Below are 60948 nucleotides of genomic sequence, written 5' to 3'. Positions count from 1 at the left end.
ACATTTATTTTGACAACATACTTTTATTATATTAAATAAGTGCGAAAACTAATTGGAATATAGAGAATTGCACTACAACATTGCTTTTACTCAAGTTTTTTTTTATGAATATTGTCTTTCCAAAATCCATAAATATTGAAAATTACTGAGCCTCTTTTTTTTCTAAATCTTCAAACATTGATAAAAGAAAAAGATTATGCAAATCCAACTGTTATCTGTAATCATATTTGAGTAATTTTATTAGTTTAGTATGTAAATTAAACATGTTTTGACTAGTATGTTTACCCTTGCATCTTATTTTAGTGTTTTTTTCTCTTTTGTTATTCCTTTAATCTACATACTAAGATTTCTTATTTATAAACTAATCATTTTTTAAATTATTTGCTTTGAGATATGTATTTGACAATATGAGAAAGTTCCAAGACAATTATAGCTTTTTGTTGGGTTTGGTTATGGATGGCATATTAAAAAATACACAGCGAAAAGAAAATTAAAACATTAAAACCAAAACATATCTCCACTCATGGATCACCATGGTGATATTTTAACACATAGAATGACATATAAAATCATAAAATCAAAAGCTAACCTTGGCAACGTTCTTCTAATTGGACTAGAAATCTCCTCAATGCAACCTGTGAACACTACAAGAAGCAAAAACCTTAGTCAATCAAGCTCTTGGCCTCTAACAGTAGTAATACGATTTCCCTTCAACCTTTTAGCAAAGGAGTGAGATTTTAACTATGCTTTTGTGCTAGCAAAAGAGGACAACATTTGTCCTTTTTCACTTCTTACAAGGATGACTAAATCACACACTTGAAAACTTGCTTCAAAAACAATTTTTTTCTTCACAAAGTAGGTAACGGCACACAAGGAGAAAACCCCTTTCTTTTCTTTTTCGATAACTCTTTTTCTTCATATATGGAAAAATAGTTAAATGTGATTTATGTAGCTAGATTAAAATTAGCTACAGGTGGCAAAATCAGTTTTTGAGTCCTTTTGAAATTCTTTGAAACTTAAACTTAAGAATTTCATTTAAAATAAAATTTATCCTAATAGATAACTCATGGAACTATTCCAAAATAAATTTTCAGGATTTTAGGAGGTAATTTGGCCATTCAAAAACCATGACCACTATTTATAGGTGGCATAATCGACTTTTGAGTCCTTTTGAAATTCTTTGTAACTTAAAATTAGGAATTTAATTTATAATAAAATTTATCTTGATAGATAACTCATGTAACTATTCCAAATAAATTTTCAGGATTTTAGGAGGTGATTTGGCCATTCAAAAAATTCAAAAATGGAGACCATTATCTATAAGTGGTAGAATTAGTTTTTGAGTCCTTTTGAAATTCTTTGTGACTTAAACTTAGGAATTTAATTCCTAATAAAAATTTTCTCAATGGACAACTTATGGAATAACTCCATAGTAATTTTATAGGATTTTAGGAAACGTTTTTAACTATCAAAAAATTCAAAAACTATGGCTTACTGCTGTAGAGGCAGCAACGGTTTTGACTCCACCAACTCAGTTTTATGAAAGTTTAATTCTAGGGATTTACATCTTTAAAATTATTGGCAACAATTTGGATAATCTATAGAACCTTTCCATTAAAAAATTTTCAGTTAATTGGTGCAACTAATTACACAAATATAAGCCTTTCTTGGTTGCCAAGCTGAACAAAACCGCGATTGTCACTACTGCAAACAATAGTTATTTCAGCCACATTTTGGTAACTTTACCTCCACCGTCAACCACACATAATCTTGGAACATTTCCAATGTGTATTGATCCCTTAATATTTCAACATTTTATAAGGCACTTAAGATTTATTTAAAAGTTGAAAATTAGACCTTTACAAAAGCTGGGTAAAATTGAATTCTCCCATATATAACACAAAACAATGTCATCAGATTACCACTTTAATTGTAGAATTAATTTGTGCATCTTATGCTCTAACTAATCTTTAGAAATTTGATATTAAAATAAGATTAGTATGGCGAGAAGTAAGATTTAAAAATTAACAATAAAATCTGCCCTAAAATATGCCCAGATATCAAAATAACTTGAATACATTGTAAATTTTAAAACTTACTTCTTTGTTTCCTATAAAACTCGTACACCTCATAACCATTACAAACAAGGCATCAATAATTGTTCGATACCTTAATGCATTCAAATCAAACCATGGATAGCTCTAATACCACAGTTGGGTTTGGCTATGGATGGCATGCTTGAAAATACGTAACAGAAAGAAAATTAAAATTTTAAAAACAAAATATACCTCCACCCATGGATCACCATGGTAATATTTTAATACATAAAATGACAAATAAAATCATCAAATCAGGAGCTAACCTTGGCAACGTTCTTTTTATTGGAATAACAATCTCCTTAATGCAACCCACAACACCATAAGAAATAAGAACCCTAGCCAATCAAGCTCTTGACTTGTAAAAGTAGTACACATGATTTTACTTGAACCTTTCAACAAAAGAGGGAGATTTTAACTATACTTTTGTGCTAGCAAAAGGGGACAACGTTTGTCCTTTCCACTGCTTACAAAGATGGTCGAATCATACACTTGAAAATTTTCTTCAAAAACATTTTGTTTCTTTACAAAGTAAGTGATGGCACAAAAGGAAAAAATCCCTTTCTTTTCTTTTCTGACAACTCTTTACCTTCATCTGTGGAAAAATAGTTAAATGTGATTTATATAGCTAGGTTAAAATTAACTTTGATTTTACAATAAGGCCATCAAATTATAACACATTACAATATAGGCCCAGACTTATTTAAACTATTTTAATTAAGCCCAAAGGCAATTAAATTAAAATAATTTCCTTTATATTATTGAAATTTCGGCATTATAATTATAACTATTTATATATTATGCCCAAAGCTCAATTAAACTCTTTTTAATTGAGTTTATAGAAGTCAATTACCTAGCATGTGATATAAGTCTAACTTAAGTCATCACTCTCCCAATTTAATTCAAATGCAATTATTGTGTGTGACCCATTAGGTTCCCAACATGTTGATAATAGAATTGATTAATGACTTAATTGATTAATATAAATTTCAATCAATTAATTTATAATCAATTCCATAAATCAAAATTGACATCTAGTAATGCATCATGGCCACCCAATTGTTAGGAGTGTCAAAGGGTTCTTTGACAAACTTTTAGTGTACAGTCTATAAATGTAATTGATTTTACTCATCATAAATCCCAGAAATGATAAGAGCTTGGTATAATGTCTACTCTTATTGACCTCCATATTCGTTCCTGTAATTATAGCATTAGCTGTATAAAGACTTATGAAACCTTTTTTGTAATTTCCAAGTCATCTTCACCAAGGACTTTAATAAGCTAATGTTAACCAAGAACTGATGGCATATGTCTTCTAAAACACTTGAAATGATTATTCGAATCTTGACCACTCATTTGCCTTCACATGCTTCATACTACACCTAAAAGCATCCTGTTAGGCATCCTTAGTTAGGCACTCATATGAATGGAATTAAAGTGTATCACTCCACATATAAGACAACCTAGTGTTTCAAGTTTAGGGAGAATTTACACAACTGACACGTGAGAAGTGTTGCATAGACAGTAAAGTGTATTACCAAATGCACTTCCCATGGCGGGTCATGTTTAGTGAACTTGCTCTCCTAAGCAAACACCTACATACTAGTTCCAAGTATCTCTATACTTCAATTTATGAGATCGATGCTTACTTCCAAAATAAGGAACATAGAATGTGCTAGTCTTTAAGCATCTTTGATGCCCAGTCTCAATGATATATTGACCAAGAACATTTTGAGATTATGCTTTGATGCATAAGGATCTCATAATGTAACCTATTATAGTTCATTTGCAAGGCATATTAATCTCATGGACTTCATCTAATTAGACTTATAACTCATTATAATTAATGTCTTATTGATAAAGGAAAACATCTATTCATTCAATATGAGTGATATCATTACATGATTGAAACCAAGTTTTAACCAATCTCAATTGGTTGTAGGGCTCATCCCAACACTTTCTTTATTGATTCAAAGAATTTCACTATGACGTTATAAAACAAAAGTCTTTACTTAAATTACTTAAATGATTGAGCAATATTAACCTTTAGTGAATGATTTTATCTCCTTTAATGAATTTGGTTTAAAATGCTTACAAATTATAATATTCCTATCTCTTCCTTTGCCCTCATAACATGAGACAATAATACTTTTATTTTACATTTCACTACTTCTATTGTTTCAAAAGACACTGCAACTGATTGAGGAAGATGCCACCGAAGGGTTTGCCACTAAATATGTAGTTCACACCAAGTCCATAATTTGGAATTGGCAGATGGTGTATGAACTACCATATTACGGAAGGGGAAATTGCAAAGGAATGTTTAAACATAATCTAGTAGGTTCATGCTGTCAACTAGACATAGGTAAAACAAAGGCTATTTTCCATTTTCATTTATTTCTTTGTTTGCTTAGTCTTAATCAAGTTTGGTTGGTTTATTTGTGCTAACCTTTATTATTTACTTAAAAAAACAGTAGGTTGAATATATGTGCTTTTCACTGGTGAAGGTGCTTGCTTAATGAGTTGTCAGGTAAAGGGATCCCTTGTTTTGAATAATTTACCAATTAATGTTATATTACTCTCTATTGCACCGTTTACTGTATTTTATATGTACAATAAGTAGAAAAATAAGGGTGAAATCCATCTATTTCTAATCTTTATTTTCGTATTTTAAATCCTTAGTGAAGAAGTTGTGCAAGTATATTATGTAGGAATCAAGGCACGAAAAATTAAAAACTAGGCAGATTTTTATTCTGTGAAGGTTCTAAGTGATTTATTGATATACCAAGAGTTTGATTGCTACTCCAACCTATAAGATCTCGTCATGGGAGCAATTTAACAAAAAGCATTTAAAACTATATAATTACTCATTAGTAAAAGAAAATTTGAGCAAGTAATGCTTACAAAAATATTATAAAAAGGGATTGGATCATTTTACTACGTTACACAGGTATTACAAAAGTATTCAAGTAGAAGGTGGTCTGTTCTATACATCCCCGTACCCTCTTTCCAAGAGTTTCCAAAACAAGAAGGATTTATCTTCATTTTCCTTTTCTTTTAACTCCAAGGAAGACAGAAAGAAGAAAATATCTATGTTACTGCTCGGGCTTTCCTTTGACCTCTTTCGATTCATCTGAGAGTTGTACTTTGCTGTCATAAGTCTTCGTCCAATCCTTAATAAAAGACTTGTTGCAGCATGATTGTATCTCATGGAGAATGAACATACAAAATATGTCTTTCCAAAAAAAAAAGTCTTTTATCCAGAAGAAACAAGTGAAGCTCCATGAAATAAATGATGTTTGGTCCCTTGTCTTTTATCCAGAAGAATAATATTTGTTTATTAATTAGTGGGGAAACTACTTATCCCTTTCCTTTGATACAGCAATATAATCAATTTCTTAGCTCTCAAAAAAAAAAATAAAAAAAAAGAAAATAGTGGGAAACTCACATGGGACGACTTTGACCCAAGTTGCCTATATTTTCCTATACCTACTCACATGGGCCGACTTTGATTTTTGCCTTTGTTCCTCTTTTAACTCAACAGAAGCTACTATTCCATTTTATTTCCTTGCTTTTCCCATTTTTCTCTTAACTCAAAGAAGGAAAGCATCTCTGTTGTTCAACTCCAAAAAAAAAAAAATTGTTCTCTTAAATTACTCTTGTTTGATCCCTGCTAGCTCCTTTTCCTTTCCTTAATATTGGTTTCCCGACCTTTGGAGTTGATGAGGTAAATCCGTGCAGCTTTAGAATAAAGATCCATCTGAATTGAGGTAAGCTTCAATAAAACATATTATATTCTTCATATATAATATTTTTATATGCTCATTTTCTCTTATCACGTATGCAATTGACTTCTTGATTTCTCTCAGTTGGCAAATAAAATTACTTAATTTTTACTTCACTTCTTTCTCAGCCCTTGGCAACGATGGTTAAATAAAAGTTGTAGTAATTAGGAAAAAAATTGAAATAAATAGATATTTAAACTTTGAGTAAGTAATTTATAGAATGACAATGCCATGCTTTTACATTAACATGAATGATGATATATTTCTAAGTAATATACACATTACTAGGAAAGCATTTTCCATTTTCAAGTTAGTCGATCGACAATTTATTCTCTTGTAATTCACATATTATCAGTGAGGTATTACTCTGAAAGTAAAGTACTTTGCAAACATTTGGTAATTGCTTTTGTCTCTATGTAAAAGTACTTTATACTCATTGAAGTTGTTTTTAAGCCTTAGATCATCAAAGAATGGCTGCTGAATTTGTTGCTGCTGCTACTGCCGGTACCATTGGGAACCTGGCAACTGAATACGCATCACCTTATCTCAGTTACTTTTTCCATTTTGGCAAAATTGTTGAAGATTTCAAGAATCGTCGAAACGAACTTGAATTGAAAAGGCATAGGGTGAAAAATGATGTCGATGAGGCTATAAGGCAAACTGAGGTAATTGAGAAAGACGTTGAGGACTGGCTAACAAGAACAGAGAAAGCATTGGGAGAAGCTCAGAATTTGGAAGCTGAACTAGAACGTAATAAGTGTTTTAGTTGGTGTCCTAGTTGGGGTTGGCGATACCGCTTAAGTAAAAGAGTAGCGAAGAAGACACTTTGTATCTCTCAACTCTCAAAGACTTGTAATTTTCAACGAGTAGGTCACCGAGCTATTCTTCCAGGTTTAGAGTTCATTCCATCTAAGGATTTCATGTCTTCTGAATCTTCTAATTCTGCTTTAAAAGAGATCATGGATGCTTTGAAAAAGGGTGATGTGAACATGATTGGACTATATGGGATGGGAGGAGTGGGTAAAACCACTTTGGCAAAAGAAGTGGGAAAGCAAGCCAAACAACTTTTTGATAAAGTTGTGATTGTTACCGTGTCCCAAGCTCCAAATGTCCACAATATTCAAGACAAAATTGCAGACTTCCTAGATTTAGTTTTTGAAAAGAAGACTATAGAAGGAAAAGCAGAACAATTGTGGTTGAGAATAAAAGACGTGAAGAAAATCCTTATAATCCTTGATGATGTTTGGGAAGAACTTGACTTGAAGGCTATAGGAATTCCATTCGGTGATGATCACAACGGTTGTAAAATTTTTCTAACCACGCGTCTTCAACAAGTTTGCACTCGAATGAACTGTCAAAAGGACGTTCAGCTCAACGTCTTATTTGAACATGAAGCATGGGCTTTATTCAAAGATAATGCTGGGCTAAAAGATGTCTCTTCCCCCTTGAATGATGTAGCCAAGAAGGTTGCCGAAGAATGTAAGGGTTTGCCTCTTGCAATTGTTACTGTGGGAAGAGCTTTGAAAGATGAAACTCTAGAGGGGTGGAAAGTAGTATATCAGCGATTGAAAGACTCTAGGCATATAGAGAATCAAGATGTTTGCGGAGGTATTTATAGTAGTCTTAAGATTAGTTATGATTATTTAAAAACAGATAGCAGTCGTTCATGTTTGCTATTGTGTTCGCTTTTTCCAGAAGATCATGAGATTAGAATCGAGGAATTAATTGTTTATGGAATTGGACAAGGAATTTTCGATGGTGTTAACTTAATTGAAGATGCAAGGAGGGAAATGCATGTAACAATAACAAACCTCCAAAAGTCAGGTTTGTTGTTGAAAGCTAATGATGAAAGGCTTGTGAAAATGCATGATGTGGTTCGTGATTTTGTTCATTGGATGACGTCAGAAGGGGAAAACGCATTCATGGTGACAAGTGGGTTAAAGGAATGGCCTAAGAGTAGATGCTACACAGCAATCTCATTGAGTAAAATAAATATTTTTCCTGACAAATTGGAGTTTCCAAATCTCAAAACTCTCTTGTTAGATTGTGATTATGACAACGATAACGAGGGTTTAACAAGAGTTCCCAGTATGTTTTTCAAAGAATTGAAAGTCCTCAACGTTTTAGTTCTTAGAAGGGTCTTCTTATCATTAGAAGAACTTCAATTCTTAACAAACCTTCGAACTCTACACTTGGAAGGTTGTCATTTGGAGAATGCTTCTGCATTGGGAAATTTGAAAGAACTTGAAATTCTTGTTATTCGTTATTCTGATATCAATAAGCTACCCGAATTATGGGAATTGACTACTCTAAGATTGCTAGTTATATGGAACTATTCACCAGTTTTGATTCCCCGAAATTTGCAACCAAGGTGAGTAGTAGATGTGACTCTTAATTATAATCTTAATTTTAAATATTATTTATTATTAATCTTATTAATTTTCCTACTATTATATTTTATGCAAATCTACCCATTTTTTATTCTTCCCTCAAAATTCCCACATTCTTTATCTGGATGCCTTACTAAATCCACTTTTTCTAATTGATGGAAAGAAATTAGTTCACGTAGATCTCAAACCAAATAGGTGCCCCCTTAGCCAAGAAATTTTAGTCACCCAAGGTTTTTTTTTTTTTTTATCTTATTCTCACGGTTTGATCTCATGCTTTAGCCTACTCTGTTTGAGCCTTCAAAGGTGAGGCAATTACATGGAGTTTATTTCTTTAATTGTTGTAAAAACAATTGCAATGTTTAGTAACTTTATATTGTAAATCATTATCATTAAAGTATAATCATAAGACATTGAAGCATATTCATGTTCATATTTCTTTTTTCTATATTTTGGTTTTCAATCTTTTGTCTTAAGTGATTTGCTAGGTAGGGTTATTAATGATTTTTATTATTTGTATGTTTTATAACTTGGTTATATCATTGATAGTACAACTAAATATTCATATTGTATATCATATTTTCATAACTTTTCTTCTCATGGGAATTTACTTCATTATATATCTATTTGTATTATTCACTTCACTTGTTATTAGTTGCTTCTGGTTTCTTAATTAGCCTATATTTTTGTTTAATGTCAGGTTGGAGCGACTAGAAGAGCTACACCTTTATCCGTATATACAAAGGCGAGTCATTAGCTTATTAAAGCTGTGTTCATCACCCCACTTGACCTCGCTAACACTGACGGTTTCTTCTAGACGTATTCCAAAGAGTTTTGCTTTCCCTAGATTACAAAGCTTCATTATAATTGTAAACTTGGTAGCAGAAGATGTTTATAATGTGTATGAAACTAATTCTGTTGGGTATTTGACCTCAAGAAGAATCTTGGCAATCAGTGGATTCTCATTGAATGCATTCAAGAAGTTGTTTTGGAATGTGGAAGAGCTTACTCTTGATAACGTCATGGATTACAAAAATATTGTCCCAAGTGCAGATCAAGGGGGACTGAATGAATTAACTTCTTTCAATATTAGAGATTGCAAGGATTTGGAATACTTGATTGATACAACACAAGAGCAAGGGCCACACTCTGCTGCTGCATTCTGCAATTTGGTGATATTAACTTTGACCAACATGATTTGCTTGAAAGAGTTGTGCCATGGTCGGTTTCCGAATGGGTTCTTGCAGAAGTTAGAAATATTGACTATATTGGAATGCAATAATCTCATCGTTGCAATTCCGGACCTGCCAAATATAAAAGAAGTGAGTGTTGAAGATTGTGCAGGGTTGGAAGTGGTATTCCAAATAAATGGGCTTCTTCATGCCAATGAAGAAAATCAGACGTCAATGCTATCAAGTTTAACTAATTTGGAGTTAGATTCATTACCAGAATTGAAGCACATATGGAAAGGACCTCCTCATCTTGTTAAACTCCAAAGTCTGGAGGTTATCAGAATAGCGTCTTGCGATAAACTGGCATCTCTCTTTCCTGCTACCATTGCTCAAAGTTTGGTGCATCTAGAAGAACTCCATATACACGATTGCAGTGAGCTGGAGCATATCATCACAGAAGCAGAAACTGATAACAATGAAATAGTATCAAACACGCACCTCCATCCTCTGTGTTGGCCAAAATTGAGAACTCTTGACATATCTAATTGTCCAAGATTAAGATATGTGTTTCCGACCTTCGTGTCTGAATGTCTTCCACGACTAGAAGTGCTTTGCTTAAAAGATTTGGCACAATTAAAACAAGTGTTCAGCCCCGCAAAAGAAAGGGATGGAAATAACATTCTACTCAAGTTGCTGGCATTGCAGGAGTTATCCGTGGAAAATTGTCCCCAGTTGACATGCTTCATTGTCCAGGATCAGATCAAGGTATTTCTTTTTATCATTTGTCTTTTTTTTTTATGGTTTAAATTCAATTGTTTATGCCATCTAATAAACACCTTCTGTAGTTAGGTTTGCACCCACTATTTTCTCTTAACTAAAAATGTAAAAGCAATGGCCTACGCCATTGTTTTCCTCTTTCAAACAATTTGATGAAAATTTTTTATTTAAATTTTGAAACATAAGTGCTACTGTTAAAAATGTAGGAATTTTTGTGAATTGGCATCTAAAAGTATGAAATTGAGTAAAATTTGCTCAAGTAATCCCAATGTAATAGAAAACGAAAGTATTTAATGACATTTTAGTGGTATTTGTATTTGCAGGAATTATCTCTTTCTAAGTTAGGAAATAGTAGTCAATTGTGTATCTCAACCAATTGCAGTCAAGACTATCTAGCAGTTGGGAATCATGAAGAGGTATTTCAGGTTCAAGGTGAGTATTCATTCTCAAGTTTAAATGTATTGCACCTGGAGGATTTATGTGAAGTGCGGCTTATATGGAAGGATGTCCCTCAAGTTGTAACCCTCGAAAACCTTACAACTCTGAATGTGATTGATTGCAAAAGGCTAAGTTATATATTTTCACCTACGACTGCTCGAGGTTTATCACAGTTGGTCTGTTTAAATATACAACAATGTGATAAATTGGACCGAATCATTGCTGAGGATCAAGTTTGTTCATCATCAAATGCTGATCTCCAACCTATGAGCTTTCCTAATTTGACCACAATTTCTGTTGGATTTTGCAAAAAATTGAAAAGTCTATTTCCTCTTGGATCTGTTCGTTGTCTTCCAAAACTTGAAAAGTTAATAGTTGAAAGGAACTATGAATTGGAGCAAGTATTTGAATTAGAAGATGAAGCAGAAGTGATAATTAAAAAGGAGATAAAGTTTGACCAGTTAGAAGAATTATCACTTCAAGAACAGCCAAGCCTCTTTGACTTTTGTCCAAGTGGATATCATTTCGTATTACCGGATTTGAAATGTTTGATGGTAACAAAATGTCCCAAGATGACTACATGTTTCTTCATTGATTCAGAGTATTCTGTGCACGCCAAAGCAGAGGTATACACCTTGAAAACCTTAATTCTATGTAGCTCTAGGGAGTCTTTTAATGATATTATAAGACGTAATCTTCAAAGTCTTTACTTAAATGATTGAGTAATACATTGCAACCAAAACATTGGTCTAGAATATCACCCTTTTTTTAAAAAATTAAAAATTTATTCATCCATTGTCATTATGTCATACCAAGTCTTTTACATTCATCTTAATTACAACAAGGCTACTGTAACAGCCTCTAGTTTAAGCAAAATCAAGGCATTCAGCAAGGCTACTGTGATAGCCTCTAGTTTAAGCATACAAAACAGAGGCTTTAAGATAACAACCAAAGAAGAAGGAAAGCTATGAGAGTTTTCTCTTTCATATATTGCATTCATCTTAATTATTTGTTTATATACATAGCAAACAAAGCTTACACTTGTAAACATATCTAAAACAAGTGTTTAGCTTAAAGCTGTCTTAACACATGCAAGACTACACATATATCATGAAGGGAAACAGCTAACATATTCTCAAAATACAAGTACAACGAAGCAAAAAAGATTAAGAAGGAAGACAAGTGATAAGCATCATGCACACTTACTAAAAGATATATTGTAGTAGGCTGTTAACATATATGCCTTACAAAATACCATACAAGTGCAAGTGTTATTCTTAACAACAACTAGGCAGGCCATCAAAGAAAGCACCTAAACCTGCACCCTAAACAAGACAAACTACACTTGGCCAATGTTTGCAACTAGGGGTGAGCAAATGTAAATTGAACCGAATAATCGAACCGAATAGAAATGAGTTCGATTTTTTCGGTTCGGTTAGTTCGGTTCTTTGGATAGTTTGGTTGTTAAAATTAATTCGGTTCGATTTTAGTTAAGAAAATTTCTAACCGAACTAACTGAACTTAAGTAAGGGCATTATAGGGATTTTGCATGAAAAATAAATCCTAAACCTAATCTCTTCTCCCATTTAGTTTCTCTTTAATTATATGAATATTCATCTTATTTATTATAATTTTTTATTATCATTCTTAATATTTTTGTAGTATTGATTTATTAAAAAAATACAGCATAAATAAATATATACAAACAAAATTTTTTTTGTGAAGTTCGGTTTTTGGAAACCGAACGGAACTAACCGAATTAGTTTGTTTTTGGTTAGTTTGATTATTTGTATAGTTTGGTTCAGTTTCGGTAATTTTTAAATATGAGTTCAGTTAGTTCAGTTATTAGATATCCAAAATCAAATTAACCGAAATAACTATTTGCACACCCCTAATTGCAACAAAGATCTTTAAAAAACTTGATCCAATGCAAATAACGAAGAGAAACAAAGAGCAAACAAGAACCTAGGCACAAAATTGTTCTGACAGACATCCCAACAAGATGTCTAAGAATTGTCAGAAATAGGGAGGCTCCTATCATTCAACCAAATGCAAAAAAAAAAAAAAAGCATAAAGGTCCATTTGTTAAATCCTCAAAATTAGTGACATTACCAACCTTAAAGCTGCAATCAGGAAGCAAACCACCCACCACACAATCACCAGTGGCAAAAGCCAGATCTAAGACAAAGGCAACTTTAAAAAGACCTCTGATCAACATAGAGAGGAGCCAAGAAAAGCAACACCTTGAGACGCTCCACCAAGCTTTCATTCAGAAACAAAACGAACAACAACAACACCTTAGAACCAAACATTGCTTGAAGAACACTCCCTAAGGAATCATCACTCATCCTTGCAAACCATCCCTTCCCCCAACACAACCACCCCTAAATCATCGTCCTCACCCTCTAAAGCGAAACAAAACCAACAACAACTAACCTTTAACCCATTGCCTCCCTTGAGAAACCACTACCACTCCTACTCCCTTCCCTATTAGTAAAACACCTCCACAACACTTAACCTCCTTAAACATTTAACCCGATAGACCCATCCACAGAAAAAGTTCAAAAGAGCACTAGACTAAAGTAATCCCATGCCCCTCACCAATACATGAAGCAAAGAAATAAAGATAAAAATTATCTTTTCTTTTTTTATATATATATATATTTTTTCTTTTTTTTTTATTTTTGCTATCTTTTTTTCTTGTTGTTTTTCTTGTGTTTTATTTTTAATTTTTTTCACTTTTTAATGACATGCACAAAAAAATCAGGAAAGCCTCCTTTAGAACACTTAAGGCTTTGACCTTGCACGAAACATAAGTAACATAAACCACATGAAGCAGCAAAAGCACTTAGGATTTCTCAAAGAAAAAAAAATGATTCAATCCCATTTCCAAACCTTCCAAAAAGGAGAACTTAACATACATTCCTAAGATCCTAACCCAAACCATAGATCAATAGTAAAAACACAAGGAAAAATGGCAAGAAAACCTCCCTTAAAAAGCTTGAGTTTATGACTCCGCAATAAACATCAGCACCTTAAAATGAAAAAATAATAAAAACACCCAAAAAATTTGAAAGAAAAAAGAAAATTCAAGCCCAACTTTTCCAGAAAGAAAAACCTAATCAAAATTCCTATGAGTCCGGCCCATCCAATGGTAAAAAACACATAAGAAATCTAAAAACAAAACATCCCCATCCCTTCCACCTAGACCCAGAAAACCAAAACCCCCAAATACAAACTCAAAACCAACCATATGAAGAGATAAAAAAATGAACCACACAAACTCCCAACACTCGAAACCCACATAAAAATTCCAAATCTAGTAAGGATTGAGTCATCACCCATACTGACCTTAAAACCAATCAAAACTCTTCCAATTTAGGCACAACTTTCCACCACCTTTCATAAAGCATTGAACATGAAAAAAATAAATCAAAACTCTTAATTGAACAAGAGATAAAAGAGGACAAGGTTAGACTAAGCCCATACTTCCTATACCCTATTACTTCACCTACTTAAATTCCTTTATATTGCAGCAAAATTAAGAGTTCTTCATCTTTTTTAAGCCCTTTCTTGGCTAGTTTATTTCCGACCTCGTTACATTTCATAGGAATTTTTCTAACTCACCACTCCTTCACTCGTTTCTTGATCCCTTCAATGTCAACAACCAATCCTTTTAATTTCTAAGGTGCTTTCTCTAGCTAGATCACTCACATGACAACATTGCTAAAGTCATTCTCATCCACCAATTTGTACTTCTCCGCCCACTTAGACACACTAAAAAAAAGAAACACCTCTTTAATTGCCTTAACTTCATCCTTATTTACACTCCCCACACCCAATGCCTTAAAGAACATCATTTTAACCACACTATGCTCATCCTTAAATGCCTCTCTAATGGTAATTCTCCTGGGTTCCCCCTAGAAACTTTATCAACATTGAATTTAAGGGTTTTTTCATTGGGCTTATCCAATTTGACTCGTGCTTTTTCCTTTGTAATCATACCTATAAAGAAACATCTCACCATCTCCTAAACCTGTCTATTCTCGTTCGACCATGTGGCCTTAGTCCACTAGGCCATTTTAACCTTAATCAATTCTAAGCATTATTTACCATCCCAAAGTTTCCCTTGAAAAACCATCTCATTACACATAAGCCAACTAGTCCAAACAATGGCAAAGAAAGCCTATCTCCACATTTTTTAATCCCTAACTTTTAATAAATCATTCAATGTTGGGAAAAAGACATTGCTCTAGCATTAGCAGCCCATTGCACTCATCACAAACTACCCCATCCCTTCCACAATTTTCAACTTTCCTTGCACTCTAAGAAAAAATGATCCACCATCTCCACACCCTCTCTACACACTACACACACAACCATCTCTTCCTTGAGAAGCTCTTTTTAAACTAACTCAGCATTGACTACTATTCTACCTCGTAGCACTCTCTAACAAAACACTTCAACTTTAAGTGGGGTTGCCCCGTTTTACACCTCCTCCAATGCTCACTATGGACCTTTACTTCTTCTACCATTACCTTACAAAAAGATTTGATTGAGTATTCACCGTTAGGTGTTCATTTCCAAACAATTTTGTCCTCATAATCTTTAACCATTGAGTTATTTGCCAATAAACTCATCAAGTTGTCCTACTAATCTTTCTCTCAATCTAATAAACTTCTCCTTAAGTCTATCTTCCACTACCACTCATCTCCTCTCCAGTCACAGAGCTCCTTTACTTTTCCAACTTTCTTATTAGACAAGGCAAAAATCCTTAAAAAATGAAACTATAAAACCATATCTTTAATCCACTCATTGGCACAGAAATTTAAGCTTTTCCCATCACTTAAATTAAAACCTAATTTCACCCAGCTATTCCCCATCACACCCATTTCAAGTTTTGCCACATCATCGACCTCCTTCTCAACCTACTAGTGCTAGGAACCAAAGCGTTATGGTCCTCTCCTCCCTTTCAACTACCATTTGTTTCCACATATTTTCCTTTTCTTACCCAAATCTCTAAATCCATTTATTGAATAGAGTAGTTTTTTTTTAATTCAAGGTTTACCCATCAAAAACCTCTATACTCCTTGTATGTGCATATAAATCCCCAATCCACATAATGATTCTTTCTTTCCTTCACTATTCCTCCCCACAAAAATCTCTTTTGAATTTTTTCTATTTCTTGTCTCATTCTCTCACTAGCATCCTAAAAAGTGACATAAAAAAACTAGGTAAGCTTCCTAACACTAACTTAATGAGAGTCACTTGGCCCTTTTTCGAAAGCATTCAACCTTTCCACCTTGCTAATCTTCTCTCAAATTTCTCAATTACTAGCTTTCGTATTTATTTAGAGTTACTTCTTCCCCATAACTATAAACTTAAGTATTTTGTCGAAAATTTGTCAACTCTGCATCCTAATCTACCTGTTCCTGAATCAGACTATCCTCTATCCCTACATTAAACATAAAACTTTTCTAAAAGTTAATTTTAAAGCCTGAAACTAACTGAAAACACCTAAGCACTCTCCTAGCCACCATCATCGACTCCCACTAAGGTTTGCACATAGCTATATCATTGGCATATTGAAAATGTGATAAAACTAGAACTCTATTTCTTATCTCAATCCTTTTACACACACCAATTTTCATCGCCTCACTCATCATGGCACTTAATCCTTCTGTTACATTATTAAAAAGAAACAGTGATAGCGAACATCCTTGTTAAGTCCTCTCCTTATCTTAAATTGCTTAATGGGGACCCCATTGACTAAAACTGACACTCTAGCTATAAATATACAAGCTCTAACCTATCTCGAAAACCCATTTTATTCATAACAACATATAAAATATCCTAGTTCATAGTGTCATATGCTTTTTCAAAGTCAAATTTTAAAAATACCCATCTTTTACCTTCTCTTCTCATAGCATCAATCACTTCATTCGCAATTACCACATAGTTAACCAACTACTTTCCAGCTATGAATGCAAATTGTTAATTCCCTATTACCTTACTCATCAGCTTTTTCAACCTATTAGCCAAAGCCTGAGCAATGATCTTGTATACACTTCTTACCAAGCTAATTGGCCTATAATCCCTTATACTCTCAAGGGACAAGCACTTAGGGATCAATGTGATAAAGGATGTAATTAAATGCCCTTCTATATTGTATTTGTAAAAAACCCTCTCAATAAATTGCATAAGCTATTCCATTATGTTTTGAAAAATTTTCAATTAAATCCATCAAAGCGTAATGCCTTACTCCTATCACATAACTATATCGCTTCTCATACCTTACCTTCCTTGAACCTCTTCTCAAGACCTTCTCTACTCTCATAGCTCAAGGTTTTAAACCCTCCTCCTAAACTCCTTACGCTTGCCACATCCTCTTCTTTGTAAATTGACTCAAAGTATTCTGCCACCTTTTCCTTGACCTTCACTAGTTCATCAACCACTTAACTCCTTACTCTAACTTCAATAATATAATTCTTTCTCGATCTTGAGGATGCTATGGAGTGAAAAAACTTAGTATTCTTATCCTTCTCCGACAACTATTTCAGTCTTAATTTCTAGTGCCACTCTCTTTCTTCTTCTCTTTAAATCTTTCAAAGCTCACTCTTCTTCATTGCAGCCACACTTCTTCAATTTAGCTCCATATTTCCTCTCTTAATCATCTCTTTAGCCTAATCTATCTCTTTTTCAATTGCTTCTAATCTCTGTTATGCATTTCCAAGGTTATTATGTTGCCAATCCTTAATTGTTCATTTAACTTCCCAAGTCTACTCTATAGTCCCCTTTTATGCCCCCTTCATCTAAGTTTCCTCCCAAGATTTTGTGAACATATCATTAAAAGACTTTTCCTTGAGCTAGTGATTAAAGAACGTAAATGGCTTTAGTTCTCAATCTTAATCACTTTTTTCTAACATTATAGGGTTGTGGTCAGACAAGGATGCTAGAAGTCTTTTTTGAACTAGTGTGGTGAAAATTTTAATGTACTCATCATTAACTGAGAATCCATCTAATATACTAAAAGCTTCTTCCTCCCTAAAATTTTGATATGTAAGCATCCTTCCCACTAATGGCATATGAATCAACCCCATTTCGTCAATGAACTCTTTAAAGATCACCATAACCCTAAAATTGATTGACATACCTATTCTTTCTTTTTCACTAATGGTAATGTTAAAATCTCCCATTAGACACCATGGTACTTGAACCTCTCTCATCACTTTTTTAAGCATACCACATAAAGTCTTTCTATCCTTATCAATGTTTGGCATATAAATGTTACCTAAGTCACACCTACAATTTTGATCTTTTCTTTTTCCTACAACCAATAAATGCCATCTCGACTCAAGTTGTTAATCCATCTAAAAGACTTTTTTATCCCACAGAGTTATCAGACCACCCTACGCCCCTTCAACCATCATCACCATGCTCAAACACTTCCTCTACCCCTAAGCTGTTCTAATAATTTTTCTATCAATTCTATCTAATTTTATATCCTACAAAAACAACACACCTAATTTTTCGTTTTTTACCAACTACTTTGTTGTTCTTTTTTTTTTTCTTACTTCCTAGTCCCTTAATATTCAAAGTAATAATTTTCATAACGACCCAAAAATAACACACAAGCCATCAATCACTAGTCAAACCTATTAGGGTTTATTAAATTAGCTCTTAGAGCTTGGCTCTCTGTTTGCTACTTTTAATTCTGTAATCTTTCGACTTACCTCTTCTTTTTCTTCCTTGAACAAAAGCCCCAATGCCTTAGTAAGCTCCCATGTCTATACCACTTCTTGTCTAATTGGGGCATTCCTCTTTATGATATCTGTATTTGACACCGAGTCCCCTTCCTGCAGCTTATTGTCTAAATTTCCAAATTTTGTTTCTTTTTCCAATTGGTCCTTAACCTTCCTCCTTGTACTAGATGATTCCAATTTTGAAGTCAAAATTTACTTCCTTTCCTAACTTTCTTCTTCTTTGAACTTTCTCTTCCTCTACTTGAGCTTTTCGATCCCTCTCTAATTTTATGTGAAAATCTCTTACTTATGTCACCCTGTAGTGCTTTTTTTAAGCTAAACTTTCCCCTAATTTGCATAATTTGAATCTTTATCAAAGGTAGACTCCAACTTTATCTCTTTAGTTTCCCTCTCTCTTTTCTTAAGACATATGATGAGGATCTCGCACCTTGAGTACTTCTCTCCCGATTAACCATTTTGTCTACCTGCCTCTCTTCAATTTTTGCCATAGATTTTCATCTCCAAGAACTTGTTGTTTCCTGCTCATGTATCTATACTTGTTGCTCAACTTTCCCATTAATTTCATTTCTATCGTCCTTAGCATCAATCATATCACTTCCCTTACCTACCTTTATTGGTTTTAATTGTCCCAATGTCTTTCTGTAACTTTCAAGGCCTGTTGTTTTAATCCATCCTGACTCATTAGAGTTTTCCTTTGGGCTTGCATTTCTAATTTCAGCTTCAACTCTTTCTTCCTTTCTTGGGTTCTTTTCTCTATAATTTCTTTCCAATTGATTGATCCTTTGGGGCCACTGTCACTCACCTTTTCCTGAGAGCTCAACTTCACTTCAACTACCATGAGCCCGTTTACAATTGAAAGACTTTCAACCTAATCTTTTTTCTTTCCAAATTCTCCTTCATTTCTTCTTCTTGTTCACTATCCACATCATTTTTCCAATCTTTAGTCAAACTTTTTTTCTAACTTTTCTCTTTCTTTCTTCTCTAGCATGTCCTTGCCCTGTCCCATCAACCACTAACTCTCACATTTTTGGACACCTTATGTTGTCATCCTTCTTCCTTTTTTCCACTACACACAACACTAATTTGGCTTAGCTTTAATTTGAAATCTTCTAACACTTTATACTTTCTTGCTATCTTAATTCTTGTTCTTATGTTCCCCGATGTTGCACAATTATCACCATCATGGCCCTTCATCTCTGTAGCTATCTCTCCTCCCTAAGCATTGCAGCTCTTCTCTTTGGACATTGTTTCCATTTTCGAACACAGAACATCTTTCTCTTTTAAAGATAATTTGAGCATTGTAATACTTTTATTCCCACACAACCCTCCCATTGATGATAAAAATCTCCCCATTGGCTTCAAGAGACATCTGATTGGGTATAACTGCACTACTATTGACCTTCACTATCATAAAAACATGATCAAACCTTTCATGCTTTTGTATGCTACTATCAAGTCCAAAAACTCACCCCAGCATTGACCAATCAATTTAAATGTATTAAGGTGCCATAAATGTTATGGGACTTCACTGAGTCTAATCCATAGCTCTATATTCCTCACTCTTAGGGCCTTAGAGTATGGGGTCAACTCCTAAAACCATGTTAAAAATAAAACCTAGTAATACTCCAGTAACACTTTCATTTCCCCAAAGGTGACCTACATATTCAGAACAACTTAAACCTAAGCTATTATGCCCTCCTTAAACAGCCTCTATTCAATGCAACTTATAGCCACCTTTGCTCTAAGGTGCCCTACAATACTACGGTTCAACCAATCCATATCAGCCTCAAGAATGGTCATCTTGATTGACTCTAAAATAACATCTAACACTTGTTTTGCAATAGTCACAATCTTTTTAACCCCTTGCTCTAGCTTCTATCCCTCATCTATACAACTTCTATTTCCCTTCTTATTTCTCATTTGAGCCTCCAACTCAACCCGTTTCTCTTTTTGCTCTCTTACTTTGTGATTCTTAGCAACATTTTTGACAACCTCTTTGAGGGTTTTCAATCCAACTTTCTGTCTTTAGCATTAACTTTTCTTTTTCCCATGTCGACTTCGAAGGTTGACAAAGGTAATGGAACAACTCTCCTGACCAAAATTCTCTTTCGGTCTATCAATTGGTGATCCCCTCATTGCAAAGTGTTTTCCATCTCTACTTTCTCCTTATACCTAATGAAAATGATGTTCGTTGCTCTTGCTTTGTTCTATGAGCTTGTCCTTGGAATGATCACGTCCACCACATGGCCATACTCCTCAAATGCACCTTTTGCCCATGAAAGTATTTTGCTTAGCTTGTCTGCAAAAATAGAGCGAAGGTTGTCAAGCCAACACTTGCCATTAATTCCTTCATGAATCATCGCTTTCTCTCCCATTATCACTCTCGCTCTTAATAGAAAGACAATCTTAACATTCAAGACAAATTAAGGACCACTTCATCTTTAACATCATGAAAACAGAGCATGTGCTTCAAATATACTTGTCAAGTGTGCTTCACAGAAGCTGAACATTTTTCTCATTAAAGGCCTTTTTATCACCTTTAGTAAATGATTCCATGACTTTTAATAAATTTGGCCTAAAATGCTTATAAATTATGATGTGCCTATTTTTCACTGCTTATAAATTAATGACCTTTTGCCCTCATAATTACATGAGATATTAATACTTTTGTTTTACATTTCACTACATCAATTTTTTAAAAAGACACCAGAATTGGTGGAGCAGAACACCACTGAAAAGACTGCTGCTGCTCAAAATACAGTTCACACCGAGAATATATTTTGGTATGGGCAAGAGGGTGTGCTACCACCTTACATGGAAGAATCATGAGATGATTTCAATGGAACTTGCAAAGGCATGTTTAAATATAAACAAGTAGGTTGAAGTTGTTAACTAAACACTTCAAACTCAAAAACATAAATTTAAATATTTATTTTTTAAAAAAATTGTATTTATTTGACTTAATTGACTTGTTACGTTAAATCTCACATATTTATGTCAATATTTTGACATTGCTTGTTTCACCTTTATAATTTTTTATGTAAGTCTTACTATTTCACGTCAAGGCCTTTTAACTATTAATTTTCACTATAATTATTTTTATCCTTATTATTATTTGTTTATAAATTAAAATTTACAAACCGTTAAACACTTTAAACTCAAGAATATAAATTTAAATGTTTAATTTTTTAAAAAATAATATTTATGTGACATAATAGACTTGTTATGTTAAATCTCACACATTTATGTTAATATTTTGACATTGCTTGTTTCATCTTTATAAGTTTTTATGCTAATTTTTATAAGTTTATTTCAAGATTTTTCAACTACTAATTTTCTCTATAATTATTTTTATCCTTATTATTATTCATTTATGAATTAAAATTTGTCAGCCGTTATACAATTTCAACTTGAGAATATAAATTTAAATGTTTAATTTTTCAAAATATTATGTTTATTTCACTTAATTGATTTGTTATATTAAATTTCACACGTTTATGTCAATATTTCGACATTGCTTATTCCACCTTTGTAAGTTTTTACGTTAATTTTTACAGGTTCACTTTAAAGTTTGTCAACTACTAATTTTCACTATAATTTTTCTTATAATTACTATTTTTCGTTTATAAATTAAAATTTGCAAACTGTTATATACTTTAAACTTGAGAATATAAATTTATATGTTTAATTTTCTAAAAAATTATATTTATTCTACATAATTGATTTGTTATGTCAAATCTTATACGTTTACGGCAATATTTTGACATTTCTTGTTTCATTTTTATAATTTTTTACGATAATTCTTACAAGTTTATGTCAAAGTTTTTTTAACTACTAATTTTCACTATAATTATTTTTATCTTTACTATTATTCATTTATAAATTAAAATTTTTAAACTACTAAACACTTTAAAATCAAGAATATAATTTTAAATATTTAATTTTTAAAACATTATGTTGACTTATTATGTCAAATCTTACACGTTTACATCAATATTCTGATATCGCTTTTTTTATTTTTATAATTTTTTATGTTAATTCTTTTAGGTTTACGCCTAAATTTTTTAACAACTAATTTTTTCTATAATTATTTTTATCCTTACTATTATTAACTTATAAATTAAAATTTGTAAACCATTAAACACTTTAAAATGGAGAATATAAATTTAAAATTGAATTTTTCAAAAAACTATGTTTATATGAAATAATTGACTTATTAAATCAAATCTCACACGTTGACATCAATATTTTGACATTGAATTTTCCATCTATATAATTTTTTATGTTAATTCTTATAGATTTACGTCAAAACTTTTCAACTACTAATTTTCACTATAATTATTTTTATCCTTCTTATTATTCATTATTAATTTAAATTTGTAAATCGTTAAATACTTTAAACTTGAGAATATAAATTTAAATTTGATATAATCTTATTACGTTAAATCTCATATGTTTGTGTCAATATTTTGACATTACTTATTCCCCTTTATAAATCTTTACATTAATTCTTACAAGTTTACGTCAAGATTTTCAACTACTAATTTTTTCTATAATTATTTTTATCCTTACTATTATTCGTTTATTAATTGAAATTTGTAAATTGTTATACACTTTAAACTGGACAAGATAAATTTATATGTTTAATTATCCAAAAAGTTATATTCATTTGACATAATTGACTTGTTTCATCAAGTCTCTCAAGTTTACGTCAATATTTTGATATTGTATGTTACATCTTTATAATTTTTATGTTAATTCTTACAAGTTTACGTCAATATTGATGTGTGAAACCTCGATTTTTCTTATGATGAAAATTGATAAAAATTTGAACTTTTATGTATTATACATTTGTGATGATTGTTAATGAAAATTTCTTGTCATTTGGTGTTCAATCTATTCATATTGTGAGTATCAGTTGTGGGAAAATGATGGTTGCAAAAATGGGTGAAAAAAGAACTCATAGATATTGATTTGGATTTAATATGGTAGCTTGTAGATTATATGAATGAATTATGATTTAATTCCATCACTACAACATTTTTACTCTTTTACTACATAATTTTAGCTGCATTTATTTTAATGTAACTAAATTCATCATATTACACTTAATACATTACATTTAATTACATTACGTAATCACATAAAATAAATTAAGAGGAGAGAAACCCACAAAATAAAAGCAACCAATGGCCCATGAAATAGTATTAAAAACAAAAGCCCTTGACCTTTGACGTTCAATGCTTTTTTCTTGGAAAATCACCCTTTCTCTTTCTCCAGTTGCTTAAATAGACTATCTTCCAAATTTTTTAAAATTTTACTACTTTCAATTTTTCTAAGACAAGTAAATCTCTTTTTCCCAATTCATCAATTTTCTTTTTCCTTTTTCCCACAGAGTTTATTTTCAAAATCCTTCAGTTTTCTTTTCTTTTTTCCCATTTCCTCTTTTTTATTCCCTTTCACGGTTTTTCCCTTTGAGATTTTGTATTCAGATTTTGAAGGTTCGGTTCTGTGTTCCTCTTCAATTTTGAAGGTTTGATTACCCCAATAGATTTGATTACTTCTTCCATTCAAGTGATATGTGTGTAACTTCTTCGATTCTGTTTTATTTTTCTCTATTATTTTTTTAATTTTTATAATAATGTAAGCTTTTAATTTAACATCCTTAATAGATTAATTTTATCCTATTTTTTTAATAAATTTCTATCATAAGATGGAAAGATTCAAATAGAAACAATTTGATTTTAGGGAGATATAATGGAATATCAAAGAGTCTAAATGAACTAAAGTTATTATGTATATGGAGATATAATGGAATGATAAGTCAACTAGGTTTATTTTTCTTTTTCTACCACGTGAGTAAGGAGAGGGTTAAGGAGGTGTATGAAAGGGCTATAGCTAATGTGCCTAGATATATTTACTTGTGGATTTTGCAACTAATATGATATGTAGCTAATTTTTAGTTTTTATATAGGATTTTGCAAGGAGATGTGCTTATGGTTATTTTCTTGCTCGAAAATCATTACTTCACTTGACTTAGTGGCTATACATAGTAATCTGATATGACTATTTAGTGGAAAACCAATCAAAGGAGCTATAATAGTCTAGTTGATGCCTTTGCTTTTTCATGTTGTAAGGTTTTCTATCTCTTGGAATCTGAATAATATTGATCCTTTTGTTTCTAGAAGTATGCAGAAGCAATCCATCTTAACAATTGTCAGCAATTGAGGTTGAATTATATTTTAAAAAGATTTACAAGTATAATTTGCAAATTTTTTGTTATTGGTATTACATTAATTATGATAATTACATAATTTTTCTATAATTCTTGAAAATATTTTTTAATGCTAATTATTGATGTAATTAATGGCATTATACAAGATTTATTTTGATTTGGATATGCCTATCTTGAAATGTAGATTTTATCTATTTTTCTAATTTACTGGAAGTTGACATTATAGGCAAATGATGCGGTATTTTGTGGGCGAATCCTATAGTTTCTAGCACAATTCTTTCCATTGTCTGAACTTTAGGTAGTCGTTTCTATTTAGCCTTACTCTGCACTTTGATTGTTATTGTTTCCCCTTTCTTAGTGATATCAAATATGTAAGGGAGTTTTTGACACATCAAATAAGACAAAATATGAGAAAGACCCACCTCAAGGTGAATTTGGGTTAACTGCATTTTCTTACTTTTCTAGTTTGCATTTACTTGTGAAATATTTATATTTTTCCAATCAACACCAATTTTAATTTATACGTTCTTTTCAAGCATTTTTGTTGATTTCAACTTTTATAAAACCTTTTAGAGTTCACAAGTTAGTTATGCCACTTTAACTTTGGAAGTGGATGTTCACTTTCTCTCAGTCTCCTAGAAAATAGTTTGGAAAGAGATTTGCTTGTTGCTTTTTTCTTGACAAATTTTGAAAGAGATATTAGTTTCTTGCTTTCACCAACTTAAGGCCCTCTAAGGATACAAGTACCAGCTCATTTGCCTCACTTGACCTTGTATTTACTGTTTAACATAAATTTATCATCTTTCTTTCCACGTAATTATATCATTTGTATCATTTGCTAAGGTTTATTAAAGGCACCAAATACCAGCAGTCACTTAGTTCCCCTATTGCCTTGTATGCTATAATCAAAATCCATTTTATTCTGAACATAATCAAACCTTTATTATCAGCAACAAGAAAAGAATTCAAGACTGGGGACTTAAATATATATATATATATATTCAAGCACCTATAAGTTGGACTACATTTAGGAGATCATAACTTATTTCATTATGTGCATAATCAAACTTTTGTTATCAACAAACGGAAAATAATTGCTCAATTTTTGGTTGGACTAATTCACTTCTTAAATTATAAACTTTTATTAATGTTGTGAAAATCTTAATGTAGGACATTTGTCAAATTCATTTATTCTCTTCTCACAGAGATCATCTGCTTGTTGTTGTTATATTTCTTGAGTGTGCTTGCTTCCCAAATTGCACAAAGACCTTGTAAAGATGAAGTATCATCTCATTGCCCTAGTGAGCCAAGTACTTTTTTTTATAAATTCATCATCTTGCCCTCACCATAATTATTTTGGCTCTTTGTTCTATGACATGCTTCTAATAATTTTCTTTAATTCATGTTTCTATTCTTTTTCCTTTTCTTTTCTGCTTAATTAGGTTGAAAATAATTTAACTTTTGCATTAAGTTGCCGAGTTTAATTTTTTCTTGCTTTATAATTCATTGATTCATTTCTCATAGAGGATTTGGATTTTTCTTTTATTGCAAGGAGATCATTTGTTTGTTGCTACTATATTTCTTTACTGTGCTTGTTTTCCAAATTTAATAAATACCTTCTGAGGATACTAGTATCAGTTCACTGTCCCCCTAAACCAAGTAAATTGTTTATGCTTGTGTGATTTACGGTTATCTTTGTTAACAATACTTAATCAAAATCTTAACTTATAACATAAATTCATTTTACCATACCTTACAACACAAGGCACGTTTTATTCTTTTGTATAAAATAATTATAGTAAGTGAAAATTGAAAATAAGTTATGTTGTGAATATAAGTATCATGAAATTTATTAAAGTTTCTTTCTTAGGGTCCTCTCTGTCATCTCCATCAACATTTCTAAGAGCTAAGGCTACTGCAGAGGAAGCTATTTTAAAAGAACTTCCAAAGGTAATTACTCTTTGTTTTCTACAACTTGAGCTTCTAATGCTAGCTATATTATTAATTTATTATAATATAAGTGGGTGAATCTGTATGTTAATAGTTGTGAAATAGTATTATATAATAAAGTACACACCTTACATTGAGCACGAATGGAAATTTTTTTTCTATTTTTCTTTTGGTTATTTTTTTATTTTAGGTGTAGTTACATATAAAAAAAAATTAGGTTGGATGGAGATAGAAATGGTTTGCTTTATTTAGCTTTCTAAATAAAACAAACCATTCCTAGGATCACACCATCACCAAACCCCCATGCTCCTTCTCAAATCATGGTTTTTAAACAAAGGTTAGTATCCAAAAGACAAATCTAGATTTCAACGTCACTTTATATCTTTTCATTTGGGATTCAAATGTATAGAAAAATAAAGCTTGGACTGCATTCGTGATTAAAGAAGCTGCCTTGATAATGATGACTGCCACTGGTTTCTTATTAGTTGTTAACTTATATTTGTCAATTATGATATTGGATTTTTGAAATGTCTTATGATCAATATACTTACTTTCCTTTAGACACCCAACTAGACTAATATTGTAACTTGCAGGGTACCAAGTAATGCCTCTTCTACAATATATTCTTATCCACATGGCAACAAACTATTTTGTGATTCTAGCTGGTGATATTTGTTCGATCCCCTCTCTTGCTTCCCTTGGATTTCTTGCTTTGTTTTTATTTTGAATTTGATTTGTGCTTCCTTTTTATGGTTGTTCTGTTATGTTCCTCATTTTTTTTTGGCTTTTTGGTACCTTGTTCATATCTCTTGGGGTTGAGCTTTGTGCTCTAGATGTTGTCTTTATTTCTAGGTTTTGCTGTCTTTGTTTCTTTGTCAGTTACTTTGGCTCTGTTTTTTATTCAATAATAGATTGCCATTCAAAAAAATATATATTTGCTATAAATTTTTGTAAAATTTGCATGATTTAGACTCTCTAGGTTGCTGTAAAAGTTAAACCTTTTTGTTACATATTAGAAGGTTATATGTATTACTATCATATACTTTTTAATTGCACATTTTAAATGATGCCATATGATTTAAGATTGCAACCATATACTATATGGTTGCATATTAATTTTGTTGTGAAATTCCATTAAAAATGCAACTAAACTTTTCCATATATTAGTTAAGGTTGCACGTTTTCTAAGCACAGCCTTAACCTAAGGTAGCTTATTGTTCACCTATGGTAGCAATTTTTTCTATAGCTGAAGGTAAAAAATGTTGTAGTGCATGTTGGATGTCTTGGTCCTGTTAGAGTGCTAGATGGGGAGTGAATAACACTAAAAACTTTCTATTCAGCTGTTTAAAGCTTAAAGAGTACTAAACTAATGGAATTAACAGCTTCCACCAAACTTTTACAAGGTGAGTTTCTAACCTAAACTCTAATCCATTACAACAAGCTTAAAAATGCTTCTCACACTCCAAATTTTCAAGAAAGAGAAGAAAAAAAAGTACAACTAAGTACTTTTACAAGTCTGGATAGATTACAATCAAGTTCAAACACTTTTTCTAGATATAAAATGAAGAACAAGTGTTTTTAGTGAAAGATATTTGCTTTTGCTCAAAATGGCTCTTTTCTCTTCAAATCTACTTTCTTTGACCGTTAAGGCTTTCTTTTACACCTGAGGAGTCAGATTTTTCTGTTGAAGACAGTTTCTAGAAGTTAGAAACAACTCTGATGCACTTTTAGCCGTTATTTTGTCCTCTAGTGTTTAAATTCAAAAATGAGACAGACTTCGGCTAACTGGTTACAAGCAGCTCTAACTGATTATAGCTTATCTACCTTGCACTGTTTTGCTGTTGAGTTCTTTGCTCTAATTAATTACGAGAGACTTTAACTGATTATAAACTTTCTATTTTCATTCTTTTCTACACAGAAGTCCTCCTCTAATTGGTTAGCTCTTCCCATAACTGATTGAAGCTATACTTCCTTCAACCATAACCTATTAAAATCAACTTTAATCAACTAGAAAAACTTCGAATTTTGAACTTCTCTATTTTGACTCCTTTCAATGGTCAATAATATTTTCAAACTTGTTTTTGGTGCTTAAATATACTAGGACCTAATGCTCTAACTAATTAACCAGACTTCTTAATCGATTAGTATATTTTTAATTTGCTTCAACTTATCACACAACCATGCCTTAATTGATTAAGGTCCCTTGTATATCAGTTACTAAGGTTCTATTTTTGTTCACTACTTGCTCTTTCCCTATTTAACTGATAACTTCGCATTAAGTTTAGCAAGCTTCTTAACTTGCCTTTAATGGACAACTTTGTTAGGGGTATTGAATTAAATCTTGCACACTTAAACAACAAGATTAGACATTAATGAATGAAGAATGTTTTGTTATCAACAAAAACATATGGAGTCAACATTCTCCCATTTTTTTGATAACGATAAAACCCTCCTAAATTAAGAATGTAATATTTGTAAAAAACATTTATATGCAGATTTGGGATTACTCCCCCTAAATATATGCTCTAACAAAATTATCTAATGTAAAGACATTCAATCACAAGAACATATATATATATATATACATCAATGTCCAACCATTCAACATAATTTCAACATACAAATATAAAATCTCAACACAATATAAACTATGTAAACATAAATATAATTCCATCATAATACCATAAGCATTCAACCATTGTTTAAAGCATGAAACATTGTTTCATAAACCATACCATAAAATATCCCAAAACAGAACCAATAAAAGCATATCTTAAAAAATTGATTTAACTTTCCTATCTTTCCTACTGATTTTTCTCCTAACTTCTATTATTCTACCTCTCTATCTTTCTCCCCTTTTTGTGGAATCATCCAAAAAAGATCTTAATCTAAGTTCGGGAAGGGCGAGGATACATCAGTGCCAAAATGCACTTTAAAGGGTTTAGGAAAAGAGCTTGATGATAAGTCATATGATGAGGATAAGGTGGATGAAATGGGATGGGGGGTTGTAGGGTTAGAAGGCTTTTGAGTGAAAGTCAATGCCAGTCTAGCAAACTTTTTTTTTGAAGGTTTTAGTCTTGGTGGCCATAGTTTTCTTGCTTTTACCAGTAGGTCTTTGAGAGGTTTGGCTAGCTACTATAGTTTTCCCTTTATCCTGGACTGCTTGCTTGACAGCCTTTCCAGATTTTTTTTGAGCCAACTGAGTTTTTTTCTCCATTCTTTCCTTTTTTCTTTCTTGATCAGCGTTGGCCTCTTTTAAGATATCATCAATAAACTTGGACACCTCAATTTCTTTTGAATCTATGAGAGAGTCATTGTTCCTCTTTTCTGCTAGTGATTGTTCTTCATTCAACTTGACTGGTTCATCTGCCAATTCAACTTTAACTTCGTATTCTTTTTTATTCTCTTTTATAGTTGGTTCCTTTTCCTTTCTTCTTATTTAGCTGGTTCTTTTTCAAAATCCTCATTTTCATTCTGATTCACATCTTTATTTTCAAGTATTTCTTTTTCAGCTTCCCTTTCATGATCTGAAGTAGCAACCTCAAACTATTCTGTAGTTGTTCTCTCACTAGACTGACTTGTAACAGTGGTTGGGGCTTCAAGTGATTTTGTTTCTTTGGTTGGATGTAACAGGGCTTCAAGATGTTGAAGTTTCTCTTCAATCTTCTCAGCCTAATCAGTTGTCTTCCCATCGATTCTCATGAAGATATTAAACATCATGTCACTTTGAAGAGGGGGTTGACTGGCCCTAATGAAAGGTGTTGAAGGACTTCCAGTTAAAGGGGGTAGAGGTGTACCTTCTGTGACTTTAATGCATTCATTTCTATCTATCTTGTATTCCTTTTTCAGTACATTTCTTAGAAATATCCCTTGATTTTTGTTCCTTGTAAAATTAGATTGAAATCTTACATTCCAAATTCCTTTCCTCTTTACCAAAGCTGTAAGAATGTTGCCATAAGGCAAGTTTGCTTTATCCCATAGTAGGGTTGCCTTGATTCTTTCTACCATATACCTTCCCACATTTAGTGGAATTTCATTGAAAACAACTTCCATCAGCCACAAGTCCTGTGCACTAACGTAGCTAAAATTGCTACTTCTTCCATGCAAAATGGTTATTATGAAATAATGTAGGATCCTAAGCTAAGCATTCTTAATCTCACTAACATAACTTCTAGAGGGAAACTTTCCCCTTTTTCCAGTTACAATCTCCCAAAGATGGCTTGGGTTATATTTCTCAAGCATCTTGTACTCTTCTACTTCAAATTTTGTTTTAAGAAATTCTCCTAGATCTTAAGCATTGATTTGAAAATCTCTACCATATAGGACACATTCAAGCTATTCTCCGTAAATCCTTCTTGATCTTCCAATTCAATTTTGTCAATAGCAATGCTAAAATACAATTCCTTAACCAAAGAAGGACTAAACATTCTATCTTCAAATGCACTCATATACCTTAGCTTCAATATTTCAAAATACCCTTCCATATCCTCTTTCACTGCCAGTGAATCACTAAAACTATCCTAATCAAAAAACTTACCACAAATGATTGTGGCATTCTTAATTTTTCTAAACTTATCAGCATGTAGGTGATTTGGAAATCGAGAAGAGGAACCAGCACCTTTGCTTGCAGTGGTTTTTGCATCTACTAATACTTTCCCTTTCTTTGTCATTTCGTTTTGCCTCCCTTCATCTTCTTGTCTAAAGGTTCTTTCTTTTTTCTTTTTTTCTTAAAGGAAAGTGTAGAAGAGTCATAAGCTTTCCTCTTTCTTTTTCCTTTCTCAGCTAATTTACGAGTAAAAGAGGTTTTTGCCATGGGATTCTTTTTCTAAGTTTTCTTAGGTTTCAAAGGGAGAAGGAGAAAAGGGAATTGGGAACTTCTTAAGACTTTTGATTTCTCAAGGTATGGTTTTCAATGCGTGGGTGGTCTTTTATGAGAGGTTATTAATCGATTGCCCTCGTTTTGAGTGGGTGGTTTCCTATACCACTTGCCCAGTTTTTTTTTTTAATTTCCAAAATTTCCCGTGCCATAGTCCTTTAACTGCCATAGGTCTTCTAATTGATTAGATCATGTCTTAATCTATTACTACATTTCTGACCTAAGGTTTTCTAAAGGGTCAGATTTTCTTTAACTGATTATGAACACCTTTAACTGATTATGAACTTACTAACTTGCTTAGTTATCCTACGATAGAAATGTTCTAATTGATTAAAAGGTGGTCTTAACTGATTGCAATGATCTTTATTTCTAGTTTACCATTCCTCTAACTCATCACAATCATCCTTTAATCAATTATTTTAAAAAATGATCAAGATTATCACAATTATAAAAAACATGATTAAAGTACAGAAATTAGAGTTCATTGGCATCAATCATTCTTAAATCTCTCGTAATTCTACAAAATTGTTTTTCATTCAATGGTTTTGTGAAAATGTCAGTCAATTGATGCAACGTATCTATAAAATCTATTTCAATATCTCCTTTAAGCACATGATCTCTAATGAAATGATGTCTTATTTCTATGTGCTTAGTTTTATAGTGTTGAATAGGATTTTTGGAGATATTTACAGCACTCATATTATCACAATAAATGGGAAGTTTACGCATAGCCATTCCAAAATCATTTAGTTGCTGCCTAATCCAAAGGATTTGTACACAACAACTACTTAGTGATATATACTCAGCTGCAACAGTTGATAGAGCAACAGAATTTGATTTCTTGCAAGACCAAGACACAAGCATGTTTCCAAGGAATTGACAAGTACCACTAGTGCTTTTCTTATCAGTTTTGCTACCAGCAAAATCAAAATCAGAATAGCCAAAAAGGTTGAAAGATGAACCTTTTGGATACCATAAGCCTAAGCTTTGAGTATCCAAGAGATATCTAAAAAAACTTTTCACCGCAGTTAAATGTGATTCCTTGGGACATGATTGAAATCTTGTACATAGGCACACACAAAATAATATGTCAGGTCGACTTGCAGTAAGATAAAGAAGTAAACCGATCATACCTCTGTAGAGCTTTTAGTCCACATCTTTCCCTTTATCATCTTTATCAAGCTTTGTGGAGGGGTTTATAGGAGTTCTAATTGATTTCATATTTATCACATTGAACTTTTTCAGCATTTCATTGGTATACTTCTCTTGGTTGATGAATATTCCATCCTCACATTACTTGATTTGTAGACCAAGGAAGAACTTTAGTTCTCCCATCATACTCATTTCAATTTCTCCTTACATTTTCTTAGCAAAATTCTCACACAACCTTTCATTATTAACACTAAATACAATATCATCAACATAAATTTGAACAACAATTACATCAAACTCATTTTTCTTAATAAACAAAGTACTATCTGCACTTCTCCTAGAGTATCTTTTTTCAATTAAAAACTTATAAAGTCTTTCATACAAGCTGTAAGGGCTTGTTTTATTCCATGGAGAGCTTTATGCAATTTATATACATGATCAATTTTATCAAATAGTTCAAAACCAGGGGACTATTCAACATAAACCTCTTCTTGTATAAAGCCACTAAGAAATGCACTTTTAACATCCATTTGAAATAATTTAAAATTCATAAAGCATGTATAGGCAAGTAAAGGTCTAATGGCTTCTAATCTAGCTTCTTAAGTAAACGTTTCATCATAATTAATATCTTCTTCTTGATTATAACCTTGAGCAACTAACCTTACTTTATTTCTTACCACATTTCACAACTCATCCATCTTGTTCTTAAATACCTATTTTGTACCAACAATTATATGGTTGGTTAGCCTTGGAACTAAGGTCCAAACCTTGCTCCTTTCAAATTGGCCCAACTCTTATTGCATAACAATCATCCAACTTTCTTCCTTTTCAACTTCCTCAAAGTTCCTTGGTTCCACTTGTGATATGAATGTTAGAAACTGACAAGCTTCCTTTAATCTCCTTTTAGTTTTGACACATTCCAAGGGATCACCAATGATGAGTTCTTGAGGATGATTCCTTACAAAGCTCCAACTTCTAGGAAGATCATTGTGCTGTTCTTCAGTTCTTTGCAAGTCTTCTTATAATGGTTCACCATTATCTTTCTTCTTTGAGCTTTCTCCATCATTTTCTTTACTATCTAAACTCAACTTTTCCATTTTCTTCTCAATGTCATCTACATCATCATTATCAAGCACTATCTTTCTTTGGGTAGCATTAATCTCATAAAAAAATATGAATTGACTCTTCTATGACTAGAGTTTTTTTATTAAATACTTTATATGTTTTAGAGTTCAATGCATAACCTAAGAAGATTGCCTCATCACTCCTAACATCAAATTTTCCCAATGTGTGTTTTTCATTATTTAAGACAAAACATTTGCATCCAAAACTCCTTAGGTGAGAAAATATTTGGTTTTCTTCCTTTGTAAAGCTCATAATGAGTTTTAAAAATCATGGCTATAATGGAAACTCTGTTTAAAATATAAACTGCAGTGTTTTCAACTTCAGCCCAAAAATATTTTGGCAAGTTATTTTCACAAAGCATTGTTCTTGCCATTTCTTTTAAAGTCCTATTCTTTCTTTCAGTAACTCCATTTTGTTATGAAGCTCTAGGAACAGAAATATTATGATCAAAACCATTTTCATTACAAAATATTTCAAAGTTATCACTTTCAAATTCACCACCATAATCACTTTTAACACTAACAATGGTAAGGCATATTTCATTTTGAACTCTTTTACAATGTTTTAACAAAAATTGACAATGCATCATCTTCATGAGTAAGAAAATATACCCATGTATCTAGAGTAATCATCAACAATAACAAAGCCATATGACTTTCCTCATAGACTAGCAACAATGATTGGTCTAAACAAGTCAATATACAATAGTTCAAGTGGCCTAGAAGTTGATATGACTTTCTTAGATCTTAAAGAACTTCTAACTTGTTTCCCAAATTGACATGTATCACAAACCTTGTCATTTTCAAATGATAGCATTGGTAGTCCAATGATTAAGTCTTTTCTCAAAAGTTTTGAAATTATGTGCATACTAGCATGTCTTAGTCTTTTATGCAACAACCAACTATCACAATCATTATTGGCAATAACAAGATACATTAGACTTAATTTCATCAAGAAAAATGACATACATATTCTTAATTGTTTTGCCAATGCATGTTACATTGTTGGTGTTAATATCAATCACTTGACATGCATGGGAATCACAGCATACTCTAAAACCTCTATCATAAAGCTGACTAATGTTTAGCAAATTATGTTTTAAACCTCTAACAAATAAGACATGCTTGATTTGAGTTTTAAATGTGTTGCCAATGGTTCCAATTCCTTGGATAATACCCTTGGAGTCATCACCAAAGGAAACACTACCACTCTTCTTCCTATCAAGTTTGACAAACAAGTTTTCATTCCTAGTCATGTGCCTTGAGCAGCCACTATCCAAGTACCAAGGCTACCTCTCATTTGGTTAAGCTTCAAAACATTGGTTCTTTTGTCCTTACTCAACCAACAAAGCAAATTTTCAATTTTTCTTTAAAGATACCCATACTTTGATAGGTCTTTGGGGCTTAGCAATCACATGGGATCTTTTTGGAACCTAAACCAATTTGGCTTTAGGAAAGTTTCCATTATAATGATAACATTCATAAGACAAATGACCTTTTTCACTACACACATAGCAGTGACATGAACCAACATTAATTTTCCTTCTAAAGCTTGTTTTCCTTTTAAACTCTTCTTCATCTTTTACTTTTAGTTTTGATCTTTCTTCTCTAACAACTTTAAGTGTAACATTTTCATCAACAACTCTTTGTAATTCTAAATTTTTGCTTTCCAATTCAAGCTTTAAGAATTTAAAATCTATTTTGGATTGTTCAATTTCAATATGAAGCATGTTCCTTTGATAAAAAATAGAGTTGTACTTATGCTTGATTTTTTCTAATTCTTCATTCAATGTAACAGCCTTTTTCCTCATAGTCTTATATTTAAAAGCAAGTTTTTCAAATTCAGCATATAGACAATCATATTCATCTTGCAAATCATCATAGGAGATATCACAAGAATTAATAATTACCTCAATTTCTTTTTTTTTTTTTTACCATTAAGCAGAAATTGGCTGTTTTTTGTAGCTTTTCTTTTTTTTCTTTAAAGGTTCTTTTAGCTTTTCTTTTGCCTTTTCTGAGCTTGAAAAGTCACTATCGGACCAAGTTACTGCTACCATTACTTTCTTTGGTTTTTTCATTCTTTTTTACTATTCTTCTTTCAACATTAGACATTTAGATTTGAAATGTCCTAGTTTCTTACATTCAAAACAGATCATTTCATCATTTTTGTTGAGACAACCTTGTGATTATTTTTTTAAGAGTGACCTTGGTCTTTCTGGTAATTTTTCTTTTCAAACCTTCTGCCCTTTTTTCCCATTAGCTTCTTAAACCTTTTGGCCATTATTGCTAACTCTTCGCCATCATCATCACTTGATAATTCTTCAAGTTCTTCCTCAAGTGAACTAATCTTAAGTGTAAGGTTTTTCCATTTCTCCTTGGCTTCTTTCTTTTCTTCTTTTTTCTTTTTCCTTCATTTCAAGTTCATGTGTGAGGAGCAAGCCATAAATTTCATCAAGTGTGACCACATTGAGATCCTTGCCATCTCAGATAACAGTAACCTTTGGTTTTCAACTTTTTGGGAGGCATTTAAGTAGCTTTTTAACTAACTCATGTTCAGGGATGGTTTTTTCCAGTTGATTGATGTTGATTGTAATATTGGTGAATCTATCAAATATGGTAGTGACATCTTTACTCAGTTCAATTTTAAATTATTTCATAATTATGGGTAAACAGGGCAATTTTGGACTCCTTTACTTGTGAAGTCTCTTCATGAATGACTTTAAGTTTTTCCCATACCTTTTTGGTTGTAGTACAACTAGAGATTTTGTTGAATTCTAAGGGAGTCAATTCACAATGAAGGGTGTTAATGGCTTTAAAATTCGTTTGGACCTTTTTAACTTCAGCTTTAGTTCATCCAACCCTTAGTTTAAGCATTTTCTCACCAGTGACAAAACTAAGTGAGGTGAGAATATAGGGTCATTCCGTGATAACATCTCATATTTCATAGTCAATGACTCTAATGTATATGGATATCTTAATGCTCCAATAAACATAGTTTGATCTATTAAATAGACGAGACCTATTTATGGATTGACCTTCAACAATAATTAACTTTTGTAAAGCCATGTGGTTCTTCCCTAAAGATGTTAAGCCTTAAATTTGAGAGTATAGTTCTAATACCACTTGTTAGTCCCTTTAGAATGTAAGAAGAGGGTGAATAGTGCTACAAATTTTGTGTTCAGCCTTTTAGAGCTTGAAGAGCACTTAATCAACTAGATGAAGGAAATGACTAGAACTTGTAAGAATTATAAGACACCAAGTAAGGAAGGGTAAAGAGAAGTGGATAATGCAAGAGTATTTATAATAGTTTTGTAGTACCTCGTATTTTGATGTGGTGGCTAATAAAGTTTACAGATGCTAATTAAGGTTAATTACCAAGTTAAAAAGGGTAATTCAGAAGTGAACCTATGAAATCTCGATCTCCATAGACACATAACTAGAAGTAGACGAGATAATGCAGATAAGGGGTAATTTCGTAATTTCTCTTGGTGAGCTCCTACGAGTGGGTTTTTTTTTATGTTATTAAGGTCTAAATAGGCCTAAGGAATGAATGAATGATGTTTATGATGGTAAATAAATGAAGAAGATAAAAATAATGATAATTTCCATTATAGGGGCAAAATGGTCATTTTGCATCACGGGTCTAAATTTTTATGTTTTCATGAACCCGAGTATTTCTAGACTATGATGGACCTTGCCCCAGTGTCAAAAGAGTAAAAGGTTGCACAAAGGATGGGAGGAAGACAAAGTCACCATGTTAACGGTATTTTGGTAATTTATGTGAAACATGGATAAACTTTAGCTATAAATATCTAAAGCTCCAGCAAATTTCCAGCAGCTTCCAGCAACTCTTCTTCTCCCTCCCCTCTCTTCTCTCCATTTCATGTTTTCTTCATCTTCCATGGAAGCATCCCATCGTAACCCTAAACCTTGTGATTTTCTACACTTTTTCATAGGGTTTTTCATACTTTTTCTCTTCTACACCTCAAAAGCCCTTAAAGGTCTTTCCTTGGTATATTTTCTCACTAGCTAAACGAGTGGAGAGAGAGAGAGGGAGATTGTCCACAATAGCTTGGAAGTTTTTGAAAAGGAATTCAACTACAAAAAACCACCAAGGTTCCAACAAGGCCTCACATGTCCATTTGGAGCATTAGTTGAGGTTAGAGTCAAGCAAAAGAATCAACAAGACCGGTGAGTGAACTTGCATCAAAGTGTTTTTTTGAGAAATACATATGTTTTGGGATGAAGCATTTAAATGATTTTACTTGACTTTTCATTAAATTATGCATGGGAACAAGCCCTTGATAAATTGTCTCTATGTTGTGACATGTGGCTGTTATGGATTCCTGTACTACTACATTGTGTTGGTATATATATATATATGTTGTGCATTGATAGTTGATATTGTGTGATAATTATAACCGTGCGTGTGCACGATGTGGGGGGATGCACATGCTAGTGATGACGGGGTATGGGAGTGTGGATGGTGATATTGCTTGTGCACGATGTGGGGGGATGCACACGATGACTCCAGCTATGTGCACGATGTAGGGGGATGCACATGAGCTGAGTGTGGTGGGATGGTATGCATGATGATGTATGTATATGCAAATATATATATGTTATAGAAAGTTTATGAAAATAATTATGATTATGTTGTATCTTGGCATTGTTAATTGCTCCCAAATTGTTTTTCATTTCAACAAGAAAATGCCTTTTGATGTAATAAGACCCATTTCAATAAAAATGCTCTGTTTCTCGCTGTAGTTCGATTCATTTTCACTGCAGCGAGAAACTCTCGAGTTTTAGGGGTCACACTGGCCTGGTTCTCATTGCAGCGAGAATAAATCTCGCTGCAGCGAGAAACTCTCAAATTCTAGTGCAGTGCTTTCAATTCAACAAAGCGTTTGACCACTTTTCCGTTAGAAATGGGAAAAGTAGTAAACATAAAAGTTATAGCCTTGCCTCTTATCTTTCTAAAGGTCTAAAAATCAGATCAATTGGACTTTTGTAGTGGGAAATATACTAGAAAAACCGAAACATATGCAAACTAAAACTGTTTCTCGCTGCAGCGAGAAACTTGCTGCAATGCTTGCTAACTTGCTTTATTTTGACATATTTTCACCCATTTAACTTCATGGATTGATCATGGGTTTTTGAAACACTATGAGGTTATTAATCAAAGTTTGCAATGAGGGGTTTTTAGTAAGAAATTTAATCAATTGCATTGTTTTGAAACAAGTGCATCATGATTTCTAAATTCTTCCTATCGATTACTTGTTCCCTTCTTATGTTCACTCACTGAGTTTTATACTCACGTTTTTTTAAACTTCATATTTTCAGATTCAGAGGCAGTTGTGACCTAGATTGAGCTGTCCACGTATGCTCGTCTTTTAGGTAGGTACTATGACAACTCAGTAGCTGTATCTTCACCTAGAGTCACTCCACTAACGATCAAGAGTCTTATGCTTGTGTATATGTATAAGTAATGAAGACCACTAAGATTCATGTTAAAAATCAAATATGTATATTTGATTACTGATGCCACTATAAAGTGGCAAATGAGTGATACTATGTTAGCATAATACAAATGTGAATATTGGATTGCTATAAAACGTTACTGAAATATTTATAATTGAGAATTGCAATATGTTGTTTTAGAAATAACGGTTAAGAATGATGATTGGGATTGTGAAAAAAAAAGGCTTGCTTGGGCTTAGTGGGCTATGCCTATTGGGCCCATGCGTCGGTCATAGCCTGAAATTTGGGTTGTGACAAGTTTGGTCCCTTTTGACCTACATCCACTGCCTTGATCTCCTAATCAAGGATTTTCAATCCAACTTCACTAAACTAGTGGAACTAACAGCTTTTATCAACCTTTTACAAGATGAGCTTCTAACCCAAGCTCTAATCCCTTACAACGAGCTTAAAAGCTCTTCCCACACTCTAATTTTCTAAGAAAAAGAAGAAAAAAAAGTACAACAAAGTACCTTAACAAGTCTAGACAGATTACGATCAAGCTTAAACACTTTTTTTGGATATAAAATGAAGAACAAGTGTTTTGGTGAAGGATAGTTTGCTCTGTGCTTAAAATGGCCATTTTCCCTTCAAATCTACTTTTTTTAACTGTTGAAGCTTCATTTTATACCTAAGGAGTCAAATTTTTTGTTGGAGATAGTTTCTAGCTGTTAGAAACTACTCTTATACACTTTTAGTTATTTTGTCCTCTAGTGTTTAAATTCAAAAAGGGAGATAAATTTTGGCTAATCGGCTACAAGCAACTCTAACCGATTATAGCTTCTTTACCTTGCATTGTCTTGCTGCTGAGTTCTTTGCTTTAACCTATTATAGGAACTCTAACCGATTAAAAACCTTTTATTTTCATTATTCTCTACACATAAGTCTTTCTCTAATTGGTTAGCTTTTCTCATAATTGATTGAAGTTATACTTCCTTCAACCATAACCGATTAAAATCAACTTTAATCAAATAGTAAAACCTCAAATTTTGAACTTCTCCATTTTGGCTTCTTTCAATAGTTAACTATATTTTCAAACTTGTTTTTGCCACTTAAATATACTAGGACCTAGTGCTCTAACCCATTAACTAGACTTCTTAACCGATTAATATATTTTTGTTTTGCTTCAACTTATCACACAGCCATGCCTTAATTGATTAAGGTCCCTTGTTAATCAATTACTAAGGTTCTATTTTTGTTCACTACTTGCTCTTTCCCTCTTTGACTAATTAACTCTGCATTAAGGTTAGTAAGCTTCTTGACTTGCCTCTAATAGACAACTTTGTTAGGGGTATTAAATTAAGTACTGCACACTTAAATAACAATATTAGATATTAATGAATAAGGAATGTTTTATTATCATCGAAAACAAATGGAGTCAATAGGATGTTGGATGAGTTTTCCCACTTATAATGGTGTGAAATTCTTGCTATGATGACGTTATAACTGATGTAATATGATTGGATAAGAGCATGATATGCAATGAAGACCAAAGAAAGGCAATTTGTACAAATCTAAGCTTGATGGATTAATTCTAAGCTAAGAAAGGTTGATTCCAAGGTGTTATATGAACCTTAGATAGCTATTAGAAGTTTCAAGAATCGACCTCAAGCAAGGAAAGATTGATTCTTGCAAGTTAGAATAGCTTCTGGATTAAAAGAATTGATTCTTGTATATTGAGAAGTTAGTTCTTGCAAGTCTAGAATTCCAAAAAATCGATTCTAAGAAATCAAGAAGTCAGTTTTTGTAAGTCTGTGTGCATGAAAGATCGGTTCTTTGGAGTCAATAATCGATTCTTTGGCTCTAGTGTGGAAAATATATAAAGCCTAACTCGAGCCTTAAAATTCATTTTACACTTTTCCAACCTCCAACTCATCCCCAACACCATCCAAACCCTCTCCCAACCTCTCAAGACCCCATTGGACAAAGATTCAACTTTCCAACTTAAATCTAAGATAAGATTTGGCATTTTGGAGTTTAAATCTCATGGGTATGACCTAGCACTATGATTTTCTAATTTCAATTCATTTAGATCCATTTTTTAGTTGTAGATTTTGGGGGTTTTGCTTTTCCAGGAGCTTTTGAAGGTAAGGAAAGTTAAAGTTGTTCATTTATGGATTGGGCTCGAAGTATGGAAGTTATTTGGAACTTAAAGGAAGGATTTTTCTATAAATCTACTAGTGGATTTCTTCTGAAAACTAGGAACTTATGTTAAGATTTGTATTGTTGAGTGATTGTTAAAGCTCAAGACCTTTGACAAACAAGATTTTGGTGACTCGAAGCTTAGGAAAAGAATACGCTTCTTATCAAGGTGAGTGGGTGCACCTTTTTAAGTACTTTGTATAGTAAAGTTAAGCATGATTTGTCGATGGAATTTCCTTGCATGACATGGATACTATCTTGGTTTCGATAAATCACATTGTATGAGAAAAAAAGTTTTTTTCAATTATGTTTTTAATCTACTATATAGTAAATATCTCTAATATGTATTAGTTTTGAATAAGAGGGGACAAGCCCCTTCTAACAATTTTATTCAAATGCTCCTCGATTGGATGTATGTTGCACAATTGGTGCTTAGCTCGGTAAAAGCCTAGGCAGATGAATGCATACTCGCCCATTTATGTATGAATGTGAAATATTAGACAAACCACCCTAGACTATGTGCTATTGTGGGTGGAATGAGATGCCTTTATGAGGAGGTAGATGTGGATGATAAAATGCCCACAAATATAGTTATGAGAGTAGATGAGAAAATCTCCATTGCTTGATTGTTAAATATAGATGGTAAAATGCCCATGAATATAAATTATAAAGGTGGATGAGTAAGTCTCCACCATTTGATGGTTTTGGGCAAATGGAATAATACCCAGTGATGATATTGTGTTATGGATGGAAATGATAGAATGTGATTATCATAAATTTTAATTGTTGTATGTATGAAATTTCCATGAGTGTATAAGGGCCAAAGATAGGGCATCGTACCATATGTGTATAAGGGCAAGATGTGAGGCGTTGTACCATAAACTTATAGATCCTAGGCCTCTTACAATGATTTAGAATCTAGCTGCATGAACAATGTGATATCATTCCTCATTTTCATTATTTTAGTTGGAGGAAAGACCTTGCCAAGAAACTTCTAAGTATGGTCATACCATGTTGTGAAGGATCCAATAAGAAGCACGTTCAGCCACACCTTAGCTTTGTCCCTCAATGAAAAAAGGAAAAACTTCAAACAAATTGCATCATTTGTGACTCCATTGTGTTTAAAAGTGTCACATATCTCTAAAAAGTTTGAAATGTGGGCATTAGATCATCATTTGGAAAACCCCCAAACTAATTGCATTCTGAATCATGGTGATGATGGCTATTATCAATTTAGTACATGTAAGTACATGTATTAAACAAGTAATATAGACAATAAGTCCAGAGTCGTATCCCATAAGAATTTGTTCCTAATTGTTCACTAAATACTAAAGTTATGACAGATCAATCTTAATCAAGTAACTTGATTTTTTAGACAATCAATTAAAACTAAATTCAATCAAAAACTAAACTAATTAATGAAAACTAAAAATTCACTAGAGAAAGATAATAGATTCAAACATAAGATTATGGGTTCATTCAACACATCATCTGACATATGTTTCTCTAAACATTTACATTCATGGGTAATTTTGCTAACCTAGAGTCTAAACCTATGTATAAGTCTCTATCGAGATGCTTGTACAAATACTTAACTTAATTGGTTCACTGTATGTCTATAGTAATCAATTAAATAAGATTCATTAAGCTAGTGTTCTAATTTGGCTATGTTTGGTATTTAGGCATATGTCTACCCTAATTAAGAATCAGATCATCTAAGTGACGTGAACATACACTATTAAAATCTTACTCTAATCTAAAATTACTCTGTCGAGTCTCATTCAAATTAACAAATCATTCAATTGTTGGCCATACAATTAAAAGCTTTATGAACAGATTTGAATAAGTAAAACTATACCCATTCACAATAAATAAAAGAGAAATAAATATTCAAATTATATATTGAAATCCACCAAATAGTTTATGTCATGACACGAATTTTGGACCATGATCGACGCATGGGCCCAATGGACGTAGTCTACTAAGCCCAAGCAAGCCTATTAATATGACCTATTCATCATTCCATCAAAGTTACTAAGTCACATTTCATAACTTTGAATCAAAATAATACTAAGCATTTCCAACTCATATTGGCATACCAATCAAAGTTTACATATATTGTCTAAACATATAATTTAATAATTTACATCGGTTTGTCTGTATACAACAAAAGAATACTCGACTTCTAGTGGAGAGACTCGGGCGAAAGTATAGCTACTGAATGCCAAGACACCTACCAATAGTCAAATCTACGAGGTCACCTCGACCTAGTTACCGACTGCCTCTTGATCTGAAAACATGAAATTGAAAATGGTGAGTATAAACCCAATGAGTGAACAAGAAGGGAACAAGTATACAATAAGGAAAGTTTAGAGAAATCATAATGCATTTACTTCAAAACAATGTAATTTAGTTTCATTTTAAATAAACCCCTTATTAAACACTTAATAAGTTAATCACTTAACGATAAATGTCCACGCAGCACAAAGGATTTGAAGAGTGAAAACTTCAATAAAATTCAAGCACGTCAAGTCAAATAAGACGACGAGTCCTCGCTGCAGCGGAAAGGCACGTTGTAGCGAGAATGAATTTTTGCTGCAGCGAAATTTGGACTCAAGTTATCAGTGAAACAAGGGTTTCTCAACTGTCCAAGGGTTTCTCACCAAACCTCTTCATTTCAAACTTAATTAAATAAATTCTTAAATATTGAAAGTTCATGTTCAATTATGGTACCAAGGAAGTGGAAAATAGGACAGCAAGTGAACAAGATAATAGCAAGACAAAAAGTTTCTCACTGCAGCGAGAATCCATTCTCGCTACAGCGAAATTCGTGCTGCAAAACAGAAAGTTTCTCGCTGCAGCGAGTTGTAGGCAGCAGAAACAGAATATTTCTTACGACAGTGAGAATGAATCTCGCTGCAGCGAGGAGCTTCAACAGCTTTCTCGTTGCAGCGAGAATCAAACCAACGCAACCCTCCTAAACCTGAGAGTTTTTCACTGCAGCGAGAACAGGACACCAACAACAACTTTTGATTCTCACAAGGATAAGCCATGTAGTTGCAAAGACAAGCTCAACTTAAACATGCCTATAGTTTCCAAAGTCCAACATGCGAAATTTCACATGCATCTCATCCATAAACCATGTACATGAGCTTTCTATAACAGACACATTTACATATACATACATCGTCATCATGTGTGCACTCCCTACTCGTACACTTTATTATCATCACATGTGCACTCACTACTCGCACACTCCATCATGATCATGTGTGCACTCCCTACTCGCACACTTCAACATCATCACCCAACATTATTTATCAATACATAGAACATGTTCATAATATATATACATACATGCCAGCATAATATAAAACACATGGATTTATCCTTATACGCATCTCACATCTCATAATATCGAAAACATTTAATCAAGGCTTGTTCCCTGCCACACAATTTCAAAGAAAAATTGGATAAAATCATTCGAATATTTTGTACACATACAGTCACATTCCCAAAACAAGTTTGAAATGCAAGTCCACTCACCGATATCTTGTTAAACCTTTAGTCGACTCTATTTCTCTAATGGTCCAAATGGGGCAATGGGGCTTCGTTGGAACCTATTATCACATTAGCATCACCATTAAGTCAATTCACATACTTATAAATTCTAAAAGTTTTTTCTTAGCTAGCTTCCAATTGCCATTTAAGTGGCTATCTATATTCACTATCCTAACCACTCTAAAGTGAATAAACAACCTCAACAACCAAATCACCCCAAAGTCTAAACACTAATCATTCTCAACATTAGAAATTAACTCTAACTTACTACTCGCCTTGATAGCTTTGTAAAATTGAAATTCTTTCTAATAAATCTCCAAGCTATTATAAAAGCTCTCTCTTTCTCTCTCTAAACACCTAGATAGTGAGAGAGAATATGGAAGTAGGATTTTTTTTTTCCAAGGATTTTAAAATAAGATAGTGGAAAAGCACAAGGGTTTATGAAAGGGTGCACCAAAAGCATGAAAAGTGGAGCTATTTTGAGGGAGGTTATGGAGGTTCATATCAAGCTTCCATGGAGGTTGAAAGCAACGTGAAAGAGAAGAAGAAAGAAGAAGAAGAAGCTGTTAGAAAATGGGAGAAGAAGCTGCTAGAAGATGATATTTATAGCCCATGCATATCCACTTCACTTAAATTACGAAAATGCCCCTCCACAAATTAGTTTGTTCTCTTCCAATCCTTTATGCAATTTTTTTACTCCTTTGACACTGGGATAAGGTCCATAATGGTCTAGAAATGCTTGGGTTCATGAAAACTTAAAAATTTTTACTCGAGGTGAAAAATGACCATTTTACCCCTACCGTGGAAATCATCATCATTTTTTATTCCCTTCATCATTTTACCCTTATTTAATCATTCATTTATGCCTTAGGCCTACTTAGGCCATAATATTGTTTAAAATCTTACTTTTAGGGACTTACTAAGAAAATGATGAAATTACCCCTGATCAGGGATATCGCGTCTACTTCTATCTACGAATCTATAAAGGTCAAAGTCTCATAGTTTAGCTCATGATAACTAATAAAAACATTATCCAAAGAAAATTAGTCATTAATTCAAGTCAAAAAAATTAAAAAAAATTATAAAGAAAAATTAATAGTTTGAAGATTTTTTATTTCAATTCTCCCTTGAATTATCATGCTTTCTTGCTTTGTTTTTGGCTTTTTGTCTCTATAATAGTTGATTGCCATCTTCCCTTGAAAACATCTAAAAGGGGCCTTTTAAATAGGCTCCAAAATCCCTAATTTCTAAAATCTCGTTACAAGTTTATTTTTGGAATCTTGTCTAGGGCCATAACCCTACCTTGCTTGGTGTTGCGATGTCATGCTCACAGTTTGTAGTATGATGCACCTTGGCCTTATGGCACTGTGACCTTGAATTATAAGGTGAAGTATGGGAACATTAATTCCACCAACGTCGCGACCTTAGTCTCCTTAGTGATGTGGCACTATAGTCTTTGAGTCACTATAAGAGCATTGATGACCCTTAGTTGGGCCTTAAGTGATTCATGGCCGCAACCTTCACTTCTATATGCTTCCTTGTGTAAAAACTACAACAATCGAATCTCTTCTAAAGTGATTTTCTCCTTGATATGATTTGAATTGGACCAAGTGGTAAAATGAAATTATAGCCTATTTCTTAGCTTTTTATTGGCTCAAAAATCACATCAATTGGACTACTGCAGCTCAAGTTATGCTCAAAATGTTGCAGCATGTATAAACAAAGCCATCACCATACTTACATGGTTTTTCATCAAATAAACCTCTCTCATAAGATTTCCTATAAAAATAATAAAAGAAATCAACAATAATTAAACTTAAAGAAATTTAAAACAAAATAACATAAAATTAAACTAAAATAACTAAATTAAACTAATCAACATGTAATTAAACTTAACTAAGAAAAACACCTAAAATACTAAAAGTCGAACCTAAATCTTAATGATTTAATTACTTAAACCCTTAAAATGTGTCAAAATAACTCTATACAATAGAGTTATCACACCCCCAAACTTAAGATTTTGCTAGTCTTCAAACAAAATATAAACTAAAATGCAGTAACATAAATGAAGAAAACAACTTAACTAAAAATAAATTGCACCAACTCAATAATCACCTTTAATATTCTCATAAGTTAATCCATTTTCTCAACTCTAAGTAGCACACAAATATTATTCAAGTTTATGTTTCATATCAAATGCAAACTCATCATCAAGTGGATTTTTGTGAATCACATAAAATGTATACATATACTTGTCGTTGTAGTATAGTGGTAAGTATCTCACCTGTCATGCGGGCAATCCGAGTTTGATCCTTGGCAATAACGCCAAAAACTTGTTGTTAGTTTAGTACACATAAGTATATGTACCGAAAAAGTAATATAAATAGTAAGACTAGAATCGTATCCCACAGGGATTTGCTCTTAATTCTTCACTAAGCACTAAAATTATGACAAATTAATTTTATTCAAGTAACTCGAATTTGTAGAAAATAAAACAATTGCAACTAAATTTAATCAAACACTAAACTAATTAATGAAAACTAAAAATTCACTAAAGAAGCAATAAATTAAAACCTAGGATTATGGGTTAATTCAACACTTCATCTTACATCTGTTTCTCTCAATATTTAAATTCATGGGTGGTTTTTCTAACCTAGAATCCAAATCGATGCACAAGTCTTTGTTGAAATACTTGTACAAATACCTAACTTAATCGGGCCACTATACATCTAGAGTAATCAATTAAACATGGTTAATTAAGATAGTGTTCTAATTTGGCTTTGTATGGCATTTAGATGTATGTCTACACTACATGCGAATCATATCACCTATTTTCTAGTGATGTGAGCATAAACTATTCAAATCTCAATCTAATCTAAAATTACTCTATCAAGTCTTATTTAGAGTAACAGATCACTCAATTTTTGGCTAGACAATCAAAAGTAATACGAACAAATTTGAATAAACCAAACCACACCTATTCATAATAAATAAAAGTGAAACGAATATTCAAATTACATGTTAAAATCCACCACGATCCTAGTGAAATAGTTTAGTTCATAATATCTAATAAAAACATAATTCAAAGAAAATTAACCATTAATCTAAGTAAAAAAAATAAGAGAACACAAAAGTAGAGAGAAACTAATAGTTTGCAACTTTTTTATCCCAATTCTCTCTGAAATTCTCTTGTTTTATTGCTTTGTTTTTTTGTTCTTTTTCTCCATAATAGTTGCTCTTTTCTCTTTTTGAAAATCTTTGAAAAGGGCCTTTTAAATACTCTTCAAAACCCCTAGTTTCAAAATTCTCGTAAAACACAATTTTGGAAGTTCGTCTAGCACCATGGCCTTAGTCTCCTTAACGTCGTGTTGCCCTACTCTCGAGTCAAGGCATGGGATGTTTTCTCTTATGCTGTCTCTACTGCACTACTTCATATTGTGACTCGATTTTCCTTCTTCCGAATGAATTGGGCAAAATGGTAAACATAAAATTGGTAGTCCTATCTCTTAGCTTTCCAATGGTTTAAAAATCACATCAATTGGACTTTTGTAACTCGAGTTATGCTCAATATACTATAATATATACAAATAAAGCTATCACCATACTTGTATAGATTATCACCAAATAAAGCCTTATCATAAAATTTCCTACAAAAGCAATAAAGAGATTAGCAATAATTAAACTTAAAGTAATTTAAAGTAAATTAATATAAAATTAAACTAAAATAACTTAAACTAAACAACTCAACATGCATTGGACTTAATTAAGAAAAATAAATAAAATACTCAATTTTGAACCTAAAATCTCAAAGACTTAGCTACTTAAGGCCCCAAAATGTGACAAAATAACTCTATATAATAGAGTTATCAATGCCACACATAACAAAGGCCAAATGTGGGGTGTTATTCGTCACAAACACTCGAGCCAAATGTGGGGCATCATACCACACCATTTATAATTGTGATGACAAGGTGGACATGTCAATTGTTGAGGAGGTAATATCCATGCCTAAGTTAAATTGTTGGAAATGTTCATTTATTATCGATGACATGTTAAGTTGACAAATGTTTATTTATGTGCTAAAAGGTTGATATGGAGCTATCGAGTGGGAAAACTCATATAGCGTTTCCTAAATCCCCAAGTGGAAAGTAATACCCAAGGTATGGGTTGTATAAGGATGTATCCTTGATATAAATTCCCTCATTTTTTCTCTTTGCAAACATTTTGTAAGTAGTGGTATAAATGTTTATTAGTCCTTTTATGCATGTTGAATTTCAAATGCAAATATGGAAAAATGTTGAAATGTGGGTGTATATGATAATCATGTTGTTTTTGTAAAGTATGATTTATTTCAAAAACTCTTCCCCTTGGCATGTCTTCTTCCACGTATCCACTCATAAAGTCTTTTCCGCTTCACTTGTTATTTTCCCTTATTTTGTTTCACAAATCAACAGCTTTCTTGGCTAAGTGACTTATGGAGTAGTAGCTCAACTCATTCGTGGTAGGTGTGGTAAAGCCTCCCTTTTAGCCTTTCAGTGTCATTACACTCTGTATTATGTCAAGTCAAGTCTTTGAAATGTTATATTGATAATGATCTAGTTGTGTAAATAAATGTTGATATATTCATACTTGTTTATGCTTTTGCACATTATGTTAATCCCTAGATATGAATGCATGTGAATGTTAAGACTATAGTGGGTGAACCACAACAATATGAGCATGGGATGCGTGCTGGAGCACAGTTGTTATAACAGTGTGAATATGTATATGAAATGTGATAGAAATCACACCTTACGTTAAGAAGTTTTGTAATGTGGATTTGATGAATTATTTGTATATTCTTTACTATGAATGGAAATGTTTGTGAATGTGATGGATGACTAGCTCATGCATTATTTGTTTAGGCTTGCTTGGGCCTAGTGCATTATACCCACGTAGGTTCTTACGTTGGTCACGATCCCTTTAGAAAATGAGATGTGAAATGACATAAACGTATTAGATTTATCATAACAAGTCAATTAAGTCAACTAAACATAATTTTTTGAAAAATTAAACATTTAATTTTTCATTCTCAAGTTTAAAATGTTTAGCAGTTTAGTAAATAATAATTTATAAATAAATAATAGTAAAAATAAAAATAATTATACTGAAAATTAGTAGTTGAAAAATCTTAACATAAACCTATAAGGATTAACATAAAACTTTATAAAGGATGAACAAGTAATGTCAAAATATTGACGTAAACGTATGAGATTTAACGTAACAAGTTAATTAAGTCAAATAAATATAACTTTTTGAGAAATTAAACATTTAAATTTATATTCTTGAGTTTAAAGTGTTTGACGATTTACAAATTTTAATTTATAAACAAATAATAGTAAGGGTAAAAATAATTATAGAGAAAATTAGTAGTTAAAAAACCTTGTTGTAAATTTGTAAGAATTAACGTAAAAACATATAAAGGTAGAACAAGCAATGTCATAATATTGACTTAAACATGTGAGATTTAATGTAACAAGTTAATTAAGTCAAATAAACATAATTTTTGAGAAAATTAAACATCTAAATTTAAATTCTCGAGTTTAAAGTGTACAATGATTTACAAATTTTAATTATAAACGAATAATAGTAATTATAAAAATAAATATAGTGAAAATTAGTAATTGAAAAGTCTTGGCGTAAACCTTTAAAAATTAATAAAAGAACTTATAAAGGTGGAATAAGTAATGTCAAAATATTGGCGTAAACATTCAGATTTAACGTACAAGTCAATTAAGTCAAATAATATAATTTTTTGAAAAATTAAATATTTAAATTTATATTCTAGAGTTTAAAGTATTTAACAGTTTACAAAAATTAATTTATAAACGAATAATAGTAAAGATAAAAATAATTTTTAAAAAAAAATAGTTGTTGAAAAACCTTTATGTAAACATGTAAGAATTAACCTGAAAATTGATAAGGGTGGAATAAGCAATCTCAAAATATTGACATAAACTTGTGAAATTTACCGTAACAAGTCAATTAAGTCAAACAAATTTTTTTAAAAATTAAATAATTAAATTTATATTCTCGAATTTAAAATGTTTAACAGTTTACAAACTTTAATTTATAAATGAATAATAGTAAAAATAAAAATAATCATAGAGAAAATTAGTTGTTGAAATACTTTAACATAAACTTGTAAGAATTAAAGTAAAAACTTTTAAAGATAAAACAAGTAATGTCAAAATATTGACGTAAACGTGAAAAATTTAACGTAACAAGTTAATTAAGTCAAATAAACATAATTTTTTAAGAAATTAAACATTTAAATTTATATTCTTGAGTTCAAAGTGCTTAACGGTTCACAAATTTAAATTTATAAACAAATAATATAATTATTAAAATAATTATAGTAAAAATTAGTAGTTAAAATACTTTGATATAAACCTATAAGAATAAACATAAAAACTATAAAGGTGGAACAAACAATGTCAAAATAATGACCTAACACGTGAGATAAAATGTAACAAGTCAATTAAGTAAAATAACATAAATTTTTGAAAAATTAAATATTTAAATTTATATTCTTGAGTATAAAGTGTATAACAGTTTACAAATTTTAATTTATAAACAAATAATAATGAGGATGAAATAATTATAGAGAAAATTATTAGTTCCAAAACGTTAACGTAAACCTATAAGAATTAAAGTAAAAACTTCTAAAGGGGGAACAAGTAATGTCAAAATATTGACATAAACCTTTGAGAATTAACGTAACAAATTAAGTCAAATAGATATAATTTTTTAAAAAATTAAATATTTAAATTTATATTATTAAGTTTAAAGTGTTTAATGATTTACAAATTTTAATTTATACACGAGTAATAGTAAGGATTAAAATAATTCTAGTGAAAATTAGTAGTTAAAAAACCTTGACGTAAACTTTTAAAAATTAAAAAAACTCACAAGGATGGAATAAGCAATATCAAAATATTAAGGTGAACCTATGAGATTTAACGTAATAAATCAATTAAGTCAAATAAACATATTAAACATTTAAATTTATATTTTCAAATTTAAAGTGTTTAACGATTTACAAATTTTCATTTATAAATGAATAATAATAAAGACAAAAATAATTATAGTGAAAATTCTATGAATGGATTGAATTGCTTTCGTTAGAGAATAATTGACTTCTAGTGTAACCAAAAAAAAGAATTTTATTTGGACTATTTTCCTTATATACCAAATAAAAATAATATATGTGTTTTTCTTGCAACGCTGCCACAAGGAGGTAGGTAATATACCACATTTCTCTGTAAGAAATTAAACTAACATTATGCTTGTTGGCTCCATTAGTTTTTGATGATAATAAAACATTCACATTCATTTGTGTCTAATATCTCTACTTGAGTGTGCAGGACAAAAATTGTATGCAAATAATTAATCAATCATTCAAATGCATTTATCAAAGAGCATAAGAATAAGGAAGTCATAATTGATCAACAAGATAGAAGCCCTTTAGTCAATTAATGAAGAGTTAGTCATCTAAAATTTAAACCAGAAGTTGGCGGGTTAAAGAGTATTGAGAGACAGAAAAGACTTAGTTGACTAAGGAATGGTTTAGTCGACTAAGAAGCTACTGCCAGAAATCTGGACTTCAAGACAAAACCAATTTAGTCAACCAAAAAATAAGTTAGTCGACTAAGTGCACACTGCCAGAAACTGGGATCAGAAGACATCGAGACAAGTTAGTCGGCTAAGATATCGGTTAGTCGACTAAGAGCATTCTGCCATAAAATTTGAATTGTGCACTAGAAAAAAGATTAACGGCCAGAACTACAACAAAACTGTTTTCAACGGTCAAAAACTGTCTAACACACTTCAGAGCTAATTTTTCAAGTACAAAAGGGACTTCCAACGGCTGAAAATGTAATCAAACATTCCAAGAACACAAAAGAGCTGAAAAACCTGTAAATACTCTCTGCTCATTTACTGCACTCAACTCCTATCTTTGTAATTGTGATATGCACTTCACTTTGTACCACTTAGATCAACCTTGTGATCATAGATACACTCTTATCACTTCTCTCTTTGTATTCTTAGAGTGAAAGAGTCACTCTAAGGGATTGATTCAAGCTAGGATTGCTTGATTCGGCATAGGTTCTAACTTAGCCTTGAAAAGTTAGGTGTTGGGTTTTAGTTGATCCTAGTAAAAACTATTGTGAAAAGTTTTGGCGAAGCCTAGTAAAAGCCATTGTAAAGCTTGGTGAAAGCTTGTGAATTTCACCATTCATAGTGAATTAGTTTGGAAAATCCTTGGTTGAATAATCAAGGTAGTGGATGTAGGTCTTGGACCGAACCACTCTAAATTCCTGCGCATTGTCTACTCTGTTTTTATTTTCATTGCTTTTCAAATTAGTTCCTCATCTTACCAAGAGCAAAAAATTGTTATTCACCCCACCTCTAGCACATTTACTTGGGACCAACAAGTGATATTAGAGCCTAACCCCCATTATTAAGGTCTAACACCCTTGGAAAAATCCAAATAGCTCTTCAAAAATCCATGTTCCTGAGGGACAATCAACAAACAAACCACCTCTGTTTGATGGCTCTAACTATCCTTATTGGAGTACTAGGATGTTAATATATATTAAAACAATTGATTATGAAATGTGGGATGTCATAACTGATGGACCATTTATTCCCTCAACCTTAAATGTAGTGACCAATGAGATGATACCTAAGCAAAGGTCTGAATAGACCGAGGCCAAAACCAAAAAGGTCCAAACCAATTTTAAGGCAATCAATACATTGCATTATGCTTTAACTCCCATCGAATTCAATAAAGTTTCAAGTTGTATTACAGCAAAACAGGTGTGGGATAAACTTAGAATTATCCATGAAGGGACTTCTCAAGTCAAGGAGTCCAAGATAGCCCTTTTAACCCATAATTATCAAATGTTTAAAATGGAGCCAGGTGCATATATCACCAGCATGCTAGATAGATTCACAAACATCACAAACAAACTTAGTCAGCTAGCCAAACCAATCCCTGAGCATGAAATTGTTAAAAGACTTCTTAGAAGCTTACTAAAAAATTAGAAGCCTAAAGTGACAGCCATCCGAGAAGCCAAGGACTTAAATGTTATAACTTTGGATGAATTTGTGGTTCTCTCATTACCCATGAGCTAGAACTCAAGGAATAGGAAGAAAAAGATAGGAGGGAAGCTAAAGAAAATAAGAAGAGCATCGCCTTTAAAGCCAACATTCTTGAAGAAGAACTGGATGAGCTATCTTGTGATGATGATAAAGAACTATCACTGGTTGCTAAGAGATTTAGAAAACTTATGGGCACAAAAAACCAAAGACTAACTAGAAGAGGGTTTAGAAAAAGACTAAGGTTCTTCATGAATAACCAGAAACAAAAATGACTCCAACAAAAAGGAAGAGCTTACATGCTTCGAATGTAAAAAGCCTAGACATTTCAAGGTTGAATGCCCCTTGCTGAAAGAAGAAACTCCGAAGAGAAACAAGAAATCAAAGAAGGCAATGGTGGCAACTACTTGGTCAGACAGTGATACTTTAAAATCTGAAGCTAAGGAAGAAAAAGCTAAATAAAGAGCAAACTTGTGTTTGATGGCACAAGATGATGAATCTGAGGTATCCTCATCTCCTTGCAATATTTTTGTTAATGAACTTCAGGAAGAATATGAATGTTTATATGATGAATTTGAGAAACTTGTTTTGAAATACAAGACTTTAAAAAAAAAAATCTGCATCTCTAGAATTAGATTTGGAAAAGATTAAACTTGACTTTGACTCTATTTTTGAACAAAGAAATTTTCTACAAATTGAATTAGAACATTCAAAAACAGATTTTGAAACTCTAAAATTGGATTTGGAAAGAAAAACAAAAGCTTTACAAAAGGTAAGTGAAGAAAATGCTGCACTCAAAAGTATGAAAAATGAAACTCCAAAAAAAAATGCTTACCACAAGAAATATTCTGCTAATGCATCATCTAGGTGTTATATATGTGATAAAATTGGCCATTTATCCTATGATTGCAATAGAAAAGGAAATGTGCAAAAAATAAGAAAAATATGGGTTCCAAAAGGATCTTATGTTGCTGCTAACAATTAAGGACCCATAAAAGTATGGGTACCTATAAAAAAAACTAAATATTTGTTTTATAGGTTGAGCTGCACTCAAAAGATACATGTTCAAGAGCTCAACTCAAGAAGAAGAAGCCTTGATATATGGACAGTGGCTGCTCAAGGCACATGACGGGAAATGAAATGCTATTTGCACAGCTAGACAAGAAAAAATGAGGAATCGTATCCTTTGGTGATGATTCGAAAGGTAGAATTCATGGCATAGGAACGGTTGGTAAGAACTCTCAAACTCAAATTACTCATGTGTTGTTGGTTAAAGGTTTAAAACATAATTTATTGAGCATTAGTCAATTGTGTGATTAAGGATTTCAAGTATGTTTTGACTCAACCAAATGTGAAGTGTTAGACATAAGCACTAATAAAGTCTCATTTATAGGAAGAAGATTAGAGAATATGTATGTTGTATTTCTTGAGGATCTTAAAATGGATTGTGAAATATGTTTTGTAGCAAATGCTAAAAATGATAGTTGGTTATGGCATAAGAGATTAAGACATGTGAGCATGCATACCATGTCAAAGTTGATTAGAAAAAATTTAGTTGGACTGCCAGATGTTAAGTTTGAAAATGATAAGATATATGATGCTTGCCAACTAGGAAAACAAGTTAAAACATCCTTTAAGACCAAGAAAGTTATCTCCATATCTAGACCTCTTGAATTATTGCACATTGATCTATTCAGTCCAATAAATACAACTAATCTAGGAGGAAAATCTTATGGCTTTGTAATAGTTGATGACTACTCTAGGTACACTTAGATATATTTCCTTGCTCATAAGAATGATGCTCTACCAGCATTTATAAGTCATTGTAGGAAGGTTGAAAATGAAAAAAGACTAGCTATGGTTAGTATTAGGAGTGATCATGGAGGTGAGTTTGAAGGAAATGAATTTGAGAAATTTTACAATGAAAAGGGTCTGGATCATAATTTTTCTACATCTAGAACACCCTAGAAAAATGAAGTTGTAAAGAGAAAAAATTGAACCTTGAAAGAAATGGCTCGAACTATGCTATGTGAGAATAATCTACCTAAATACATTTGGGCAGAAGTTGTTAATAAAGCAGCTTATATTCTTAATAGAGTGTCTATAAGAGCCATGATATCAAAGACTCCATATGAATTGTACAAAGGTAGAAAACCAAATATCTCTCACCTTAGGAGCTTTGGCTGCAAATTCTTTGTGTTAAACAATGGAAAACAACCTTTAGGAAAGTTTGATGCAAAGAGTGATAAAGCTATATTTCTAGGACATGCATTAAACTCAAAAGCCTATAAAGTCTTCAACAAAAGATCTTTAACGGTTGAAGAATCCATCCATGTAGTTTTTTATGAATCCAATACCTTCTAAAAGGAAATTTCTAATGATGAAAATGATACGGATGTCCTTGAAAGACAAATGGAAGATATGAGTTTAAATGAAAAGAAAAATAATGAAGAAAATACTCTAGGTAGAGAGACAGAACCTTCACCCATAGAAACCCTACAAAGAATTGAAAATCAGCATAATGACCTTTCAAGAAGTTGAAGATATGCAAAAGATCACCCACAAAAACTAATTATAGGTGATATTTAGCAAAGTGTTAAAACTAGGAGAGCAACAAGAGAGATTTGTGAATTTTCAACTTTCATATCTCAAATTGAGCCTAAAACATTTGAAAAAGCAGAAAAAGAGGAAAGTTGGATATTGGCCATGCAAGAGGAACTTGATCAATTCAAAAGAAACCATATATGGTCATTAGTCTCTAGGCCTATAAATCACCCTATTGTTAGGACAAAATGGGTGTTTAGAAATAAGGTAAATGAGCAAGGGAATGTAGTTAGAAATAAAGCTAGGTTGGTAGCCCAAGGATACAACCAAGAGAAAGGAATTGACTATGATGAAACCTTTGTATTGGTGGCTAGGATAGAAGCTATAAGATTGTTGCTTGCTTTTGCATGTTTTATGAATTTTAAATTATTTCAAATGGATGTAAAAAGTACATTCTTAAATGGATTCATTCAAGAGGAAGTATATGTTGAACAACCACCAGGTTTTGAGGACTTTGAAAAACCAGATCATGTTTTCAAACTTCACAAAGCCTTGTATGGATTGAAACAAGCTTCTAGAACTTGGTATGAGAGGCTTTTAAAATTTCTAGTTGAAAAAGGTTATGTTAAAGGTAGTATTGATACAACATTGTTTATCAAAAGATACTTAAATGATTTAATTGTTGTTCAAATTTATGTGGATGACATTGTGTTTAGTGCAACTAATGAGACTTTATGCAAGAACTTATCTAAAGAGATTTAGGGGGAATTTGATATGAGCATGATGGGTGAGCTGAAGTATTTTCTTGGCCTCCAAATTAAACAAAGTGAAAAAGCAATCTTCATCAACCAAGAAAGATACATTCAAGACATACTCAAAAGATTTGATATGCTGAAGTTGAAATCAATTTGCACACCAATGAGTCCATCCACCAAACTAGATGTGGATGAAAAGGAAAAAGATGTTGATCAAAAGCTTTATCGAGGTATGATCATATCACTACTCTATTTAACAGTCAGCAGGCCAGATATCCAATTTTCTGTGTGTTTGTGTGCTCATTTTCAATCCTAACCAAAGGAATCACATCTGTCTATTGTTACAAGAATTTTTAAATACCTCTTAGATACACAAACTTTAGGGATATGGTATCCTAGGGAATCATTTTTTAGTTTAGTAGGATATTCTGATGCAGATTTTGCTGGCAACAAAACATATAGAAAGAGCACTAGTGGAACCTGTCAGTTTCTAAGTAGTATGCTTGTGTCATGGTCAAGCAAAAAGCAAAATTCAGTTGCTCTCTTTACAGCTGAAGCCGAATATGTATCTCTATGCAATTGTTGTGCTCAAATATTGTGCATTAAACAACAAGTAAAAGATTATGGAATATCAATACATAACATACCAATATATTGTGACAATACAAGTGCAATCAATATTTCAAAAAATCCTGTTCAGCATTCTAGGACTAAGCATATTGAGATTAGACACCATTTTGTTAGAGATCACATAATGAAATGTGACATTAAAATTGAGTTTGTAAATACTTTACATCAATTAGCTAACATCTTCACAAAACCCTTAAATAAGGATAGATTCTGTGAGATTGGAAGAAATTTAGGAATGGTTAGTATGCAAGACCTTTAAGAAAAATTTTGAAATTTTCTCAAAAAACAGTACGTACTTAGTCAACTAAGAGAGGCACTTAGTCAATTAAGAGCATTTTATCTCTTTAAATAATAAGACTCAGTTAGTTAAAAGAGAATGAATAAAATAGTAAAAAGAAATAGTATACCGGGTGAAGGAAATGGGCACAAAATACCACCTAACTGAAAAATAAAATGAGAGGCAATTTTCAAATTTTGAACAGGAGAAAAACTGACAATATTTAAGGGGGAGACAGTTGATTTTTAGAGAGATTAAATTGCCTATTAACTCATTTCCTCTACATTCTCTCCTCTAAAACCGACCCACCTAAAACTGAAACCTACCCATTCAAATTCTCGAAACCCTCAGTTAGAAATCTCTCAAAACAAAAAGCCAAAATCCTCTCTAACCAAAGAAATTGTTGAAAAGAAGAACGGTAAACGGCCACTGGAGGAAGCCATGCAAGTGAAAATGCAGAAGAAGAAAACAAAAATTGTGTATGTATCTGTGAGTGAAAAATCTAGAAAATCATAGAAAAAAAAAGGAACAGAAGTCAAAGAAGAAGAAAGAAAAAGGAAAATCATCTAAGAAAGGTAATGGTAATACTCTGTACTTTGATGTGGTGACAAATAAAGCTTATCGGATACCAATTAAGGCATAATAAGGTATTTTGGGTACCAAGGAGACAAGAGAAAATTTTTGGAATAAAATAATATTTTATTAATAAAATAATATTAAAATATTAATATTTTATTCAGTGTCAAAATTTTTCATGAAGAAGGAGTATATGGTCAATATAAGTGGGGGAGAGGAAGAACAAAAAAATTTAAGAGAAAAATAACGTTAATGAGGTCGCGTGTCTTTATTAAATAAAGATAGCGTGGGGTAAATAATATTTTAAATATTATGGGAACACCGCGTTGTGGTATAAACTTTATATTTCATTTGTACATATGTAAAAAAAGATAATAGAAGGAAATTGGAGATTTAAAGATTTTGGGAGGACTTAATTAAAAGGATGAGAACCTTGAAAGGTAAAATAGTAATTTTGTTACAAAGCTTGGTCAAAGTTTCCAAATGAAGCTTTGACTTTTCTTTTTGTTCCTCATGGTCGGCCATCCATTTAAGATTTGCTAGAAATGTAAGGCTTATGTACAAAGAAAGGAAAAGATAAAGAAAATGAGGAGAAAAGATGAGACAATAGTGAAATGGGGAGGAAAAGTCAAGTAAAGTGGCGATAAAGGTTCCAAGCAATTGTTAACTTGCATTCTAACCACATGGCCGGTCAAGGAAGACAATAAAGAAGAAGAAATGAATGGCAAAATGAGGATAAATGGGCATGTGATCAATAGTTGAAGGAAAGTGCAAGAAAAGTCAACAAAGAAAAAAAAATGGATGGATAAAGGATTAAGCCGGCCAAAGTGGACAAAAAGAAGAAAAAGAAATGATGGTAGAGGCCGGCTTAATACAATCAAAAAAGGTAGAAAAGAAACTAAACATTTGACAAGTAGATTGACTTGTCAAAATAGGGATAAGGTCGGCTAAGTGAAGAAGAAAAAAAAAAGGAAATAGAGAAGTTGGTGTGAGAGAGAGAGAGCAAAAAGGAAGCCACCAGCTAAGGGAGAAAGAGAGGGCTGGAAGAGAGCAGAAAAAAAAATGGCAGCTGCCACCGCTTAGAGAAGTAAAAAAAGAGGCTTTGTGTTGCAAAATTTTGAGAGAAAAAAGACAAAGTTTTGCTGTAAATTTTGAAAGGGAAATAGAGAGAGTTTTACTGTAAATTTTTGGAAAGAAATAGAAAGAGTTGTGCTACAAATTTTGAGAAGGAAATAGAGAGAGTTTTGCTGCAAATTTTGAGAAGGAAAAAGAGAGAGTTTTGCTACAAATTTTGAGAGGAAAAAGAAAGAGTTGTGCTGCAAATTTGAGAGAGAAAACAAGAGCTGGTGCTGTTGGGTTTGTGAGGGAGAAAACAAAAGCTTGAGCTGTCGGCTTGTGAGTGAAAAGAGAGAGAAGAAAGTTACTGTCGATCGACGGGGAAAAAGAGCAAAAGAGAGAGAGAGAGAGAGAGAAAGAGATGGGGAAGAAAGAAAAAAATATATAAAAATAATTATTTCTTTGGGCCTCCAACAATGCATTTGGCAAAGTTGGCCCGGTGGGCTGCAATGTTTTACTTGGGATAGCATCTGAGCCCAATTGAGGTAAAAAGAATTAAAACCAAGCTTTTTTTTTTTATGGATCCATTATGAAGTATGTTGTTGGGTAGTCCAATTCATTGGATTGAATGTGTGATATAATGACATAAAATAAGTTGAATTATTTGGTATAAATGTCTTAGAATTGTTAGACAATATTTAAAACATGAAAATTTTTGTAAGTACAATATATAAAGGTAAATGTCAATAGTAAGAAAATCAATAATAGATTTAGCTAGTTTTAAAATAATAATGATAATAGTAACAATAAGTGAATGGTGAATTAGAGTAAGGATTAATTGTTTGAAGTGCTGCCCGTATCCATATGTAATTAAATATATTGAGTTCATATTATTGTTAGGAAGTGCAAAGATAGGGTTAGAGTATTGTGGTGGCATGCCAAAGTAAATAACAAGCCACCGACCTGTGAAAATAATCATAGACACCTCCGA

The 60948-nt window shown here is 32.1% G+C and overlaps 1 protein-coding gene across 3 annotated transcripts; it reads left to right on the top strand.

Annotated features, from left to right (window-relative positions):
* On the top strand, positions 5560-27515 carry LOC18586945 (probable disease resistance protein At4g27220). Of its 3 annotated transcripts, XM_018129695.1 has the most exons (6): positions 5560-5866; positions 6341-8252; positions 8969-10205; positions 10541-11281; positions 26524-26603; positions 27197-27515. In XM_018129695.1, the coding sequence occupies exons 2-5, from the start codon at positions 6352-6354 to the stop codon at positions 26554-26556; spliced, it is 3912 nt and encodes a 1303-aa protein (XP_017985184.1). In that variant the 5' UTR covers positions 5560-5866; positions 6341-6351; the 3' UTR covers positions 26557-26603; positions 27197-27515. The 3 variants fall into 3 exon arrangements, 2 of the variants coding, with proteins under 2 accessions (XP_017985184.1, XP_007010617.2); XM_007010555.2 differs by lacking the exons at positions 26524-26603; positions 27197-27515 and adding an exon at positions 21122-21389 and having other exon boundaries at positions 6335-8252; XR_001929939.1 differs by lacking the exons at positions 5560-5866; positions 6341-8252; positions 8969-10205; positions 10541-11281 and adding an exon at positions 23844-23951.

Source organism: Theobroma cacao, chromosome 10 (genome assembly GCF_000208745.1).
Source record: "Theobroma cacao cultivar B97-61/B2 chromosome 10, Criollo_cocoa_genome_V2, whole genome shotgun sequence".
Lineage (NCBI taxonomy): Eukaryota > Viridiplantae > Streptophyta > Magnoliopsida > Malvales > Malvaceae > Theobroma > Theobroma cacao.
Note: the sequence above shows the minus strand (reverse complement) of the source record. Positions and strands in the feature narration are given on the sequence as shown.

Bases quoted from the DNA above. Each gene is read 5' to 3' on its own strand.
- LOC18586945 (XM_007010555.2), top strand. From the start codon at position 6,352: ATGGCTGCTGAATTTGTTGCTGCTGCTACTGCCGGTACCATTGGGAAC. The intron at 8,253-8,968 runs GTGAGTAGTAGA...GTTTAATGTCAG, and splicing joins CCCCGAAATTTGCAACCAAG to GTTGGAGCGACTAGAAGAGC. The intron at 11,282-21,121 runs GTATACACCTTG...TTTTTTAAAAAG, and splicing joins CTGTGCACGCCAAAGCAGAG to ACACCAGAATTGGTGGAGCA.